Genomic DNA, 72089 nt, shown 5'->3' with positions numbered 1-72089 from the left:
AGCTAAAACATTCCAACCTTCCATCTATATTAGGTTCTTATGTCCCTCCATCTCCCATACCTTTCACTCCTAGCTTGTCATTTAATTTTCCCGTCATATTTGAAGATAAAAAAAGATGCATATCATTGACATATCCCCATCCACCCATCCATCCAAACCCACCATATCAACCTCATTCATCGACATATCCCAAGTCTTTAGGAAGAAAATTGGATGCACGACATAAAAGAAAGAAAGACAAGAATTCATTGAAAAATAAAAATCACTATGTCCTATCTAATTGACATGTGAATGCAAAGAAAGAAAAAATACTCAAAAGACTACAAATGTCGATTAACCAAAGAGAAAAAACAAAGAAAATATGGGTTCCTAAATCCATCATTGAAGAAATTCATCCTAAAGGAGCCCAAGGAAATGAAAATTCAAAATCTATATGGATTCCCAAGTCTATTTTGAAAGACTTGAATATTGAGAACAAATCAAAGTTGACATTCAAGCTTCCAAAGACTTCCACTCAATCTTCTTTTGAGCATCTTCCTCAAAAGCTTCTAAAGGCTTCCACTTCATCTTCTTCAAAAAGTCTCCTACCATCTCATATATCAAAATCTCAAGCCATTTCATCTATGATTCCTCCATTATTGCATCACCCTTCAAGGTGTGCCAATGTTGATCTTTCCCACTTTCTCAGCTACCCTTATACAATCTTTTGAATCCTACACTAACCTACTATTCATCTTCCTTCTATCCCTTCAAATCATAAAATCTTATCCTTCATATACCTTTTCTACCATCTCCCTTCCATCACCCTATCACAATCTTTGAGCATACCTTTATATGGTCTTGACTCATCATGACTTATCCTTCCAATAGGAGCACTTTCCAAATTGAAAAAGACTGTATTCTTTCTAAAAATCCAAATAGGGAAAAACAAATTGTGCCTTGGTGAAAATATGGTAAATAGACACCTTGGTAGAAAAAGTAAAGAATAATAAATTTGTCCTATGGTGAAAGCCACTTCTTATGGAACCTTGGATAAGTACCATGATGAAAATCTGGCAAACATACATCATGCATAATTCTTACATCATCCATCTATTCCCTCTTCTCTCTTTGATCTTGACAATATTGAGCTATCCTTGAGTATTGGCTATCTTATCGATCAACTTCCCTATCATGATCTTTCCCATTCACTCATAGCCTTCATATCTAGCTTCATTCTTATTGCTTTATCCTATCACTATCTTATCCAATTGACCTCTTGATCTTGATCACAATAAAGATAAAAATGGTTCTTAGAAGCCTCCTAACATGTCCACTCTTTTGGGTTGTACACTTTCATGACATCAGTTCATTATCTTATATGTTATCTATCTCATTAACTTCCATTTCTTATCCAAAATATGCTTTATATGGACATTTTAACCTTTTCCTATCTTGGGTACTCTTGAGGAGTCATTCCTTGTAGATCACTTTGACTTTCTTCATTCATACTTTCTTATCCATCTTATCTACCTAGCCAATCCATCATTTCCTACACCTTACTTGACACTAGGACAAAATGATGTGCTCTTTCTTGAGAGCTAAAAAATCATATCAAGTAGTGAAAACCTAGAAACAAGCACTGTTTGAGACCCTAATAGTTATGTCTATCAACATGTTGCTTTGCACTCTTAACTAATCTATCTCATATCTCTTTGCCTTGCCTAGTTTGGAATTGATTCTTGTCTCGTTCTAGTGGGAACATACTGAATAACTTACTAGGTCTCTTGGTTGCGCTGGTGTTTCTTTGTTAGCTCTCTAAATAATGCTTTTCAACACTTCCCATTGACATTGAGTGTTTTTCAACACTTACTATACACATTACCTTGATTTGATGCTTTTTCTTTGGTCTAGGATGTTGCAATATTTCTCACTTTTAGACATGAGTCATAGGATGATAGTAGCATGAAACTCACACAAACAATTAGAGTAAAATAGTTGAGACTTCCTCAACTTATTTCCTTTGTGTTTTGTCTATGTTGATTTCTTTGTTGAGTGTTCCCTTCTTAGTCTCTTGAGGATGTCATGAACTAGAGGACTGGTGGCATGGGGCATGTTTTCCTTTGATTTTGGTCTATGGGTGTACTTTGTGGATCTTAGGTATCTTGAGCATCTTGCTTGACCCACTTGACACTTAACATCTTCGAAGGTACATCCTTTTCTATTCATTGTGTTTGCTCCTGCAAGATTATACTTATGATCATCTTGACATTTTGTGTCTTGATGCAAGCATAATCTTGCTACACTAAACCTAGGGAATCTAATTTCATTATCATCTTGACCTTTATGTATTTGATGCATAGGTTGAGTTCCCATACTTCTATTCTATATAGATCATATTCACATCCTCATAGTCTATACTAGTGATGATTGTATGATCTTCTGATGTCCCTAATAAGGCTCGATGATAAAAATAAGGAACTTTCTAATTGACCCTTGCAATTGCACTTTGCATTTTCATATTTGTTTGCATCTTTAAGGTTTCATTTTAGTTTAGTTTGTATATGAGTTCAAAGAGAGTCTCCTTAACCTTTCATGGACATGTCACTCAACTGCCTTCATCCTCTTGGTTCTCCTCAATCACGTCTTCATCTTCTTTTGATCTATTTTTCCTTGTCATCACAAATGGTTAATCTTATCATCACATCTGTCTACCCCATTGGATCCTTTATATGGCCTTTTTGACCTAATTTTTCAAAGTCTCATATTTTTGCAAAAATTGCACCCTTACCTAATTTTTACATCTTGGATCCATTTTTGAGATCAAACAAAATCTGGGTTCATTTTGATGATCAAAATTGAATTTTAAAATTCTTTCTTCTCTTATGCAGTTGACTGACTCTCTGAGGCTTAATTATTTGAATCTTTCTAAGGCATTAATCATTCCTCCATTTCATCATCAGTTATACTCTCTTCATCTCTTCTCATTCATTCCACTTTATTTTATTTCACCTTTCTTCCTATTTTTACCCATTTCTTATGCTTTATCTTTCTAGCCAAATCTAGTCACATTGGAGCATATCTTCACACTTGGTGGTCAACTTTTGATCTTAATATCTTATCTATCATCTTGGACTTTATCTTATCTCTATTTGATCAAATCTATCTCATTCTACATATCCTCTATATGATTTTGATCGATCTTGAGTGGGCAAGAATACTCTAAATTATCTATGGACTTGTTAGTACTCATCTTAGGTTTTGATTTGTCTTAACTTGATGTGTCTACTTTATTTTTGACACTTATCTTTGACATATTAGTTCCCATATTAGTACTATGAGTGTTGATATTGTCTTATCTATTTTTTTCATAATGTCTAATTTCACTACTCACGATTGTGGATTCAAGATCATCTACCTCTTTGTGCTTCATTTGATCAGATTCACAATAAGATCTATCTATCATCTTGAAATCTTCATTATTTGACTTGATGTGTTCGTAGATCGATCATGCATTAGTCAAAGAGGAGAAAATTAAATCACCAAAAAATGGTCCTCTAGACTATGAGCCCCCTTTCTAGCAATTTTGCATGATTTATCTATCACTTGTCTTTGATCAAATTATCACTTCGCTATTTATTCAATTTAAACCTATGGATTGACCACCTTATTATGAGTCTTTTACTTAATTGAAAGAACTTGTCCCCTTTTAATCAAATAAAATCACCAAAGTCCCTTTATCCTAAGTGTGCACATGAATATACATTTTCTTATTTTGAAATAAAAGGAAAATACATTTTTGTCTACACTTAATGCACACTTTTATATGTAAGATTAATCTCTATTTTCAAGTTAACTTTAGTTCTCCTGCACACATATTTTGCCTCTTAATCATCATTGTTGATCTTGCTTAGTTGAGATCCTTGTGGACAAAGTCAACACGAGGCTCATTCTCCACCCTCAATTTTTCCTCTACCGTATATCTCTCTTTATAATGAGGCTCTCTCCTCACTCTCTCACATCTTATGCTTGCACTCTATTATTATGTTATCATTTTTCTTACTCACTCTTGAGAACATTTGTACTCACATTTGTTTTACTTGTATTCTAGCTTAGATTCTCTTTTATGCATAACTTAGCTTACATAGTTCAACTAGGGGTTTTGTAACTCTTTGTTAGCTTAGATCTTGCATCTCATTTAGTTTTTATCTTGCATTGCATTGCATACTTGATTCTTGGATATTGGCACTCTTGCCTCTACTCCTTTGGATCTTCCATTCTATGGTGCACCTTGCAAGGGTTACTTAACTAGGTTCATTTGAGAGCCACCACACTATTATTGCACTCTCACATGTCATAGATAGGGAGTTATAAGCCCCCTCTTGAGATTCTATTCATCATGGGTATTCTTGAGAATAATGGTCTATAGAAGTGTCCTTAGAATTTTAGTATACAAGAATTATGTATCTCTTCATGCTGCATGACGAATAATCGAGAGTATTAGTCTTCCAATGACTCCTAACAAAAAACCTAACATTGAATATTGAAAGTTCCATCCATAAAGAATACCTCAAATAAAGGAGCACCTTGCAAGGGTTACCTAACTAGGTTCATTTGAGAGCCACCACACTATTACTGCACTCTTGCATGTCATAGATAGGGAGCTATAGGCCCCCTCTTGAGATTCTCCTGATCATGGGTATTCTTGAGAATAATGGTCTATAGAAGTGTCCTCACATTTTTAGTATACAAGCATTATGTATCTCTTCATGTTGCATGACAAATAATCGAGAGTATTAGTCTTCCAATGACTCCTAACAACAAACTTGACATTGAATATCAAAAGTTCTATATGTAAAGAACACCTAAAATAAAGTAGCATAGACTAACCATTTGTATTATTTAATTAAATTATAAAACATAGACATCAAGCTCAAATCACAGACTACAATGATCACAAATTAACTAGATTGACAAGTACACATATTCGTTGATTACATAAAACATATAAATGTGTACTATGCATAATTAGTATTGTAATGTAGCCATACATAGCAATGCAAGTACAACTGATAACTATATATGCACAAGGCAAAGTTAAGTACAGTTCATTTGTAAATACATTACCAAACTAATTGTGCAGAATGTACAATTAGTTTTGTAATGTACTCATTGCCAACACGATACAAATGAACATGGAATTGCATGGTACTCCTTGGAACATTAGATAAGCAAGACAACATTGTGAAATCTAAGAGTAACTTATAAGAACACTAGTACATAGACAACATTGACAACATTACAGAATTAAGATAGCAATGTGAATTCTAGGTGTACAATGAATATAAATTAGCAGAATGATGACTACGTTTCATCGATGAATGCATCACATAACTAAAAGTGCATTATGCAGACTTTATTTAGTAATGTAGTCAGTGACAGATTATGGTAAAAAACAAAATGACAATGAAAGAAGAAAGACATATAGTTTTCAACATACAATAAAAGCATCACTATAAAGCATTCATTAAGCATAAATATTAAGTAGTCAAAGTGACAAAACTTGAAAATAATCATGCAATAGAAGCTACAAAAATGGAAAAACTACTTGCATTGAACTTTATGAAATCCTACATTATGCATACGATAACATGGAATAAGCAGGATAAAACAAAGATAAATAATGCATATACAAAATACGTTAGTAATGACCATGAAGCATTCACTTAGCAGTCAAAGTACAATAGAATTGGATAAAATATGAGATTTAGAAGCAATCAAATTGGGAAAAAAAAATGTAGAAAAAACACTAAAATCAAGAAGAAAAAAAAGTGTATTCGAACCACTAAAGTAGGAAATAAACATGTACTGAATAATATGTTACAAGCCTGAACAAACATAGAGAATTTGTAGACTACAGAGAATAACCCGACAACGTTCAGACAAGGAATTTTCAAAGATATTAACATGGCACTATATCATTCTTATAGGTATTTTGGCATAGAAGAAATGGTTTGTCGATTGGAGTTTTAGGTTGTGGTGGGAAGTGATTGGTCATTTCATACAATGAATTACAAATTTTTTTTTTTTTTTATGCAATGAATTCCTAAGTTCAAAATAATATAATTTGTTCTTTCTTTTTTATGCTTCCATATATTTAACCTAATTCAATTGTTGTGATTCCATGTGCTTAATTTAGTTTAATAGGTGAGCCTTACAACATTAGCTAAGTTCGTTTGTAAAAGAAGTTGGCTTTAATAAGTGAAACACACTAGTAAAAACAAATGATATTCAACTGAAATGATTATTGAACGACAAGAAAATGAAGTTTATCACTTAATTGTAGACAACAATGCTTGACATTGTACATAGATTGAGGGGCACATCAAGTCAATGTAAACTTGTTATGGAAAAAATGTTAGGTGAAGAATGGAAAGTAGAAGATTGAAAACTAAAGTAATGCATATAATGCATGCAATTTGAAGAATGGATACATTTTTATACATATGTATGCACATTGGCTTTCAACAAAAAAAAGCACACAGGTAATGGTACCACAAAGAATGCATATAGTCAATGCCAACTTGACAAATCATATAGTTAATGCCAACATTACAAGGCATATAGTCAATATCAACTTAAAAATTAAAATAGTTAATGTAAACTTAACAAAGCACACAATCAATGTCAACTGAACAATGCATAAATTGATGTCTGCCTAATAATGCATGTAGTTATTGAACAAGGCAATGCAATGAAATATATGTATGCAAATGAGTATATTCAAGGTGTCCAACAAATGAATGACAAATTAAGAAAGGTCATAGGTAAGGTAAGTATTGCAAAGGAGGGTGATGATAATCATGAGTGGGTGTTGAATATTTTTAGAATAATAGTATGCAGAAGACAATGATGAACATGTATAAATCCCCATAATTTAAATGAAGAGTGGAAGAAACTATGGACATACACAAATAGTACATCAACAAGCAATGATTAAATTGACAATGTAAACTATTTCTTTACCATTTCTTCTAATTATTTCTTTCTATCACATTATATGCAATGATTTGAAGGTGAAAATATTGAAACATAAGACTATGGAAAGATTTAATTAAAAAAGCACAACAAAGAACCGCTTTGTATTTTGGACATTGTAGAGAATTACGTGACCATTTCGCTAATTATTTGTTTCTATGGCTATATATTCAATGATTACAAACCCTTGAATCATCATAAACCCTTAATTGCAAGTAATTATCATTTAAAAGAATCCCTTTTAAATTTCATCTAATTTTTTCCTAAACCAATCGAGACCCCATTTAATCATTTCCCTTTTCTTGTAATGAATCCCTTTACTAGCATTATTACCTGCAACAGAACCTTAGAAAATGATTGAAACACACTAAAAGCAATGCTTTCAGTAAACATTTCGAAGACAATTATAAACATAGAGAAAACCCCATTATTTTGTCGAAACCTACAAGTTACTTCAAACATTTGAAAAGAACACAACATAAACCAATGATTATATCGACATTGTACACTAATTCTTTACCATTTTGACTATTTAATTGTTTCTTTCATTGTACATTACTTGATTTGAAACCCTTAAATAAAAATAATCCTTAACCTCAAAGATTAGAAACCCTAGAATCATCCCCAAACCCTCCAATGCACCTTCCATGAAACCAATGTTGAATATTCAACAATTAAAAATCCTTAAATCATTACAAACCCTTAACCACAAATCAATTCACATTTAAAAAAATCCCATTTCCATTTCATCTAGATTTTTCAAAACCATTTGAAACCCCAAATTTTCATTTTCCTAATCCTATAATGATTTCCTTCATTGCCATTACTAGCTGCAACAAAACTTTAAAAAATGATTGAAATAACTAAAAGAAATAATTTCGATAAATATGCCAAAGAAAACTATAAAAACATAGAAAATCCCATACTTGTGACAAAACCTGCAAGCTACTTCAAATATTCATAAAAAAGCACACCATAAATCAATGATTATATTGACATTCTACACTTTCTTTACCATTTTGACTAACTATTTATTTATATTGTTGTACATTAAGTGATTAAAAACCCTTGAATCATCCCAAAACTCTTAACCTCATCCCAAAACTCTCAAATGCTCCTTTTATGAAACAAAAAATCACATTCAATTATTTAAATCCCTTAAACCATTACAAACCCTTAACCCCATTTTTTCATTTTCCTTTTCCTATAATGCTTTCCTTCATTGACATTATTAGTTGTAACACAACCTTACAAAATGATTGAGACACACTAAAAGCAATGATTTCAATAAATATGTCGAAGCAAATCATAAACATAGACAAAACCCCATATTTTTGTCAAAAACTGCAAGATATTTAAAACATTCACAAAAGCTGCAACATAAAGCAATGATTATATTGACATTCTACACTAAATCTCTACCATTTTCTCAAATTATTACTTTCTTTCACATTACATGCAATCATTTCGCAGTGAAACTCAAAAACATACAACGAAAACTGCAGGAATATCATAGAAACACTAAGTGAATGATAAATAACAATGAGGTACTGATACTTTGTGATTTCTCACCTCAAATGCAAAAGAAGAACAAAGTTGAGCAAAATGGTAGAGGCAGAGACGCCGTGAAGTGTTGGTGGGAGCTCTACGAGTGACTTCTACATGATGAAAATGAACCGGTTTAGAGTACATTTGCCTTAGTAATTGGGTTAACCACGAGAGGTAATGTGGCATTCGGTGAATGTCTATATGTGTCACCATGCACGGGTTTAGGGTCGAATGTAGTTAAGTGGGGTACATTGAGGGGTGTAATAACATGGGGTTTTGATTACCGCTAAGGACAATGTGTTTTATAAAAATGTTCCCTTCACCACCCTTTCTACCTAGTGCACGTGTTCACATTATAAAGTGGACATTTACTGACACAAAAACAATTAGTAATTGGATATATTGTAAATGTTTTTTGGGTTAAAAGCTAACAATCATTGGGGGGTTTTTGTGGCAAGTTCTAGGCGAATATTTTAAAATGACACTTTTAGACCACCTTGCACTCTGTGGGTTCTACAGAGAGCTTCGTAAATGTGGGAAAGTTGAAAGGTTAGCTTTAAGCTTTTCAATCATCTACGTAGATTCATCGAAAAAATTGACAAATTTCGACATACCAATTAAGAACTAGATGTGCAAAGTTAACTTGAACAGCTATTAGATGATTTCCTCTATTCTATTATAATATAAGGAAAAGGTAATAGAAATACTTGTCCTAATGGTTGCCAAAAGTCAAACAAATTGTATCAGAAACATTGTATCGTATTGTATAAATACTCCAAGCTCTATGGACCGTTCTCCAAGCTGTGGGGATTGAATCTGCACTATTCATTTTGTGCAGCCTCTATAATCGTCATTTATGTAAGAAGACGAGAATATTTGAATAGCATGGGAACAGCACAAAGCACAAGAGACGTAAGTTGAAATTAATTTTGTTATCGAAACGCTCAAGAAGGAAAAAGAAAAGGCATGGGAAACAGCTTCTGATTGCGTGCAGCGTACATTTAGTTATCAATATCACGTGGGATTACTGTGTTCCTCAATCTACGTACGTCGAATCCAACCACAAGCTTTCATTTTAATGGGAATTTTCATCTCCTCTTAAGAAACTAATAGTTTTTGGTTCAACTGTCATGTCTACCTGCTCTCTTGAAAAGTTACACAAAGTCCAATCATTCATTTCAGTTGATTGGTAAACAATTATCATTAGTTAAACTTGTAGATTCAACAAGTGCGTAGGGATTAAATCTTAAATTAAATATATTATTACTTGTCTGGGAAAGAGGTGTAATTAAGAAATATAACTTTCATTGAAATTGCGATATTCTTATTATAATTTAATTATGTAGTTTTTGGGTCAAATTCACTAATCCATGTTTGCATGTTAGGTGGCCTTAAATATTTGAGAAAACTATATGATGAAGTGTGCTTGAGTTGGACTAGTGTTGAGATCGGTAATTGACTTAAACTTGGAGGAAACTCTATGCTTCAATGCACTTGAGTTGTAGTAGTATTAGGATGAGTGACTTTCTTAAGAGGCCCAATGCTTCGCTTCTATGATGTTGCCTAGATGCAATGAATGCTGAGTAGATCATTCATTCTTATAAGAAATGGGTTCGTGTGAACCACTACTCATAAAACATAGCTTAATCAATTAATTTGAAAACTACACAATATCATAATAAAGAGGTGCAATAGTTATGTCCATAAAAAATATAAACGACTATCACATTTAATATTATTTTATTGTTTCACTTATTTACCCTTAAAATTCATATAAATGACTATGTTTATAATTAATATAAATACTATATTTAACCATTTCATTTATTTATTTAATATTAAAAAAATAGTTAAATAACTATTTAATACCCTAGTGGTTGAAAACATGCAAATTCTGGCAGACTAGGTGTTGGACCTGATCAAGGCTACTTAGTTGGTTCTTTGTTGTCTCGTTTGCTTTCTTTTTGCTGTCTTTTTTAGCAGATCTCTTTATGACCTCTTTTTTGTTCTCCTTGGAGGTCTGTTTCGTGTTTACTCTTAACTGCTATATTGGTTTTTAGCTAGACTTTTTATATTTTGTATAAATGTTTCGGGTCCTTTAAAACCCACTTTTACTTAATCAAAACTATTTAATACCCTAGTTTTATATATTAAATATCTTTATCTAGAAGATAACTTAAACTTCATAATATAATGCAATTCACTTCTTATAAAAGAATTAAGTTCTTTTTAGTATGTGAAACACTTCAGTCTCAATGAAACTTGTAAGATTGAAACTTGAACATGATGAAGATGAATATTTGTATATTATTATTTATTTGATTATCTACATTCATTTTGTCAAATGTTATCGATAAATATTTTAATGGAGGTGCAGACTTATGAGGAGGAGGTTGCCTCTGAGCAATCTACTCCTAGTGAGGGTCACCATGGAGAGTTTTAGATAAAGTTTTTAAGAAGATTGAATCTTTCAATTATTACTTCTTTCTATAAATTTTGATTATTTATTTTTCGTATGAGTTTACTTAAATATTTTAATTAATATTTTGGATCACGTTTTATGATTTTGAAGAGTTATATTTGGACTAGATTATGTGATAGTTTTCTAATCAACTTGATAAAAAAGTGTGATAAAAAATGTTGGTTGAAAAAGTAGCACACAATTTAGTGATTCTAACTATGCAAAAACTATCATATAATATAATCCTTTAGAAGTGTGATTCAAAATTCTGATGCAAAGACTAATAGACAATCTAATCCACAAATATCTCTTCCAATTTTCATAGAATGTGGAAACTTGGTGCCTTTAATCCTATAATCTACCATCAAGATCACATAAGAAGAAAACATAACTGAATTGCAATGATGTTGCATTTAGTTTGTCATTTAAAACATTGATGGAAAAGTCATCACATTATCTAATCGAAAAGTAACTCTCCCAAGGACTGTGAGAATGTGATGTTCTTAATTCCATGATTTATCATTAAGATGAAATAAAAATAAAATATAACTCAACTAATATGATGATGGATTATGAAACATGATAAAAAATGTTCAATAATCCTCATGATAGATCACAAACAACGATGCAAAAGCTAGCATACAATCTAATCTACAAATAGCTCTTCCGAATTTCATGGATTGTAGAAATTTGATGTCATTAATTCCATGATCTAACTTCAAGATGAGATTACAAGAAAATAGAGTTAATCTAATATAATAATGAAGTATGAGATGTGATCCAAAATTGTTTAAATCATCCTCATGATAGATAACAAAATGTGATTCAAAATGTTAATGTAAAAACCAACACACAATCTTCCACATTTCATGAATTGTGAAATTTAATATTTTTGATTCTATGGTATATCATGAAGATTGGATAACAAGAAAATAATTTAATTAACTAATCTAAAGATGTGTCATAGAAAAGGATCCAAAATGTCTAATCATCTTCACAACGACTTACAAACATGACAAAAGACATATGATTATAGAATGTGATCGAAATGTTTAGCTATCCTCTTGATGGATAATGTAGTGTGATCTAAAACATTGATGTGAAAATAACACCCAATCTAATCCAAAACATCTCTCCAAAATTTTATGGATTTAGAAGCTCGATGTCTTTAATTCTACTTCAATTGCTTAGTACATTTGATTATCAATAATTATTACCAAAGCCAACACGAGCATTTTGAGAGATAGTGATTATACTTACATTCAATACAAACTTTGTATAGTTAAATTTTTTTAATAAAAAATGAGATTATGTAAATTTTTGAATTGGATTGTTCATTAGTTTTCATGTCAATATTCAAATCACAATCTATGATCCATCATCAGAATCTAATGGTGATGATGGGTCATAGAGTGTCAACTAAAACATTGATGTAAAAATTAAGTAATGTGATCCAAAATGTTCAATGAACTCCATCATGTATATGATCCAAAGTGTTGATGCAAAAACAAGCATTCAATCTAATCTAGACATATCTCATCCAAATTTCATGATTGTGGAAACTCAATGTTTTTAATTCCATGATCTATCCACGAGATGAGATAACAAAAGAAACAAAAACAAAAAAAGATGATATAATAAGAAAAAAGAGTTTAACTAATATGATGATGAATTATGGAATGTGATCCAAAGTGTCCAGTCACCCTTATGATAAATCATAGAAAATGATTGAATGAGTTGATTCAAAAGAAAGTGCATAATCTAATCCATTTATAGCTCTTCCAAAAACTATGGATCGTAACTCAACACGATCTATCATCACAACAAATTATCAAGAAATAATGAGTTATGAAATATGATTAAAAAAATGAAAAACTCTTTTACATGTCCCACTTTTAGAAGTATGTGCAAATTTAAAATTAGGACACATCTATTGCAAATAATCATATCTACAATAGATTTGACATGTATACATTAAAGTTTCATATTCACAATCAGGCTATTGGATCCATGAATATTGAAAAGGCTTACCCAAATCAATTCCCACATTGATTACATTTAGTCAATCTAATCTCTACATTTTCTATGAATTTTTTTTTACATCAATACATCTAAGTTTCATCTTTATAATCAATCCATCATGTTCATGAATTTTGAAAAAGCTCCATCCAAACAAATTTCCACATTGACTATATTTTGTGAATCTAATCCTTACATTTCCCAAACAAAAAAATTGACATGTATTATATTCATAATAAAGCTAATGGATGTATGAATTTTGAAAAGGCTCGCCCAAATCAATTTCCACATTGATTACATTTTGTCAATCTAATCCCTACATATTCTAAACAAAACAAGAGAGTCATAAACAAAGAATATTCTTCAAGCCTTTGACAATTGTTTGTCCTCCAATGAGAAATAAAATTCTTACAGTAGCTTGGCCCATAACATTGCACGTTGTGATAGAGAGGCGTAGCTAACTGTGCCATCTGACAGTCGTTTAGAGATGGTCAAAGGCTTTGGTGAAGTTTAGGTTAAGGTCATGTTAGGTAAAATATATATTCAGGTTTACTTTTTGGATTGGCATTTATTATAATGGCTGTTCCCTCCTTCCAACAAGCCGTCGTCCTACCTAACGGTAAGAGAAGGCCACGTGAGGGTGGTGAGAAGGAGCTGGCAGGTGAACCTGCCAGTCATATGAAACTTCCATTTCCCTCCACGTGTCTGCCACGCAAGCATTTTATAGTCCAATGACAATAACATTCCACTAACATCATCAGCCCTGCAAATTTTCCTCATTTGTTTCTCTACGATTGTGTTGGTCTAGATTTCCATTGGGTTTCTTCACCTGCTTCATATAGCTGTAATCATTTAATTTTGACTGCAAGGAGAAGAGAAGCTGGCTTCTCTTTTACTGTGGAATTAATTGGTTTGATGGGTTTTATCATAATTACTTTTTTGTACTGAGTAGCAGCATGTGCGAAGAATTCAATATGATATGCCTGCTGAGATTGAAGAGCTTTCATGGAGGCCATTCAAGGGATTTGGACGGGGAGGAAGATGAGGATAGTTTTGTCTAGGTATTGGAGTGCAATTCCATAGAAGGGTTTGGTCTGTAGGAGTTTGGATCCGAAGATAAATTGATCTTGTTGACTGTTTGATCTTGTGGACGTCATTAAAAATCTTTCATTTCCATTCTAAACGTCGTGGCTTGTTGAGGGTTTGTAGTATTTATGATACGACGGTCCGTTTGTATGGAGTTTTAGAGCCACAGATGAATTAGGCCATTCAAGGTGAGTTTCTTATGAGTTTTATGGCCTGTTTTGTTTGATACAATTTGTATACTGATTAGGGTATGGTATGGATCTCTTTCGTTTTGATACAAGATTGGATTTTTTGTTGTTGTTGTGATAATTGATGTTGTAGGGTATGGCTCCACCTGGAAAACAGAATGCCATGGCTGTTGGTGGAGTTGGTTCTACAGAAGCAGGATTAAGGGCGAGGTTGAGGCAGCAGATACAAGCTGCTGTGCAAAGCATTCAGTGGACATATTCTGTTTTCTGGCAATTCTCTTCCCAACCAGGGTAATACTACAAATGGGAGTTTTTCAAAGGATAAACTAGTCTAAAAGAGTAGTATATGTTTCTTTTCTTAGGATATTCTGAACCTTTTGGTTAACTGTTTTTGCTAAAGATTATTAGATAATTGTGCTTTGCATCTCTTCATGGTTGGCACTTTAGAGGAAATGTATTTCATTTGGGGTATCATAAGTTTTGTTAGGAAATTCTGAACCTTCCGGTTAACTATTTTTGCTAAAGATTATATCAGTTATACAGATAATTGTGCTTTGTATCTCTTCATGGTTGGCACTTTAGAGGAAACGTATTTCATTCGGGGTGTTATAAGTTTTGTTAGGACTGTAACTTTCGGTGGGTTTGTCTATTAGTTTTGATGTAGGGATTGTTTCTTAAAGATCATAGTGTCGGCAGGATATGTTCTGTTTGGAGTTCTTGTAAAGCTGTTATGATCTGAAACATAATCTACAATGTTAATGAAAAACAAGCAGCAACATAATAATGAACTGCAAGCTCACGCTATATGTCAGTAAAATGAGCTGTAGAAAATTGACAACTTTAAGATGTCTATGTTTACTGGTTGTTGGGAAAATAGATTTTTCAAAAGTACTATAAGCTGCAATCTTGTTTACGATCATGTTAACTTTTTTTCTTCACTGATTTTTACCACATTTTTAAAACCCACTTCAAATTAAACTATATGTAATTTTTGACATTCTTGCTTTCTTGATATCTTATTTTGAAAATAGATCATGTTCCGAAACATAATATACAATGTTAATGAACAATAAGCAGCTTGAAAAAGTTTAACAACAAACATAATGAACTGGGAAGCTCAAGCTATATGTCACTATGATGAGCTGTAGAAAATTGTCAACTTTAAGATGTTATGTTTACTGGTTGTTGGGAAAAGATAGATTTTTCCAAAGTAATATAATCTGTAATCTTGTTTGCAATCATGTTAACTAATTTTCTTCACTGATTTTTACTACATTTTTAGGACCCACTTCACATTATGTTTCAGCTGGCACTTTATGATCCATCAGATAATCAGAAAAAGAATTCACATTTAATGAACAAGACCCTAAAAATACTAAGAATTTTTAGACTTTTTTTCTTCACACACCATATAAACATGTTTCATGAATTCACTGCATCAAACCAGTATGTTCACAAGAAATCTGTTGTTTTTATGTTTTCTTAGATTGCTTGAATGGGCGGATGGGTTTTACAATGGAGCCATAAAGACAAGAAAAACAGTACAGCCCATGGAACTGAGCAATGAAGAACTGTGTGCTCAAAGGAGCTTACAGTTGAGAGAGCTCTTTGAATCTCTCTCTGCAGGAGAAAGCAATCCACCAGCTCGTAGACCATGTGCTGCATTATCTCCTGAAGATCTTACTGAGTCTGAATGGTTTTATTTGATGTGCATGTCTTTCACCTTTGCACCAGGAGTCGGGTACTATGCTCTATATCCTTATTATCCCCTTGTCCTTTCTTTAACATTTTACATTCTCTGCAAATTTTTTTTTTGTTGCATGAAATCATTTCTCTTTAAATGCTATGGTTGTGTAAACTATTCAACTACTCCACCCACAAATTGTTTTTCTCATTAAAGTCCATTAGCAGTTGAACGAAACCAATAAAATATTTAATCATCTGTTATAAACTTTAGTGGTTGAATTGCTAATTTTCACAGCATTGGGCAGTGCAATAGTAGTGATATATATATAGATTATATGGTTTTGTTGTTTTTGGATTTGATTGCGTAAACTATATTTATTTTTATGTATAGATTTTCACTATGATGAGAGTGTTAGAATTGATATAATCAACGTTGTGGATCGTATTCTATGATCTATTACCAGAATGAAAGTGATAGCAAAAACATCACATAGATCATTAGAAAGTTTGATGATAAAAATCTTATATTCATACTTTTGTATAAGATTGTATGTAAGTTCATTAACATCAACATTTCAAATACGCAATGATCCATCATCAGAATAAAAAAGCTAAGAATATAAAAAAAATGATAAAAATCTTAGAAATGAAGAAATTTACTATTATGAATTTTGACATGGCTTAAAATTAGAACAAACTTTAATGGGCGAGTTCCAAGCTTTCAGACAAATCAAAACAACAAGAATGACCCAAGACAATAGTATGAACTTTAGTGGGTGAATTGCTAGCTAGTTATATACAATATAGAATTCTGAGATGATGGGTATATACAATGTATATACGACAAGATGACCAAAACAAAAGTAGTTTTGTGAGTGGCCCGAGGTCTGTTTCCCCTTTTTACACTCTGTCAGAGTCCCAGTATTTTAAAAGTGCTTTAAATGTGTTGACAGGAGGGGTGGCTGAATGTATTCTTTTTATTCTGATCTGTACATTCCTTAATGTCAATCACAGATCTATTTGGGAGTAGTGTAAGGATAGATCGTTTTCGATGCTTTCAAATTATGCTCAATTGAAGAGTCTCATACGTACATTTGGTCTTTTAAAGCAAATTTCTATCAGACGTTATCAGAAAAATCTTGATGAGACGGATTCACACAGAGAGATTGAGACCACGTGATTCAAACCTCATGCAAAGTCAGTTTTAGTGTTCTTAAATTCAAATTCTAGTTTTATTGTCAAACAATTGATAGCAATTGTTATTTGATTTTTTATGTAACATTGAAAAATGATTATCAAGATACCTTGATTGTTGAATCTTTTAGTATTTAAAATTAAAAATAATTTCGTCATGTATTAGTTGACTGTTAATAAAAACAAAGGAAGAGAATTCAACAATCAGAAATGATCTCAGAAATCAGAATTGTGAAAAATCAAACTATTGCAGTCACTGATTATTAATCTCCTATCACAAATGATTATTAAACTGCTGAAAATAAATTCCCAGCTAATATTGAAAAATAACACAACTGCAACTTCACTTAAAATACGGAAAGAAATGCGCAACAGAATCAACACAATATTTTCGGACAACTTGTCCCTGGAAAAACCCCTAAGGGAAAACCAGTTCTACAGATGAGAAATTATATTAAACTTCAGCAAATCAAGAGATACAAAATTCCTTGCCTCACACTGGCAGAACTCCGACAACCTCCTAATTTCTCCTGCTGATATTTCTCACTGCTATCCCTGCGCTAACACTGCGCCCTTGCTAACACTGCAAGACTGTTTGCTAACATTGCAAACTCCTTCTCCAAAACGCTTCTTCTTGTGCCCTTGCTAACACTGCAAGACTGTTTGCTAACACTGCAAACTGCTTCACAAAAGCTTCTTCACATCCAAAGCTTCCTGCAAGACTGTTTGCTAGCACTGCAAACTGCTTCTCCAAAGCTTCCTTGCTAGCACTGCAAGACTGTTTGCTAACACTGCAAACTGCTTCTCCAAAAGCTTCCTTGCTAACCCTGCAAAGCTTCCTGCCTTATTCTCCAAATGCCCCCTAGACCCCTTTTTATACTACTCTCGTTGGTAAACCAACGACCGAGATTAAATCAAACCAACGGCTGAGATTAAGACAACTCAACAGCCAATAATAGAATTGGCTGCAAGGTGTCCAAAAGGGAATCTCTAAAATTAGTAAATAATAACCATTTACTAATTTTTGGCAAGTGGACAAACAGCTGTCCAAACCACCCATAAATACAACCGCTATTCATAGATAAGGACGAACAGCTGTCCAAGCTACCCATAAATAGTGCTGCTATTTCCGGGTCAGAAATAACAGCTGTCCAACTAACAATAATTAACAAGAATTCCATTCCCACTTGCTAACTTTTAAATCAGAAATCATCTCTTTATAAGATAAAGAAATCCGAATTAAGTTCTTGAATCTAAGGAATTACAATTTTATTTGCAGCTTAGCTTTATAAAGAGAAGCATATCATGGCTAATTCAAAGGAGAGTGTTCCATTATTTTTTCAAAATTAGAAAATAATATGCTATCAAACATTTCAAAAGATTTAATGTTTGAGGCCATGATGTAGAGCATCCCAGAGGTTGAGTAATCCTACGTTGCCTTAAAAGAGTTTTATTTCATTTTAGTGTGTTTAATTAGTTCATATAATAGATCAGTTACTATATTTTGGTTTGATGCGTTGCCAATTTTTGATTGTTTGTATTTGGAAGCTTGAGTAGAATAAGGGAACATGGATTGAAGTAGGTTAGATTGCATTTGTAAAAACTCATGAGATTAAATCTAGAGCAACGTATACTATCAATCTATGTGATGAACATATAAGAGACTATATATGTTTATGAGTCATTGTTTGTTCACAAGTGAGAATTATATGCAACCTTTTATTAGTTATGTCAAATTTGAGCACTGTAGTATGTTCTAGCAAGAGAGAGAGTTCGCTGTCCAACAAAATTTTGTTAGTTGTGGTAAACTTTTATAATAGAGATTCAATTTACCGTATATAAAGATAGAAATATTGATAATTTTTTTCTCATAACTTTGTTGATACTCATTTCTTTACTTTCATCAAATATTTAGTGATACCAAATGTATTCGTCAATGCTTAGATGTACACCAATAAGATGGCTTTTAGAGGTGGCTCACATCAAGACTACTTGATCACTTGGGTAATACCTTAGTTTTCTTAGGTCCCTTTGTATTTGCCACCTTGCACTAGGTCTCCTTGTTAAGGTCAAAAATATTATTGTTAGAATGCCTATTAATGTTATTCTCACGGCTAATGTCAATGATCCTCTCATCTATTGAGAAGGCATCACATCAAGGTTGACCTTTGTCATAAGTCCTAGCCAATACCTTTCTGTTACATCTTCTTAGCGTCTTAGATGGGCATTTGCTAGTGAAAATAATAAGTTTCCTTGTTGGTCTCTTATAAGTTAGCATTTACAAGATGTTCTTGATACCTAACCTTTAACCAAGAGGATTAGTGTGGTTTTTTTTCAAGAGATTTTGAATGATGACGATAAATGCTTGTTGGGAAACCTTAATGTTTATGACCCTCCCCTTGACATCATATTTGCATGCATTTATTTACTTTTTTTTTTGTGTGTTTGTAAGGTGTCTTGATTGATTCCTTCATTTTGGGGTCAGATGATATGATAAAAAAGATTTCCTTTTTGGGATTATTTGTTGATTCAACACTTTGACTCTTAGGTACTTCTTATTTGCATGACATTGTGATGTGACTCTATTATATCCACCTAAAATAATATAATTTTGTTAGATCAAAACCATGGTTAGAATTATTCAATAGATATTTTAACATGTACATGAATACTAGGGATTTGTGAAACTACAAGGTGGAACATAAAGAATCAAGTTTCTTGGATCCTCAAGTATAGACTCGAGTACTATGGAAGATCAACTATCATTGTGTGCTAGTATAAAAATGGAAAATCCTTTTTACAAAGGTCACTAAAATTGCATTTCAATGTTATAGATGCGAGACTTGAAGCTAAGGGTGACAAAAAAGAGGTTCTTAGGCATAGATAAACATGTATAAAAAGGATCATATCACATATATATGCTCACTTTGAACCATTGGAGTAATATTGTTGCATACTCCCATATGCTTGATGCTGACTAATTAGGTTACATGGTAAAGTGAAGAAATTTGTCCTTATTGGACCTATAATGTTAAGGAGTAATGAACTCTATTTGGAGTTAGATCCCTCTATCTGAGAAAATATAAGAGATTTATTGTTTCCTATGCATGTAAGGAGGAGTATCTTCCTTCTAGATACTTAGTCAAAAGTTTAAATGACAATTACCCAAACACACAATAGATCTTACATAAATGATCCAATTCCATATAAAATAACTTAGAATAAACTTTTAGAACATTTAGAGTGACTACTTTAAGAAATCGAAGAATTAACCATTTAATTTGTTAAAAAATCTCAATTTATAGGTCATGAAGATTATTAAGACTCTTAATGATAACATATGCCATATATTATGTGTAATTTTCTCAAAGTGAGTATAAAATCCCCTATAGAAAGTTCATAACCAATCCAATGGCTTAAGTTTAAAAAAATAATAAAAGAGGGAGTGAATGCATGTTAAATATTTCAGCTCTAGTGCAAAATCATAAAGTATTCTTAGAATAAACGTACAATTATTTTAATGTAATATTTTGTCAAGAGGTACCTTATCATGCAATAGAAGATTTTTAATGTCCACAAGATCAAAATGGTCTATATGATAAATACCTTTTAATTTTGGTATTTTGAGTTCATTTTGATATGAATTTAAGACCTAGTACAAATAGAATTAAAACAATCATCCTTTTTATTGTTAAAAAAATCATTATCAGAAACTTCAAAAGTTAAACAAATCGATAATATCTAATAGATAAGGTTTATACCAATGAAGAATATATTAACATTTCTTACTAAGTAAGATTATGGGATATAAGGGGACACCAATGCATCATGGAATTTGAGGATCTTGATCCTTTAGGTGAGTTTCTAGTTCTAGATAAAGATAAAAGATTTGAACTATTCAAATAGTTGTGAAATAAGATTTTTGCCCATTTGCTTTCATGTTCTTCACACGTTCCCCAAACTAGCTTTGCTCCTAAAGCTTCATTTTGCCAACTCCTATTTTTTAAATGCTTGACCTACATATTCTTTAGGTCTACATATTCGATCCCATTTGATCAATGCTTCTTTCTTCTTTTCTTTTGTTCCTTGTTAGAAGAACTTCCTTAACTTTCTATCTAGGTTTCTTTTAATTCCTTTTGGGAGTGAAAGATATGACATTTGGTATGCAGGAATAGTAGATAAAACCACTTTAATATTGATTTGTTTTTGGATTTGATTGTGTAAAGATTTTTGCCATCAACATTTCGAATCACACTACGTGATCCATCATCAGGATGAAAGAGAGCAAGAGATGCAAAACAATAATAATGAAATATTGTTTTGCATCTCTTGCGTTCTTTCATCTTGATGATGGATCACGTAGTATGATTCAAAATGTTGATGGTAAAAATCTTTACACAGTCGAATCCAGAAACAAATCAATATTATGCAATGGATTTTGAAAATTTGATCTCTTTAAAACCACTTTAATCATGGTTGTTCTAGTGCCTTTTACCAGTAGAATACCAATATATTTTGACGCAAGATAGTTAGGGAAAAGGAACCAATTCCAGTCTCCTAACACCTCACCAAGGGTACACATGGAAGCAAACACATATTCAACAACAAAGAACCAACTTTATGCATGAACAAATGCGGAGGCTCAAATTGGTTCTTTGAACCCTGCCTAGCTTGTGTCATAATTACAAGGGAAGGTTCATTTTCTATATCCCATTATATAGCTAGTATTTCTTTCTATTTCGGGGGGAGTATTGAGAAATAAATCTCTGATTTATCCACATTTTCTTTTTGACCTTTTTTATTATTTGTTTAAAGTTTTGAGCCTCTTCCATTGTACTTTCTCCTAGAAGGATGATGTCATCTACAAATTGTTGATAAGTTATTTTATGGATTTTCTCTATTATTGTGACTCCCTTGATTTTTCCATCTAATTGGGCCTTTTTAATGTCTCTACCAAATGATTTGGCCATAATAATAAAGAGGAAAGGTGAAATTGGGTCCCCTTGCCTAATTCCTCTTGATATGCTAAAAAAACCTTCAGGCATGCCATCAATAAGAAAGGAGATTTTGGGTGTTGCATTTATATTTTAAGTTGAGCCACTGGCGTGGAAAACCAAAGACTTCCATATTTTTACATAAAAATCTCCAATCTACTTTATCGTAAGCCTTATGAATTTCTAACTTCATTACCATGCACGATTCCTTGTTAATTTGAGCCGAATGTAGTTCTTGGATAATAATTATACCATCAAAGATTGACTTACTTAGAATGAAACCAATTTGTTCTTCTAAAATCAATTTAGGTAGAACTTTTTTCATCCTATTTGCTAAAGCTTTAGAGAGAATTTTACAAATGGTGTTACATAAAGCTATGGGCCTAAATTCTCCTGGTTGCTTGTGTTCTAAATTTTTGGGGGGTTAGAGCTAGATAATCTCAAATAAAAGAGATCCTGACTTGCTTGTTGCCTCACTAGACTCCCAAATATGGTGTCCCTACATTTTTGAAAGAAAAAGGCTTGAAAGCCATCCATACCCAAACATTTGTCTGGGTTGAGGTTAAAAAGAGCTTCTTTAATTTATTCTAAGGTGAATTTCTTATTTAGATATTTATTATCTTTTTCTATTAATAATTTGGGAATTGTGTTTTTCATCTTGTTCTGAGCTGTTAGATTAGAAGAGCCAAAACTATTCAAGATATCTGTTTAATAATTAGCGAAGACTTTTGTTATTTCATTTGGGTTTTCTATTACATTTCCAACATTGTCCTCGATTTTCATAATTCTATTAATGTTCCTTATGTTAAGAGTGTTGTTTTGATTTTTTTTTTTGTGTTTTTGTCCCCTTCTATTAACCATGTTTCATGTGATTTCTATTTCCAATATATTTCTTCTTTAGCTAATTTTTTTTTTCTTGCTTTGCAAGAAGTTCTTTTTCTCTTAAATATTTATCATTATCCATTCCATTCTTTATAACTTCATTAATTTTTTTTAGCTCCTCTTCATTATCTGGTCTATCTTTAAATATTTTGTTAAATGCTCTTTATTTCATTCTTTTTTCTTATCAATTTTAATTTCACTACAAAAAAAAAATTTTACCCTTCAAACTAGCCCTCTGACAACCATTGTTTTATATTTAAAAAAATTTATCATCTAATAATCACATTTCCTCACATTTGAAATGATTCCTCATTGGTTTGTGTTGTTCTCCTATTTCTAACCTAACAGGAAAGTGGTCAGAACTTGCATTTGGAAGAATGATAGTATTAAAAGAGTAATTGAATGTATTGGAATCACCTTTGAATAAACAAACCTGCCTAGTCTTTTTGCTATGTGGTAAAACCTTATTCTTCTGTTTTTCCATGTGAATAACCAATTATTATTAGGAATATCTATTAGATTGTTTTTTGAAAACCATTCTCTAAGATTTGTCATCACCTACATAATTACTTGAGAGACTTCACATTTTTCTTCTAAGTTTATGAGAGCATTGAAATCTCCTCCTAAAAATAAGTTCTCTATTGGGTTTGCCTCCATGAAATCATTGATTTCATTCCACATTGCTTTCTTTTCTATTGTTGGTATTGGTCTATAAACATTTATAAGTGTGAACTGCGCTTCACTTTTAAAACTTCTAATTCCTTCCCCCACATCCAACTACTCTTAGTTACATGTGGTATAAAATCAATCTTCCTTGGATCCCATATAATTTTGATTCCTCCATAAGCCCCTATTGATTCAACTATTTTTGATTTCCAATTCCCAATTTCCTACTTAGTTTCTTTCCATACTCATAATTTAGTTTGGTTTCTTGTATTAGAGTTACATCAGATTCAAATAAGGATAGATTGCATTTGAGAAAGTGCTTTAAATTGTTAGGGGCATTTAGACCCCTAACATTCCATGTTGTGAGTTTCATGGCTCCATGGGAAGGAACTTCCCCTTCCTTACATGAATTAAGTCATTTATCTTCTTTTGATTGCTAACCAAGCCTAAAGCTATTCTTTGCTTGACCAATGATTTCCTTCCACATTTTTTTTACTTTTTTTGCCACATTTTGGATGATCAATGTCTTCCATAGTAACTGTGATTCCTAACTTGTCTAGGTTACTAATGACATTTTGTACACTATTTGCTATTGATTCATCATCTCTTTTCTCCTTATCTTCTCTTAATTCTTGTATAATTCTTTCACTTATTCCAGAATTTGTATAATTTATGTCAGTTTTATCTTTGACTATGGGTTCTAAATAGTCAAACTAGTTCCCAAATCCTTTGCAATTATTATAATCCTTGATTCTTTCTAGAGTTACCTAGATTCTAAAGTCCTCCCAACATTGGATTGTTTCTACCAAATTCTTCTCCACTCTGTCTATATCCAAGATATTAGGTGCTTCCACCTTACTATATGTTCCACAATTCCTTATTAAAGTCTCTAATTCTATTGGAATCTGATTCAAATTATGCTCCTTTATCCCTTCTATCTCTTGGTGTTCTTTTATATTGTTATCTTCGTCAAATGGTCTTCTTCCTCCTATTGGAACCTGCTAGAACTTGTATTTTTTTTACTTTTACTCTTTTTCTTTTCTCATTTATTAATATAATGTCTATCTACATTCCTATTGTTGTATGAGGGCTACTTGTATTCTCTTTTCTATTTATAATTACTTTGTTATAACTTCTTTTTTTATTTTAACATTGTACTTGCAAATAGTTGTTTTACGTTTTCCTTGTATCGTTGTATCTTGTATCATATGCTCCACCTAGTTACCATTTTGTTTTGAGTCTAAAATATTGATATGAGGTCCTTTGTTGTCATTAAGTTTGATACCTGATCACATTTATATTGCTATATGACCACAACTTCTATTCCTATGTCATTTTCAGTAGAATGATTGGCTTGAGTTTTAGATGCGCTTAACTTTCTTCCTTCCTTATTTTGTCCAAGATCAAAGTTTGATGTTTGGAGAATATTGTTAACATGTTTATTCATGTTCTCATGTCCTTTTTGATATCTATTGGGGGAAGTTGAGTATTTATTTGATGATGTCCTTTGTGCTCTTCTTCCCATAAGATTAATTGATCACTTATGTCATTTTGAATTAAAATAATATCTTGAATCAATTGCCTGTATATGCTCATGTTTTCTTTAGTGTCTTCGATATACACACTTTGATGCCTACAATGGTCACGTTGTTGTATAATCTATTGAGGTTTTCCTCAAAATTGTTATTCTCGATGGTGGTATTGCCCTCACCATTTGAAACATTTTCCATATAATCTCTACTTATTGATTGCTCTTGAATTGAATCCTTGTTATTACTGACCTATTGGTATTGATTCACATCCTCCTCCACTATTTCTCCTTCCTCAATATCTCCTTATGGGAAACAAATTTTGGTAGCTAGCCTAGATTTAGTTATGCTAATGTTATTCTAATATGATCTAGTAAAGTACAAGATTAAAATATGCAATAGATAAACTAGATTCAAAATTTTATTTTTATAAACTAATGTAGAGTAAGGAATTTTCATATTTTTAAATTTTTTATTAATTAATTAATTTTAAATTATTTTTATGGGCTCAAAATGATGCTACATATGGTTTTAGGGAACACATTTTTATTTGAAAATGCATCTTAAATAGTTGGTCAACTATTTTTTAAGAGTAATTATTTAAATATTGATCACCTTATCAAACCCATTTTTATACTAAAAAATTAAATGTTCATTTTTAACTCTTAAAATTATTCATCATATACATTTCATAAAAATAAAAAACAAAATTTCAAATTACATTTTTTTATTTTATGTTTATTCATAATTTTAAATTATATTTATCTATTCTTAAAATTATGAACATAATATACATTTCTTAAAATATGTAATTTTAATTAGAACTTTAAATGCAAGAGAAATATTTTCGTTGCAAAAATAAAATGTATGATTATTTGTAATTTTAATTAAAAAAATTAATTAATTAATAATTGATATTTAATTACAATTGTTTTTTAAATTTTTAAAACAATTAGATAATTTTTAAAATTAAAGATTAATTCCTAATAATAAATACATATAAATAATCAACTTTAAATAAGTATTATTTAGTATTTAATATTTAAAATTAAAAGCAATTTATAATTTTAAAATTTAGGCAAGAGCCTACAACACAATGGTAAATTGTGAACCTCTTAATTGGGAGGTCTTGGGTTCAAATCTATTAGAAATTAATTAATAATTGGAATAATTAATCACAACAAATAATAATTAACCTTGGCTTCGGCCTCTTATCCATCAATTTTTTATTTATTTATAATTTTAAGATCTTAAAATTAGCAATATAATTTTATGATTTTATTAAAAATTTGATTATTTTAAATTGGACAAGATTGATTTTGTGTTAAATCTTGAGATAAGTGAAATTTAATAGTGACCTCCTCTAGGTGGTTGATTCTTTTCCAAGTAGTCCTCCTCTACTAGTTATTCTATTTAATGCAACATTCTATGTGTTCTTACTCGGTGGTTGTCATTTTAGAAGGTATGAAAAAAACTCAAATCTTCACTTTAAGCTAACAACTTTTCATATCATAGACCCAGTTCACAAACTATGGATGAACTCAATATTAAGACCATAGTGATCTTTATTTATAGGTAATCTATTTGTGGCTCAATGCTGATGTTAAATACAAGACCCAAAAAATTACCTGTCACTTTAATCCCCAACTTGAGTGAAGAACATTGAATTGCAAAGATAGTTGAAAATTGGGCAAGTGCATTCACAACTGTTAACATGGCTAAATTAGATGTTGAATGGGGGTTGTGCCAAGGTCACATTAACAATAAATATTAAGTTTTATCACATAACATAAAGTAAATGCCAAAGCAATATCTTTATACCAAAAAGGAAATATCTTGGTGTTTCTCAATATCAAAAATATACTTTGTGGAATATATTTTGTGCTTTCTAACCTTGCTTTCATATTTTTTTCCTAGGCTAGAGAGAAATTCAAAGGAATGGATACACATAACCTCCATCTTAAATTCTATGATAAAACCAAATTAAGGAAAAATTTAACAAGAATCACAACTTATTTGTTTAGCATTACTCCAACTCTATAGAGCTCTTGCTCCCCTATTGTAATCTTTAAAAAGTATCATTCATACATATATAAGATTTGTTTTTACATAAATTCTAATATGATAAAAATAACAATACTTTATCACTTTAATTATCTAATATTAATTAATATAAAATAAAATTAAGAAAATAGATATCTTATAAACTTATCCATTTTGACTAACTTAGTTTTGGTTAGTATTTTAGATTTAGAAAGATCTTTATAATTTTTTATTAACAAATCTATTTTTATTATTTTTCATTATGTTTTAGAAGCATGTACTTAGTATAATTGTTAATTAGACTTTTATTTAAATTATAGGTGTTTAACATGGCTTTAGACTCTCCTCTCAAGTACAACCTTTTGGATATAAAATTTATGGCACGAATCATTACATTTATCCATCTTAAAATATTTTAAAGAGTTTAAGTTTAAATTTAGAGAATCATAAAAAATAAAAAAATATTTTTATATTTATCGAGATCATTTAAATAAAAAAATATTTAATTATATTTTTGAATATTTAATTAAGATATAATTAAATTTATTTTATTGTTTACTTTATTTTTAAAATAAATGAAAAATATTAAAATATTTGAACTCATGTAGGGTGCTTAAATTAATCTTAATAATAGATCAAGAGTGCCATTTGTGATAATTCAAAATTTGACCAATCTAATTTAAAAATTTGTACAACTACAATCTATAAATTGTGAAAATATGATATTATTATTTTTAAAATACATAATCTTATCATAAAATTCTAAACTTATATATAAAATATTTTAAATAAGATACTTTTAAATGTTATATTGATATAAAATTAGGGTGCATAATTTAATCTTAATAATAGATCAAGATTGCCATTTATGATACCTCAAAATTTGACCAATCTAATTTAAACATTTGTACAACTACAATCTATAAATTGTGAAAATATGATAATATTATCTTGAAAATACATAATCTTATTATAAAATTCTAAACCTATATACTTAAAAATTACACAACACTATCATAAAATTCTACAAGTATATTTAAGTTCAACTAGTAGAAATTTTAAGCTTAGAAATTGATGTTTAATCATCTTTTATAAGAACTCTGTAGTTTCTAGTCTATAGTATTAAGTTCAATTATGTGTTTTTCATCTAGACTTTTTGAAATCACACTATATTATTATTGTAGTACTATTGTATTAAGTTTTTCTATTAGTTTCCACCAATTGCAATTAATTATTTTTGTATAATTAAAATATTTTTAAAGTTTTGTTTCTTATTTATAAACTTTATATGTTATACGAATTATATCATTGGTTGAATATGTTTTGTGTTATAGGAGCCTTTTGTGGGAGGTTCTCCATTGCTATTCGACTAAATTCATGGTAGTTAGTTATAATTATAATTCAACCGATATATCAATTTTTAATTTTTTTTCTTATAAAGTTATAATTATATTAGGAAAAGAATTGCAACCTTGGATCCATACTATTTCATTCCTTTTAGATTTAATAAATGACTAACACAAAAATATTTGTTTGAAAAATAGTAAAATAATTTAGTATTTTTTTCAAAATTAACTTTATTTTATATTCTTCATTTCTTGATTGAATAGTGTTTTTTTAATCATTATTATTTTGATTGTATTAGTACTTCTATTTTGTTGTTAATGCTTTTACATCATATTCTAAATATTTATTATAAAAAAAAGCATATAAATTTTCATTTTCTGTCAACCATGATTATATTTATAAGTTTTGATTCAAACTATTTGAAAAATAATTTAAAAGTCTCAATGTTTATATAAGAATTGAAGGAAAAATATATTATAAAAAATATTTATAATTTTATAGATAAATTTGTTAATTGTTTGTAATATTATTGAACTTTCTAATTATAAAATCTTAAATATATTAATTGAACTTTATACTACTATTTTGTACCTCAGATTACCTGGGCGAGCACTTGCTAAACGTCATCACGTCTGGCTCTGCGAAGCTCACGAAGCAGACAGCAAATATTTTTCCCGCGCCATTCTGGCCAAGGTATATACATATAATTCCATGCATCTATATATACGCTCCAGAAAAAAATATAAAGGCATGATCTTGCTGATAAATACTTGATAGGTCATATTTATATCTTCAATTCAAAGACTAATCTTTAAAATGCATGTCTGTGAAAATTTTGGCTGTGGATCTTCTCATTTCAAAATGGGTCATTTCAGAGTGCTCGAATTCAGGTAATTGCTGATTAAATTCCAAGAAAACCCAACATAATTTTGCATTATATGTTTTCAACAAATCGAACTTACGTCTAGAAATTGTTTTTCATGGCTTCCCAGAGTGTTGTATGCATTCCTCTTATGGATGGGGTCCTCGAGATCGGTTCAACAGATCTGGTAATTAAACGACTTCTGTTAGTTATTATTTCTGTTATTATGTGTTGATTAGAATCGAAACCAAGACCTTCTACATGAAAGGCTTTCAAATGTTGATGTAAAACATACAATTCAATTTAAAACTGTAATGCATTTATAAATTGCAGAAGATCAATACATTTGAGTAAAAGAGATTTTTTTGTAAATCTATATTTTTGGATTGGATTGTGTATGTTTTTTATCATCAATGTTACCAATCAGTTTTGGTGAGATCTGATGAACCACAGAGAGTGGTCCAAAACATTGATACTGAAAAAACATATGCAATTGAATCTAAAAGCATAGCTTTACATTTCAAATGGATTGTAAAAATCTGATAAGATTTTTTTTTAATAAAAACTATAATTTTATCCAGATTACAGAAGATTTAGGGCTGGTACAGCATGTAAAAAGCCTATTTGTAGATCACTCAAAACCAGTGTGTTCTGAGCAATCCACATCGAATCCCCAAACATCAGGAAACCCAACTCGAATAAACTCTGATGATCAGCTGAGTGTTCAGCCTCCTGCAGGAATAGTGTTTGAAGATCAGAATGCCAGAGCCAAGGAGTTCCCAGAGAGTTCATATGAAAATCCTCATATTTCTATGCAGGTCTCTGGAATACAGAGTGATAAAACAGGGACAGAATTAGGGCAACACGGGGGTGAAATAATGGAGTTGGATATGTCACCAGAGGATTGTTCAAATGATAATGATATTGGCTCTGAAGCTCAACTTCTTTGTGGAAATGAGTCCTTGCACCCCAAGGCTTCAGCTCAGGCTTGGTCAGAGCTCTGCCATGGCCTCCAGTCACCAGGTAAACTGTGAACATTTTATCGTGTTTATGTAAAACAAATTGAATCATATATATGTTAGCATCTTAGTCTTTATGTATCAAATTGTAATAACGAGTGTAAACATGCATCTAAATCAGATTAATGTGATAAGTAGGATGAGTGACTTTTTGGGAAGTTCCGGTACTTAACATCTACGAGCATCACATAGATGCAATGAGTGTCAAGTGTTTGATTTATTCTCATGAGAGACGTTCTTGTAAACCACTTACTCATGAAACACGGATCAATGAATTTGACTCAAAAACTACATAGTTGAATCTTGCTGGGAATATCAAAGTGAAAATCAATGTTTTTTGTCAACGGGTCCTTGATTACTAGTGGAGTCAAAATGTTCTTAATGAGACTACTTGATTTCAAGTTTTGCTGAGTGTAAGGTTCTGATACCATAAAGAGATGAGGTAGGACCGTATCTAGGAAAAATTGATGGAATTGATACCTTGCACTCCATAGCTCTTAGTGAAAGACATTCACTTTAAAACTCGTGCTCCCATATCAAATAACAATAGCAGTTGCATGCTTTTGTGTGGTGATGGAATCAATACCTTGCAGTCCGTAGCTCTTAGTGAAGGACATTCAGCCTAAAACTCGTGCCTCTCATATCAAATAACACTAGCAGTTGCATCCATTTGTGTGGTGATGAAATCGATACCCTGCAATATGTAGCTCTTAGTGAAAAACATTCAGCCTAAAACTCGTGCTCTCATATCAAAGAAAACTAGCAGTTACACGCTTTTGGGCAGTGATGAAATCAATACCTTGCAGTCTGTAGCTCTTAGTGAAAGACATTCAGCTTAAAACTCGTGCTCCCATATCAAATAACACTCCAGTTGTACGCTTTTGTGCGGTGATGAAATCAATACCTTGCAGTCCATAGCTCTTAGTGAAAGACACCTAAAACTTGTGTTCCCATATCCAATAACACTACTTGCATGCTTTTGTGCATGCAACAACGATGGAATCCATACCTTGCAGGCTGTAGCTCTTAGTAAAAGACATTCAGCCTAAAACTCGTACTTTCATATCAAATAACAAAATATGACATAAAAAACCTTCTATCATTTAAAAAAAAAAAGTGAAATGGCATGATTATGAGGGTGCTGGCCATTTGATTCAGTTGTCTCAATCACTCGATTTTGTTATTAATGTTTTCATCACTAGTGTCTCCCTGAAATCTATACAAATTCCTTGGAACTTACACCAGAGTTTTATTATCTATTCAATTCTATTGAAATTTGTACCTAGTTTTCAAATTTTGTTGCACAGATTTACATGTAGGTTTAGGCTCTTAGCTTTTTTTAATCATTAAATGAGTTTTTGCCATTAATGTATTTCTCAGATTTATCGAAGTCCATCCAACTTGATCGAACTTGCAGCTGATTTTCTTCAAGGTTGTCGCACAGACTTACATGTTGACTTAGTTTCCTAGCTTATTTAATTGATCAAAGTTTGTGGGCCAATCCCAATTCAACCAGCACTTTTAGAATTTATCTTAAAATATTCCTGTTAAATTTTTTATGGGTTGATCAGGAGTTGAATATAATGGATCCTTTTAATTGTTTTTAGGATGCACTGTCATTAAATTATTGGCTCTCTTGATAATGCTTATTTTTGGTTGAAGTATGGTTTAGTGTGTTGCATCAGATTATTGATTGTCTTGGTCATAGGTCTATTTTTGGTTCAAATGTAGCTCATTTTCTAATATCTTCTTTTTGGTTCATAATGTACTATCTCTAAACTATCATCTTTTTTGATAACTGGTCTATCTATGATCTAAGTGGCTCTATTTTCATCAACTCTCTATTGATTCATTGTCTCCTATCACTAAACTATTGGTACTCATTCATTTTTGGTCAAAATGTGGCTCAGTTTCTAGTACATCCCCATGGTTCATGATGTCCTATCACTAAACTATTGAGCTCTCTTGGTGACTGGTCTATCTTTGATCTAAGTGCAGCTCAATTCCCAATACCTTCCCCTTGATTCATTGTCTCCTATTACTAAACTGTTGGCTCTCACCCATCTTCGGTCCACCATTGTTCCAAGTGTGGCTTATTTTCTAATACCTCCTGATTCACGATATCCTATCATTAGACTATCAACTCTCTTGGTGATCGGTTTATCTTTGGTCCAAGTGTGGCTCAATTTCAAATATCTCCTCCTTGATTAACTATGTCCTATCACAATACTATCAGTTCTCACCCATCTATGGTCCAAGTGTGGCTCATTTTCTAATAACTCCCCCTTGGTTCACAATGTCCTATTAGTCAGCTATTTTCATTTTTGGTCCAAGTGTGGCTATTTTCCAATAGTTCTCACCCATCTATGGTCCAAGTGGGACTCATTTTCTAATACCTCTCCTTAGGTTCACGATATCCTATCACTAAATTATTGATTCTTGAGAATGGTCTATCTTTGTCTCTCTTGGTGACTAGTCCATTTTTGGTCCTAAGTGTGGCTATTTTCCAATAACTATCACCTATCTATGGTCCACAAATGGCTCACTTTCTAATACCTTTCCCTTGGTTCATGATGCCCTATCACTAAACTATTGACTGTCTTTGGGACTGGTCTATCTTTGACTCTCTTGGTGACCAGTCCATTTTTGGTCCAAGTGTGACCATTTTCTAGTACCTTCCCTTGACTCATTGGGTCTCTTGGTGAGCAGTGTGTGACCAGTCAATTTTTGATCCAAATATAGTCATTTTCTAATATCTCCCCTTGACTCATAGGCTCACCTGATGAACAGTCCATTTAAAAAAAAACTCATGGACCTATTAGGAGTTGAATTTAAGATCTTCCATTCCATGCTAGGGTAATACTTATTCTATTAACATTTTATATATAGAAGAGAAGAATATTGTAAAGGGACCTATTTCCATTCAAACATACATTTGAATCTTACCAACCGGAATAAAAACATTGTAACTTAGCCATCATAACATACTAATACCCTTTAATCTGTTGAATATTTTTCTCATTGAAATTTTCCGAGACCTTTATATTGATTGTGTTCGTATGCAGGGCTTCAGCAAGAGGAAGCAAATGAAGAAGACAGCACCCATTATTCAAGAACAGTTTCAATTATACTCCAACAGAAGGAGCAGCCACAGAGCCAATGGGCAGAGCCATCAACATTGCACAATAATTATAATTATAATCCCGACCAAAGTGCGTTCTCCATGTGGACACCCAATGCTGGGTTTGTGCAGCAAAAACCCAATCCAAATCCACAGTGGATGCTCAAATACGTTTTGTTCACAGTGAGTAGCTTACATAACAAAGACAAGGACAATGAAGGAATCAGAGAAGGAGATAATAGTGGCAGCAGGCTTCGCAAAAATGGCCAGGATGAGCTCACTGTAAATCATGTACTTGCAGAGCGTAGAAGAAGGGAAAAACTTAATGAAAAGTTCATTATTCTTAGAACTCTGGTGCCATTTGTCACTAAGGTATGGCTAGAAAACACAATAACCTACTTGTTCTGCATCTTCAAGATGACTTTTAATGTTTTTTTTTTGGATTGAATTGGTCTGTGCAATATATCCTAGTGTTTAGACAGTATTAGTTTTATGAGTTGCTCAAAACAGATTTGTAAAAATCCTACCTTATCATGCTTTATCCAACTTCTTGAGATCTTCACTAGTGTAATGTTAATCTTAAAAATCAAAGGGTTTGTCGGTTTGGTTGAAGTAGTTTCTTATCAAACCACTTGAAAAGTATGTCTTGGATCTCCACTGGTGGAAAGCTCTAGTGAAAGACATTTCTAAATTCTAAGCCCTAGGCCCGGTTGTCTGCTGGAATTGAACAGGAATTGGTAGGAACAAATTCTAAATTTTTTTAATCTTCAGTTTGGATGCATCAATCTAGAATTGGAATATGAGTTTAGATTCTCATTTTGTTTTGAAATGAAGATTTATTAATTCCACTTCAAGAAGTAGAACTGGAATTACCAATTAGAATTGCGATTGGAATTAAATCAAATTTTCATTTTCATTTTTCCAGCTCAATAAAATTCAATTTTAAATTAAAAAATCTAGCATCTGACAAATTTCAGATATAAGACAAGTGTAACATTTGCTAATACCAGCAACCGAATGAATGCTATTTAATTCTTTAGATTCTCTAATCTACAGTTCTTTAGAGAGGGCTATTGATTGTTAGGAAAGGAATTGGAAAGCTTTTCCTTAATGAACATATAATCAATTTAGAGGGTCTGCGAAGTGGAAGTTTTTCCTCAAATCTTCATGAACGAACAGTCAATCAGAGTATTTGCAAGGTTACTATAGAAGATTAAAGTGATCCGAGCTCCAAATCTTCAGTTTCCGTTGTCAATGACTGACTGACTCATCTGAATATACCCCATTGAATGCTTTTGACTGATAATTTTTTGTTTGGACAAGTGACAGAACACAATTCATTAACTGGTTCTAAGTTTTTAAATAAATTTTGTTATAAAAAATATTTCGAAGTCTATAATTATAGATCAATGATTTTAAATCTAAAACTCTAGGATCAAATCTTAATAGCAATATGATAATTTTAATGTTCTATTGATAGATAATGGGCTAAAATTTAGATATTTATTGAAATCAATTATTATTATGTATTAAATTTGAATAAACTTGAACTTGAGACTTCTCAAATGACCAAACTTATAAATTACTATTGTACTATTTGCCTTGCATCTTTATTAATGATAGAGAGACTGATTACAGGAACATTTCTTTACTCCAATGCCATTTTCAAAAGTTCTAATTTTCTGTATGCAGATGGACAAGGCCTCAATTTTGGGGGACGCCATAGAATACGTAAAGCAGTTGAAAAGGAGGATACAAGAGCTAGAAACTCGTTCAAAACAGATGGATGCTGAGCTCAAAGGAAAAAACGCCATTCCTGCTCCAGATTTGGCTCGTAAGCAATTAAACAACAAATCACAAGAAAAACTAACAAGACAAAACAGCAGTGTGGGCAATCATAATCAGGTTACAGATCCAGAAGTAGTCAGCAGCTGTAGAAATTTCAGTGACACCGATAGATCGAAAGCATCCAGATTTGAAAAGAGAAAAATAAGAGTTCTTGAAGGATCAGAACCTCTAAAGATTGTTGAAGGGTGTGGAACTGATGTACAAGTTTCTATAATTGAGAGAGAAGCCTTGGTTGAGTTACAGTGCCCTTGGAGGGACAGTTTATTGCTTGATTTATTGCAAACACTCAGTTCTCTCTATTTGGAGGCATACTCTGTACAGTCATCTATGGTGGATGGAATATTTGTAGCTAAAGTTAGAGCTAAGGTATTGGTCTCAAACCCTCTATGATCTTTAAAAATGGATGGTCTTTTTTATTACGAGTTTTAAATTAAAATTTTTTTTTTGGTAATTTTTTATTTCAATTGAAGAGATGTTGAACATAAAGTGAATGTTGTTTTTGGATTCAATTAGGTTATGAACGTATTGTATGAATATTTTCGATCACACTTCGTGATCCATTATAATCAAGATGAAGAGAACAAAAGGAATTATAAAAGGTGTGAAGATGCCCTGGAGCTTCACATCTTTTATGATTCTTTTGGCTCCCTTCATCCTGTTTATGGATCATGGAATGTGACCCTAAATGTTGATACAGAAATTATGAATACAATAGAATCTGGAAACAACAATTTCACGTCAATTCGTTGAATCACACTCTGTGATCTGTCGTCTAGATGAAGAGAGTCAAAGGAATCATTAAAGACAGTAAAGTTGCAGACCCTCTTCATGTTTTAAAAGAAATTTTTGGTTCCCTTTATCATGATGATGGATTATGGAGTGTGATACAAAATGTTAATGTGAAAATCATGAACAAGTTTGAATCCAGATATCTTTTTTAATCAGTGTGTCGAATCACACTCCATGATCCATCATCTAGATGAAGAGAGTCAAAGGAATCATTAAAGACATGAAGTTGCAGGCCCTCTTCATGTTTCTTATATTTCTTTTGGTTTTCTTCATCTTGATGATGGATTATGGGGTGTGATCCGAAATGTTGATGCAAAAATCATGAGCACAATTGAATCCAGAAAATTCTTTTTGCATCAATATTTTGGATCACACTTTGTGATCCCTCATCCAGATGAAAAGAGTGAAAGGAATCATAATGGATGTGAAGTAGCAGACCTTCACACTTTATGATTCCTTTGGCTTTCTACAGCTTGATGATTGATCATAGAAGGTGATTTGGCGCGTTGATGCAAAAGTTGAGAATTCTTCATATTTTTTATAATTCTTTTGGTTCTCTTCATTTTGATGATGGATTATGGGATGTGATCCAAAATGTTGATGCAAAAATCACAAACACAATTGAATCCAGAAACATCTTCTTTGCCTCAATATTTGGATCATGCTATGTGATCCTTCATCCAGATAAAAAGAGCGAAAGGAATCATAAGAGATGTGAAGTAACAGACCACCACACTTTATGATTCTTTTAGCTTTCTTCATTCTGATAATAGATTATTAAAGTGATCTCTTTTTCTCAATATCACAAATTGTAAACATCTCCTATCACAAATGCTGTTGCAGGTTAAAGAAGTAGCCATTGGAGCCCGGCCCACAATTATTGAAGTTAAGACTGCCATTCAGTCATGCATTCCAATTCCAAGTTGAAGCTTCTTTGTAACATATCCAGGTCCTGTGTTATAGTAAACCACAGAATGTATTGTTAAGAATCATGGTGTTAGGAGGAGATATAAATTATCCTGTCAGAGGTGGTTGTAAGGATCATGAAGTTGTATATCATGCAGGTTTCTTAATTTCACTTTATTTTTTCTTCATTTTGTAATTTGGAAAGCTATCATGAATAAAAAATGATCTTAAAATAACTTTGTATAGTTAATAAGAGCAAATTCGACTAGAAGTGCAGAAAGAGATGTTGTAAGCTTGGTATAGTCAATTTGTGAAGTTCACTACATTAATCACACTGAATTATCAATTTCTGAACTTCTGAATAACAAACGTAAACGACACTAAGGATGGAAACATCAGAGAGAAAAATGTATTTCATCTCAAGAAAGTTATTAAATTTTCCTTTGGTCGATGTTGGTTTTAAAGTATAAGACTAGTGTAATAAATAGTTAAGAAGAGCTCGAATCTTTTTTAAAAGATTTTTAAAATGGAATATTAAGTTTAACTGGACAATCTTATTGAAGCATATTTGAATTACAGTAGTTAGAGATGAATATTTTTTTTGAAATGTAATAATTCTTATATAATTTTATCTATTGTTAGAACATTATTCAATAAAAAAACAAATGAGTTTGAGAGTTTTGTAATAGATAATTATAAAGTATAACATTTGTTGAAGGGTATTTGAATTAGAGTATTATAAGATGGATAATCTTTTTGTTTTAACACTAATGATAATTGAAAAAAATAACATCATAAGTTATATATACATTCTAACAATCAGTTCAAACACAAGATTCATTATCAACCACCCATATTATGAGTAGTACATCATATCTAATTGCATAACTGAGAGGGAGAATCCTTCAACACTTGTCCTAACCTCTCTTGGGACATCACAAGGCTCTCTTCTAGGCCTTCCTAGAGTTCAGTCGAAGACCCCACACTAGGAAAATTCTTTGCTTCAATCCTCCTTCCTCTCCAAGGATCTCTCTACCAACTTACCACTTCAAACTACCCCTTCACTATGATGCAAAGGCTCAAAACATCAAGACCTCATTCCACTCACCAATGACTTTACCAATGGTATAATAGGATGGAGGGCTTCACAAGTCCATTTGACTAAGTTTCAAGTCTTCTTGCTCACAAAAACCCATAGTTCTTTACCGATCTCTTCAAACCCTTGTTTTAGGGCTAGTAGCCATTTGCCCCAGTTAGGCCTCCAACTTGAGCTTTCTGCACATAACACAAAAAATTCCTTAACAAGGCCCCAAACAAACTAGGGTTCTTGATACCCTTTTGGGAAAACTAGAAGAATTTAAAGGTTTTAGCTGCTCGATCTATCCGTACACCTTGTTCCTACTAATAAGCCTATTTTCAAGAATTTCAACCTTATACTTGTTTTTAGGCATTGTCCTTCATGCTTAGATGCTTGATTGGCACAAACCAATCAATCTACTCCTCCATCCAAGCTTTGTAACAATCGAGACACCTAATCAGGTATGTGTGTACTAGGCTAGGGCTTGACACCGAAAATAACAAACCACTTCATATGGGCCCCAAAATGCATATTCACAAAGTATTTATAGTGCTCTATTTGATTCCAAAAGGCTGTGGTGGTTCAACCAGTAGAAATAAAATGAGAGCCATAATTAACCTACCTACTACAGGAAAGTGAACTCATCACTGAGAAAATATTTTCTTTCCACCTATCAAAACTAAAGAACACTTAAAACCAAAATGTGCTCAAAGTTAGTGCTTGAAATGCTCCATCCAAATGTATATTCAATTCGCTTAAGTCAATCTATTATACTGTAGATGACTAAGTTGCAAGATTATTGTGACAAGAGAATTCAATGTAACAATTTGTTCTCACAACCAAATTCCGTACAATACTAACTCCAACCCTTCAATATGGTTTGAAATGAGCTTATATAGCTGAGGTGCTCATGGTCCAACTTTCTGCATGAAGCAGGAAGCTTCCCTTAATATCATAAATTCATAACATAAACATAGAAACAACAGAAATTGCGAGAAAATATGGACTTCTTATTTGCACTGCAAATGCCGAATTACAAAATTCATAAGTATAATATGCTAACCCATATGGGTGCCTTCAGTACAATACTTTGCTTGACAAGCTACGAACCATCACCCAGAGCTGTCCTAGACAATATTCGAGCCTTTCTTAAATAGGCAGTTTTATGCTGCATGAGAAGGTTCTAGATGCTCAAACTTAATACTTAGGGTTGACAGACCCTAACAATACACATAGAGTTGGCCAAATACATCTTTGACAAATTATTTTAGCAATTTTGGTAGCCCAACTTCCAAAGGCCATAACTCACGTACTATTGCTCTAATTGACTATTATAGCCACTTTTCAAAAACACCAAATCTTGATTTACAAGCTTGGAACAATGCTAGCACTCTTCCATTGGGTTTTTGAACCTCATCCAGGCACTCTAAGGCCTCCAATGACGAGCTTGAAGATTTTTCTACAAAAGTTTCCACCAAAAATCCACATTTTGGACAAGGCCTCAATTTTGGGGGACGCCATAGAATACGCAAAGCAGTTGAAAAGGAGGATACAAGAGCTAGAAACTCGTTCAAAACAGATGGATGCTGAGCTCAAAGGAAAAAACGCCATTTCTGCTCCAGATTTGGCTCGTAAGCAATTAAACAACAAATCACAAGAAAAACTAACAAGACAAAACAGCAGTGTGGGCAATCATAATCAGGTTACAGATCCAGAAGTAGTTAGCAGCTGTAGAAATTTCAGTGACACCGATAGATCCAAAGCATCCAGATTTGAAAAGAGAAAAATAAGAGTTCTTGAAGGATCTGAGCCTCTAAAGATTGTTGAAGGGTGTGGAACTGATGTACAAGTTTCTATAATTGAGAGAGAAGCCTTGGTTGAGTTACAGTGCCCTTGGAGGGACAGTTTATTGCTTGATTTATTGCAAACACTCAGTTCTCTCTATTTGGAGACATACTCTGTACAGTCATCTATGTTGGATGGAATATTTGTAGCTAAAGTTAGAGCTAAGGTATTGGTCTCAAACCCTCTATGATCTTTAAAAATGGATGGTCTTTTTTATTACGAGTTTTAAATTTTAAATTTTTTTTTTATTTCAATTGAAGAGATGTTGAACATAAAGTGAATGTTGTTTTTGGATTCAATTGAGTTATGAACGTATTGTATCAATATTTTCGATCACACTTCATGATTCATTATAATTAAGATGAAGAGAACAAAAGGAATCATAAAAAATGTGAAGATGTCCTAAAGCTTCACATCTTTTATGATTCTTTTGGCTCCCTTCATCCTGTTTATGGATCATGGAATGTGACCCTAAACGTTGATACAGAAATCATGAATACAATAGAATCTGGAAACAACCATTTCACGTCAATGCGTTGAGTCACACTCTGTGATCTGTCATCCAGATGAAGAGAGTCAAAGGAATCATTAAGGACAGTAAAGTTGCAGACCCTCTTCATGTTTTAAAAGATTTTTTTGGTTCCCTTTGTCATGATGATGGATTATGGAGTGTGATACGAAACGTTAATGTGAAAATCATGAACAAGTTTGAATCCAGAAATATCTTTTTTCATCAGTGTGTTGAATCACACTAAATGATCCATCATCTAGATGAAGAGAGTCAAAGGAATCATTAAAGACATGAAGTTGCAGGCCCTCTTCATGTTTCTTATATTTCTTTTGGTTTTCTTCATCTTGATGATGGATTATGGGGTGTTACCCAAAATGTTGATGCAAAAATCATGAGCACAATTGAATCCAGAAAATTCTTTTTGCATCAATATTTCGGATCACACTCTGTGGTCCCTCCTCTGGATGAAAAGAGTGAAAGGAATCATAATGGATGTGAAGCAGCAGACCTTCACACTTCATGATTCCTTTGGCTTTCTACATCTTGATGATCGATCATAGAAGGTGATTCGACACGTTGATGCAAAAGTTGAGAACTCTTCATATTTTTTATAATTCTTTTGGTTCTCTTCATTTTCATGATGGATTATAGGATGTGATCCAAAATGTTGATACAAAAATCATGAACACAATTGAATCCAGAAACATCTTCTTTGCCTCAATATTTCTGATCATGCTATGTGATTCTTCATCCAGATAAAAAGAGTGAAAGGAATTATAAGAGATGTGAAGTAACAGACCACCACACTTTATGATTCTTTTAGCTTTCTTCATTCTGATAATAGATTATTGAAGTGATCTGTTTTTCTCCATATCACAAATTGTAAACATCTCCTATCACAAATGTTGTTGCAGGTTAAAGAAGTAGCCATTGGAGCCCGGCCCACAATTATTGAAGTTAAGACTGCCATTCAGTCATGCAATCCAATTCCAAGTTGAAGCTTCTTTGTAACATATCCAGGTCCTGTGTTATAGTAAACCACAGAATGTATGTTAAGAATCATGGTGTTAGGAGGAGATATAAATTATCCTGGCAGAGGTGGCTGTAAGGATCATGAAGTTGTATATCATGCAGGTTTCTTAATTTCACTTTTTGTTTTTTTTCATTTTGTAATTTGGAAAGCTATCATGAATAAAAATGATCTTAAAATAACTATGTATAGTTAATAAGAGCAAATTCGACTAGAAGTACAGAGAGAGATGTTGTAAGCTTGTTATAGTCAATTTGTGAAGTTCACTACATTAATCACACTGAATTATCAATTTCTGAAGTTCTGAACAACAAACACAAACGAGACTAAGGATGGAAACGTTACAGAGAAAAATGTATTTCATCTCAAGAAAGTTAATAAATTTTCCTTTGGTTGATGTTGGTTTTAAAATATAAGACTAGTGTAATAAATACTTAAGAAGAGAGAACATTGTTTAAAAGATTTTTTAAATGGAATATTAAGTTTAATGGACAATCTTAATGAGGGACATTTGAATTGAACATCTTTTATGAAATGTAATAATTCTTATATAATTTTATCTATTGTTAGAACATTATTCAAAAACAAATGAGTTTGAGAGTTTTGTAATAGATAATTATAAAGTATAACATTTGTTGAAGGGTATTTGAGTTTAGAGTATTATAAGATGGATAATTTTTTTTTTAACACTAATCATACTTAAAAAATGATAACATCATAAATTATATATGCATTCTAACAATCAGTTCAAACATAAGATTCATTATCAACCACACATACTATGAGTAGTACATCATATCTGATTACATAATTGATAGGGAAAATCCAACAACACTTGTCCTAACCTCTCTTAGGACATCACAAGGCTCTCTTCTAGGCCTCCCCAAATTTCACTCCAAGACGCCACACTAGGAAAATTCTTTGCTTCAATCCTCCTTCCTCTCCAAGGATCTCTCTACCAACTTACCACTTCAAACAACCCCTTCACTATGATGCAAAGGCTCAAAACATCAAGACCTCATTCCACTCACCAAGGACTTTACCAATGGTAGGATAGGATGGAGGGCTTCACAAGTCCATTTGACTAAGTTTAAAGTCTTTTTGCTCACAAAAACCCATAGTTCTTTACCGATCTCTTCAAACCCTTGTTTTAGGGCTAGTAGCCTTTTGCCCCAATTAGGCCTCCAACTTGAGTTTTCTGCACATAACACAAAAAATTCCTTAACAAGGCTCCAAACAAACTAGGGTTCCTGATACCCTTTTGGGAAAACCAAAAGATTTTAAAGGTTTTAGGTGCTCATCTATCCGTACACCTTGTTCCTACTAATAAGCCTATTTTTAAGGGTTTGAATTGTTAATGTTTTAGCATCAGTAGAAGTAATTAATGTTCATCTGATATACTAATATGTGTTTATGTTTAACAGATAAGTTGTTACTGCTCATTATATATATATATATATATATATATATATATATATATATATACATATACATACATATATATATACATACACACACACATATACATATACATATATGCATACATACATAGATATATAGATATAGATACATCTATCTAGATACATACATCTATAGTCACACACACACACACACACACATGTACATATATGTAGATATATATGTATGTATCTAGATAGATGTATATATATACACACACACACACACATATATATATACATACATATATATCTAGATAGATGTATATATATATATACACATATATATGTATACACGTATGTATGTATGTATATATATGACTATATATGTATGTATCTAGATAGATGTATCGATATGTGTGTGTGTGTGTGTGTGTACACATATATGTATATATATGCGTGTGTGTGTGTGTGTGTGTGTGTGTGTGTGTTTGGATAATATGCATTTGCAAGATAATCATTGGTAGATAACAATATACATATCGGTAGTCACATTATTAATATGTGATCGGGCTCCTTGTTGTATTATATATAGGTGCACTTCTTGTGTTTCAGTTGCCTTAACTAAACATGATATTAGTCATGCCACCAAAGAGGCATGACTCTACATGGCCAAAGGTCACGTAGAGCCATGACTCTTTCAGGGTCATGACTCTCCACTTTATATATAAGAAAGTGCAGATTGCCTAGTAACAACATCAATTCATGACATCTTGTCTCAACGGTCTGCATCCAATTTATTATAAACACTTCTCCATCATATCTAATTTGCAGGGATATCAAGTAGTCATCTCAAGTCATCAACAATAGAAGATAAGGAAGTCACAGTCCCATAGATCATCAATATTCAAAGAACAAGGCTACTCAACAAGTAATACAAGTAAGAGTTATATTATTCTTGTAGTAATCATTTTATCTATCAGAGATCCAATAAAACTAGCATGGTATTAGAGCCATTCTGATAAGAAAGACCATTACACAATAAATATCTAAAATCTTAGTTTTTTTAGAAGAAAAAGCGGCTAAAACTCTAAATCATTAAAATGGTGAATCATGTGAGACTCGAAGATAGACTTGAGGGTGCATCTAATTTCTCTTCATGGAAAATTAGAGTAATGATAATATTAAGGGAAAAGGAATTAGAAGAATTTATTGAATCAAACATGTCTATGACTGAAAATGGACTAGAGAAAGTAACATGGAAAAGACATAATAACAAAGCCATGAAGATCATTATAGATTCCGTAAAAGATCATATCCTACCATCCATATCTAGTCTCACAACTACATTTGACATGTTCTCCACAATTTGAGATACATTTGAAATCAATAATAGTAGTAGATTATTAACTTTAAAACAAGATCTACTATACATAAAGATGAAAAATGGAGAATCAATCACTTCATATTTTTTAAAGAATTTCTGAACTAAAAGATCAATTTGCAACAATGGATAGTCGAGTTGATGACAAAGAACTCAACATGATAGCACTGAGAGATGTTCCACTATCATGGGAAACATTTATTCAAGGATTAAGCTCTCGACTCGAACTTCCAAAGTTTGATATATTAAAAAATGAATGCACTCAAGAAGAATCTAGACTAGTCTCAAGAGGACTAAGTACAAATCAAGAGGGAGAAATCTAAGCACTTCATGTAAAATCAAATAAGAAGAGAAAATTCAAATACAAAAAAAAGGAGTCTAACAAATCTTACAAGCAACTAGATTGGTCAAAAGTTAGATGTTTTAAATGTGACAAAATTGGTCACCCCCACAAATTCTATCTTGAAAAGAAAAGAATTCAAGCAGCCTTAGTAGAAATCAAAGAAGAGGGTGAAGAGAAAGAAGGAAGAGAAAACTATGCCTTTTACTTAGCCCTTTCAAGTGAATTAAATTCTAATAACAACACTTGAATCATCAATAGTGGAGCATCTCGACACATCACCGATTTTAAAGAAAAATTTGAACCTTTTCTAAACAAGCCTCAGAAGAAGTTACCATTGGAGATAACTCTACTCATCCTATTAAAGGAATTGGTTCCTGTTGAATTCAAATAAATTCAGGAATCACACTACAACTCAAGAATGTTTTATATGTACTAGGAATAAAAAGAAACCTAATCTCTATTTCTAGTCTTGCTGATCAAGGTTTCAGAATCACATTTCTAGAGGGCAAAGTTCTAGCTTGGCCCGAGAATTCTAAAATTAAGAAAGCCATTTCTATTGGATTTAGAGATGGAAGTCTTTATAAACTTTGTAATAGTCAAAATACAAAATTAGCTTTGAGTCATGAAACTTCAAATTCCACTAAAATTTGGCATAGGAGGCTAGGTCACCTTCACTGCCGAGCATTATCATCCTTGGGAATAAATTGTAAAAGGTCTTCCTAGCCTAAAAATTGATCACTCAAATATTTGCAAAGGATGCGCCTTAGGAAAAAAACACTAAACAATCATTTCCTAAAAGTGATCACAAATCTAAATGCTTCCTTGAACTGATCCACACTGATCTTTGCGGTCCTATGTCGATACCTTCTCTTAATGGATGCTTCTTCTATATAATTTTTATTGGTGATTACTCTAGAAGAACCTGAATCTATTTCTTGAAACAAAAGGAATCAACTGAAGTCTTAGCAAAATTCAAAGAATTCAAAGCCTTAGTTGACAATCAGTTAGGACATAAAATAAAAATCCTTAGATCAGAAAATGGAGGTGAATATATCTCTGATATTTTAAAAAATTTCTACATTATTGTTGGGATTAAGGAGTTTTCTATACCTTATAATTCTCAACAGAATGGAATTGTAGAACGTAAAAATAGATCAACTGTTAAATCAGCCAGAGTAATGATGCATGATCAAAACCTTCATACTTCCTTCTAGGCCAAAGCATCTAATGCTGCAGTCTAAATACAAAACAGATGCCCACACTCAATTTTAGAAAACACCACTCCAAAAGAAGTATTCACTGGAATTAAACCTAACCTAAGTCATTTAAGAATTTTTGGATGTCCAATTTATATTCACATACCTAAAGAGAAAAGAACAAAACTAGAACCTTCTGGGAAAAAGGGAATATTTATTGGATATAATGAAACAACTAAAGGATACAAAATCTTCATTCCAGGACAAAGAACAATTAAGATTAGCAGAGATGTAAAATTTGAACAAGATACTGCCTTTAAAATTTCTAGAAACAATGATGAATCTATTACTGAGTCTATTCCTGAAGAAGATCAACAAATAGAAGTTGAGAGGGAGAATGATTCTGAACCTTCCTCTTCCACTATGCCTATTCATGAAGAATTTTAAAATACCACTAATAAAAAGAGGCCACTTTGGGCTAGGAAAATGATAGAAGAAAATCATGTTGGACCTAATGAAGTAATGCGAGAGAAAAAGAACAAGAAATCAATCATTTTATGTTGCATTGTTAACTGAACTTATAAAAACATAACCTTCTAATGTTAAAAAAGCACTTTCAAATCAGTCTTGGAAAGAAGTAATGATTGAAGAATATAACTCTATATTAAAAAATGATGTATGAGATGTTGTACCAAGACCTAAGAACAAATTAGTTGTTTCTTCCAAATGGTTGTTCAAAATTAAACATGCATCTGATGGTAGCATTGAAAAATACAAAGTCAAGTTTGTATCACGAGGTTTTTCACAGAAAGAAGGCATCAATTATGAAGAAACTTTTGCTCCAATTGCTAGATATACTTCAATTAGAACCATTTTGGCTATTGCAGCATCCAAGGGATGGATGGTACATCAGATGGATGTCAAAACAACATTCCTTAATGACAAGATTCAAGAAGAAGTCTATATCAAACAATCAAAAGGGTTCAATACTCATGACAACAAAACTCACATCTGTAAGTTAAAGAAAGCACTTTATGGTCTCAAATAGGCTCCCAAAGCTTGGTATGAAAGAATAGACGACTACCTACTGAAGTTAGGATATTCCAAAAATGAAGCCGATCCCAACTTATATTTCAAAATAGATGGTGATGATATGATTATCCTTGTGTTATATGTTGATGATTTTTTGATAACAAGTGAGGAATATCTCATAGAGAAATACAAACAAGAGTTCACATCAGAGTTTGAAATGAAAGACTTAGGTCTACTTCACTACTTTCTTGGATTAGAAGTCTAGCAACAGGATAATTGCATTATTCTGAATTAGGAAAAATATACATTAGATATCTTAACTAAATTTGGGATGATGGAATGTAAACCTACAACTACTCCTATGGAAGTAAATCTACATAAGTTGGAAGATGATGTGATCAAATTAGAGCCTACAGATTCTACTTACTATAGGTAGATTATTGGATCCTTAATGTATTTGGTTAATACTCATCCTGATATATGCTATGCTACTCACACCTTGAGTCAGTTTATGTGTGCACCAAAGAAGATACATCTACATGCAGCTAAATACATTTTGAGATACTTGAGAGGTACTATTGGAATGAGAATCAAATATGATAAATTCAACATCGAACTTCATGGATATTCATATTCTGATTGGGTAGGAAATCCTATTGAATGTAAAAGTACTTTTGGATATTGCTTCAATCTAAGATCTGGCATGATTTCTTGGTCCAACAGAAAATAGACTTCAGTTGCATTAAGTTCCACCAAAGTAGAATACATAACATCTTCTTTAGGTGCTAGAGAAGTAGTATGGTTATAGAAGTTGTTGGCAGATTTGTTTAAAAGACCTTTGAAGTCCACTGTGATTCATTGTAATAGCCAAAGTTGCATCAAGCTTTCAATCAATCCGATATTCTACAATCGCTCCAAACATATTGAAATTCCTTTTCATTACATTTGAGATATGGTGAATCAAGGAATCATTCGATTAGAGTATATTTGTACTAATGAGAAAACATTTGATATCTTTACCAAGCCTCTTGCTAAAGTGAAGTTGAAATACTTCAGAGAAAAAATTGGTATGATTAATTTGTAATATTGAATATTATATCAAATTTAAATTCATGTGTGTTTATGCTTCTATTGTTTGTTAGTAGCATCATATCTAATGAAAAGTGATGATCTTTCATGAACATATTTATTTAGAATGTAATTATTTACAAGGTGATGATCTTGTAAATAATAGGCCTATTATCATGGACATCTCTAGACATTGCTTCAAGCAATTAGAGATCATAGATAACAAACTCATGTTATTATCATGGACATCTCTAGACATTGCCTTGAGCAATTAGAGATCATGAGTAACAAATTTTCATGGACATCTCTAGACAATGCCTTGAGCAATTAGAGATCATGAGTAACAAATTTTCATGGACATCTCTAGACATTGCTTCGAGCAATTATAGATATGAAATCTTATGTTATTACTATGGACATCTCTAGACATTGACTTGAGCAATTAGAGATCATAGGTAACATTCTCATTGTGGTTACTCTAGATATTGTTTCAGATAATTAGAGATTTTAATATGCATTATGATAAGTGTTCATAATTTTGTGATCTGACTTATAACTATTTTTTTGTGTGAAGATCAGATGAAGTGATCAGATTTTCTATGCTGGAATTCAAATGGTATTTTACTTCTCCCTTTCTAAAGAGGGAGTGTTAATGTTTTAGCATCAGTAGAAGTAATTGATGTTCATCTGATATACTAATATGTGTTTATGTTTAATAGATAAGTTGTTATTGCTGATTATTATATATATATATAGACGTACACACACATATGTACATGTGTTTGGGTAATATACATTTGCAAGATAATTATCGACAGATAAAAATATACATATTGACAGTCACATTTATATTGTCACATTATTAATATGTGATCAGGATCCTTGTTGTATTATATACGAGCACACTTCTTGTGTTTTAGTTGCCTTAACAGATAAGTTGTTACTGCTGATTATTAAATCTATATGCGCGCGTGCACACACACACACACACACACACTTTTATATATATATATATATATATATATATATATATATATATATATACATACATACATATATATGTATATATGTATGTATGTATATGTATATGTGTTTGGATAATATACATGTGCAAGATAATCATCGACAGATAACAATATACATATCAACAGTCACATTTATATTGTCACATTATTAATATGTGATCGCGCTCCTTGTTGTATTATATATAGGCGCACTTCTTGTGTTTCAGTTGCCTTAACTAAACATGATATTAGTCATGCCACTGAAGAGGCATGACTCTATGTGACCAAACGCTACATAGAGCCATGACTCTTCGAGGGTCATGACTCTCTACCTTATATATAAGAAACTATAGATCTTCGAGTAACAACATCAATTCACATCATCTTGTCTCAATGGTCTGCATCCAATTTATTATAAACACTTCTCTATCATATTTAATTTGCAGGGATATTAAGTAGTCATCTCAAGTCATCAGCAATAGAAGATAAGGAAGTTGATTCTACACTCACAATCCCATAGATCATCAATATTCAAAGAACAAGGCTACTCAACAAGTAATACAAGTAAGAGTTATATTATTCTTGTAGCAATCATTTTATCTATCAGAGATCCAATAAAACTAACATGAACCTTATACTTGTTGTCTGATCTTTTAGGGATTTAAAAGATCAACAAATGTTTTCACTCTCTAGCCAAATATTGCTAAAAGGATCTTTAGGCATTTTCCTTCATGCTTAGGTGCTTGATTGGCACAAACCAATAAATCCACTCCTCTATCGAAGCTCTGTAACAATCAAGACACCTAATGGATATGCCTATACTAACCTAGGGCTTGACACCAAAAATAGAAAACCACTTCATATGTGCCCCAAAATGCATATTCAAAAATTATTTATAGTTCTTTATTTGATTCGAAAAGGCCGTGGTGGTTAAATTAGTAGAAATAAAATGAGAGCCATAATTAACCTACCTACTTTGTACAAGAAAGTGAACTCATCACTGAGAAAATATTTTCTTTACACCTATCAGAACTAAAGAACAAGAAACTAGAATGTGCTCAAAGTTAGTGCTTGAAATTCTCTATCTAAACATGTATTCAATTCACTCAAGTCAATCCATTATACTATAGATGATTGAGTTGCAAGATAATTGTGATAGGAGAATTCAATGTAACAATTTGATCTCACAACCAAATTCCATACAATACTAACTCCAACCCTTCAATATGGTTTGAAATGAGCTTATATAGCTCTTGTGCTCATGGTCCAAGTGTCTGCATCGACCCCCAACCATTTCTTGGTGAGTTGCACAAGTTGTCAATGTTGTCATGACAACTTTTGCAATTTTTTCCTTTTCATGATTTTGAAACTCATGACCACTTCCAATGGGCCAAGTTTGGTCCCAATAACACATTTAACTATTTTGAGAACCTCCCTACCTATTTTGGAGTCCAATTCAACATTTGACCCACTTTGACTAAACTAAGAAACTAGTACAATGTCATGCCAACCTTGACAACTTTTAGGTAAACTTGTGCCTATGTCTAGTTTGATCACCTAATAACCTAAACACATAGTTGGGGCTATCTTTTAGCCTTTATTCATTTGTGGCTTGGCCAAGACCACTACAAGCCAAAAATTGTAATAGGGTTAAACCAAGACCCTAGGTGCTCCTGCACCATTCTCCTCCTACAACAAAGAAGTTAAGTCACTCTTGGAGTTAGGAGTTCCATGCTTATTCCTAGTTTCTTGAAGTCGCCTTCTACTACCCAAGTAGCCTCTAATTCAGGTTGGTACCTCAATTTGATTAAGTGTTCCATGTAGATACTATGTCTAGTCTTCTTTTTAACTCTTGAATCTAAGATCCTTTCAGCTTGAGGTTTGACTTGGTAAGTACCTTGAGCTTCTTCACATCATCTTTTATCTTTGTACTATGTTTTTCTTCTTGCACCTTAGGACCTTTATATTGGATGAGGTCTTGTACATTGAAAATAGGGGAGATTGATACTTCTTTTGGAAGGTCTACCTTATAGGCATTCTACCCATATTTTGTTGGGACCTTACATGGTCCCACTCTTCTCATCTGCAATTCACTTGGAAAGCCTTTTTGGAGCTTGACTTTGTTGAAATGCACCATCTCCCAATCACCTACCTCAAACTTTTAGTTCTTTCCTCCTCTCATCTAGCTTGGACTTAAGATTTTGGTTAGCTTCCATTAGTGTCTTCTTTACTTGTTTACCTACCTCTTTCATAGAATGTACAAAGTCATCTACATTCACACTGATTCCTTCTTAGTTCTTCATTTATTTAAGCCCACAAACCCCTCTAGGATGGATGCCATATACCACTTCAAAAGGAATTTTTCCAATGGTCTTGTTCACACTATCAGTATAAGAAATTTTTTCTTGAGGGATTACTTGGTCCCACATCTGACCATATTCCTTAGTCAAACACCTAAGAAAGTTTCCAAGCACCCTGTTTATTACCTCAGTTAGATCATCAGTTTGTGGGTGGTAGGCCAAACCAAAAGCCAAGTTTGTCCCTAACCTTTTCCATAGGGCCTTCTAGAAATGACCCATGAATTTGCCATCTTTGTCTGAGACTATGTTCATTGGCAAGCCATGAATTTTGACTATTTCCTTGAAGAAGAGGTGGGCGATGTAGCTAGCATTGTGTGTTATTTCGTAGGGTATGAAGTAACTCATCTTGCTAAATCTGTCTACTAGTACAAACACACCATCAAAACTAGTGATTTTCCTTGGTAAATCCACTATAAAATCCATACTTAAGCACTCCCATGATCTACTAGGAATTGGAAAAAATTGGTACAATCCAACATTTGAGGATGTTCCTTTGGCTTTTTGGCAAACTACACACTGTTAGACATACCTCCTGATGTCTTTTGCATCTTGGGCTAGTAGTAGAACCTTTGAAAAAGATCTAATAATTTTCTCAAACCAAAATGTCCATTGAGAATTCCATTATGCTTCTCTTGAATGAGGTTTCCCCTCATGGATCCCTTGGGCACACACAACTGATATCCCTAAACAACAAATGATTATGCAAAGTATAATTAGAAAAATCACTAGGAAAATGATTCTAGAATTCAAGGTGTTAGTGCTCAAAAGTACATCTCCATTTGCAGCGTCCAGGAAGGAGAGTTTGATGTTGAAGAAGGCTATAGGACCAGCATGAAAAGAGAGAACCCCATGCAATGAAGAAATGCCCAAATAGCAGCCCATGTTTGAAGGAAAAATTGAGCATCTACACCAAGGAAGGATCTGACGTGTGGAGGAGTGTAGGACTATGTATTAAAGAAAACACGCATGCAAAAGCTAGGAAAGAAACCCACAGTCAAAGGTGGAGTGGACTCTACGCTCAAGGCAACATATGTTAGAGGCCTATCAAAGTTGTTTTACCCCACATTGGGGATGTGGCAAATCAAAACAATATTCAAATAACCCAAGACACAAAGGCTAAGTGTCTTTAAGACACAATGTTTTCTTAGGGACGTGGAGGGGCTCATGTGTGTAGCCAGTTGGCATAGAAGTCAACATATTTTGAAAGAGGACGTAGGTCGAAGTATGCCACGTGGCATTTTTGGAAGCCCCGTCATGAGGTCGTAAATCCAAATGAGGAGGATCTATGATCTTACGATCAATTGTAGGATTGCCAAGAAATTTTTTGAAGGGCTCCAATGTTAAGATATGTCATGAGATCAAGGGGTGATTTCCAAGAGGCTACAATGATATGATGGGCCCCTCTTTGCTGTGAGATCATAAAGTAAAATTTGGGGGTGTGCAATGTTACGATTATGGAGTTGGTGTATGATCGGGAGAAGATAAATAAAGACTCATAATGCTATGAGGTCTGCAATCTCATGATGCTGGCGTAGGATCAAAATAGGCAGGATCAAAGAGCTCTGATAATACAATGGTTTCATAAGATCGCACAATGATTTTCAAGGACTTACGATGTTACAAAAATGGAGGAAATGGACTCTTTGTCGAGTGATCGAGGAAGTCAAAATTGTGATGTTACATGCTACAATGGCTCCTTGTCGTATGGTCAGGAAATGGAGTTATAAGGGATATGATATTATGAAATTTTCATAATATCATGGAGTTCATTTCAAATGTTGACAATGCTCTAAAATTTGAGCTTGTCGTATGGTCGGGGACGTTAAATGCATTAGCTACGATATTACGATTTCATCATGTAATATCGTATATTTAAAATTTCATATATTTCAAATGCATGGTGAATATGGGGCCCATTGGGTAATATGACCAATAAGGGATTGCCACTTGGAAATGGAAAATTGGAGAGAGATTAAAATGAATATAAAAAATCAAAATTCAAATATTTTCAATGCTCAGAGTTTCAAATGGTTTAAAAGATTTAAATGATTTAATGGTTTTATATAGTTTTACTATATAAGATCATTTAAATTTTTATTTTAGCTCTATTCATGAATTAGGAGCCAAAATTTCAAATTAGCCTCTGGGGGACAATTTTTGTCCAAAATATGCATTGTAATATACCAATGGAACTAGCAAAAGACGAACTATCCATTTTTGCAGTCAGATTCTGTGCAGGTGTTAACTAGAAGCGGCTACATGAGGTTTTAAAATTTTGGGGGCTTCTTAGTGAAAAGTGTAGAATTATGTTTTTAGATGAAATTAAGATCATATATAGCCATAATTTTATCAAATTTGACTTCATCAAAAACTTTAAGGGAGATTTGATGGTTTTAAAGGTAGTTGGAAGTAATCAAGTGTTTTTGGCAACAACACAAGTTGAACTTCACAGAAAAAGTAGATATGACCATCTAAATCAAATTTTGAGCCTCCAATTTAAATCTAATTTGTACCTGATATGTTCTCCATGAGATATTTTGTTAATTGTTGTAATGAGATATATCATATATTTTGCTACATCATTTATGGTTTTTGGTTGCAGGCAGATGAAGGAAGTTGAGTTTTAGCAACTTCAAATTGAAGACATTTTCAGGGGGACACATGTCAAATTTAGCTTCCAGACCTAGAAATATCTTCTCTTCTATATATCTTCCTTTTTCGCTCTTTGTAGGGGTTCCAATTCTTTGGAGATTTTCTGAGAATTGTGAGACCAGTCAGGTTCCAATTTTTTGAGATTTTTCTCATAGTTGTGATACCATTTTTCTTAGTGTTCTTCTATTATGAAAAACATTAGTGTAGTTTTATTTTGAAGCATTTTTATATTACACAATCATTCTTTGTATATTTTCTGAATTTTGGCATACAGATGATGTATTGGTTTCAAGGAAATTAATGCAAGAGCTTCATTTCTTTTAGTTTCATTCTGATTCTCATCTCCTTCCTTTGTTATTTGCAATCTTTTGTGTTTAAGAATGAAGAGCTTGAACTCAATTGCAATCCCTTAAGGTTGCATGTCAGAATAAACTTGCCGTTGGAACAAAGAAGCCAAGTAAATTCTTGTTTACATTGATAGGATTGTGTGTTACACCAGGAGGATACTACAATAAGTATGAGAATTTTTTTATGAAGATTGATGTTTGTTTGCAAGTCAAATAGATAGATCAGATGTCTAAATATATGAGTATACTCCAGGTATCCATCTATATGTGAAATTTTAGTTGATGCCCAATGGATAAGAGACTGGTTAGCTTGGAGGTTACATGCTCTCTATTGTTGCATACTCAGGTTATGCTGAGATCCAAACTTTAATTAAATATCATTTTCCCTATTTAAGAATTGAAGAGATAAAAGTGCTGGTCATTGCTTATTTTCTGTTACTTTCTGGTTGTAATTAGCTACTATAATTAGGAAGTTCGTTAGCAAATTATAGTATAATATTGACCATTTCTGCTATAGGGGATGGTCTTGCAGAGAAAAGTATCAAGTTAATAAGATAAATCCCTTAAGTTTTCCTACCTTGGCTTAGTAGAACCTAAAGTGAAGCGAGTCTTGATGACTCTGTTAATGTTGGCCCAAAACTAAGATTTAGCCTTGTTGAATATAGGATTTAGCTCATCCTTAGGCTTGTCCCTATCTTTGTTTCCTAGTATCTGGTTTAAATCCATCGGATATGTTCTTTACAAGAAAGAACTCCAATAAAATGGCAAATTTTCTAGGGAGAGACACAATGAAATCATTACAATAGTAAGAAATTGTAAGTTGTTTTTTATCTCCCTACTGGATTTGCATCTCTCAGTTGTGCCTTATTTTTGACAGCAGTAACTTTGAAGATTAGAGATTAGTAATAGATAAGTGAATACAAAGTACTATTGTGGATTTAAGGGTCAAGAATAAGTTTTCTTTCACTTTGTTAAGGGTGTGAAATTCCAAGGTTGTGTGTGAGTTTTCAAGTACCTATTATTAATTCTAGACTAGCTTTTTATTTTCTACAAGTTGGAAAATCTTTTCCCACTTAGTGAGTGGTGACTCAAAGTTATATCTCTGCACCTGTGCAATTGTGAAGTTGAGGGTATTGTGAAGGTTGCAATAGTTGGAATGCAAATTTGAAGAAGTCATCTCAAGCCCTTGGCAATAGTTGTAAAGAAAATGGATGATGTTATGCAAGAATTACTAAATCAAGACAAGATTTGAATTTTCTATTGTTCACAGTATTGAAGAGATTTGCAAGCATCACATTTAAGATATTTTTCACTTTCTTGAGTTTTCTTTTCAGGTAAGTATGTTATACAAAAGGTTTCTCCATTAAGTGATTTTCTTAGCACTAAGTAGGAGAAGTGTTTAATGCACCTCAACATATTTTATTAAATATTTTTTTCAAAAAATGTATTTACATCTTGGAATATGTTAGAGATTTAAGTTGGTAGATGAATTTCAGATCTACTACAAGCTATAAATTCTGAAATTTATTTTGGTGAGTTGTAAGTTTGCAAGAGATGGCAGATTTCTTTTCACCTAGTATGCAGTCCATTGACCAAAATCATAGATCTTTTTCTACCAAGAGGTATATGCCATTATATTTTGATGGAATTAATGGTTTTCCAAACACCATGCCATATGATATTAGAAAACATTTGTCTAAATTTAGTTGGAACCATACTGTTTGAGCTAGTTAGCATGTTCAAGTTTTCAGTGACTTGATGGATGACTATGAGATTGCTCATGAGGATGTCCACATGAAATTATTTGTTCAAAATTTAGAAGGTGATGCTAGAGACTAGTTTTCATTTTTACCAGCGTGTTCTATTTCATCTTGGAGTGAGTTGCATTCAGCCTTCATGGAGCAATTCGAAGAAAGGGTAAGCATATTTGATTCATATGGTAAATTTTTAAGGATTCATATTGAGGGTGGTGAACTTGTTCCTCAATTTAATATCAGATTTGCAAGAACCTTAAATGAGATCCCTAAGAAATGTAGACCAGAGGATCAAGTAAGTCTAATAGTTTATCTTGGTGCATTTTACAAGAAAATGAGTTATCGGTTAAGGGATAAAGAACCTCAGGCTTTATTTCAGGCTTTTATGACTGCTATGGATATTAAGAATAATTTGAAGTATGAACTTACTAGGAGTCATTTCTCTAAGGCTAGTTGCTTGCATAATGAAGTAAAAAATAAAGAGCAGTGTCATGTTGAGTATTCAAATACAAATCAATGTATACATTCCCCTTCTGTTGTAGATAATCTTATTGAAAATTTAGAACCAAAAACATGTGAAGTTGAAGTTGAAATCTCTTTGTTTCAAAGCAATGATGATCTTGTTCTTTCCAAACAAAGTGCATATGTTTGTAGTACTTCAATAGTAGATGTTAAGGTTGATTCACTTAATAAGTTATATGTAGAAGATTTAATTTTAGTTGTTTCTTCTCCAATCGATGATTTGGTTTGTGTTGGGAATGTAAGTAATCATGAAGTTGCAAGGCATTTATCTCAGTTTTATGTGGACGAAGAAGTTGAAAGTTGTGTTTCAAGTGATGTGAACAATGTTGTTGATCTGGTATATAATCAAGGGGTGTCATATGAAGTAGATGATGAGAGTAATTACTCGAATCGAAGTGAGGAAAATGATACTACATATTCTTCTTCATACGAGTCTGATGCTGATTGGGAAGAAGAGAGAAATGAGGAAAGTAAGTGTCCTTATCCAAGTGAAAGTGTAATTTCTTTTTCTAGATTTGAAAATGAAAGTGAAATTCCATCTTTGAATTGTATAAACTAGCATGTAGTTGAAAGTTTTGAAGAGGAATTATTTACATAATCTGAGGACAAAGAGATTATTTACAAAGATCAATTACCTAGTTGTGTAGATGAATACCATGGGGTTGTGTGTAACTATAATCATCAGTATATAAGTAATTCTACAGTTACTGCAACAACACCTAGTGGTAAAATAAGATATGATTGGTGGGTAAGTCATTTGAATCATCTTGTTGAAGACGATGTGAGTAGTATTGATTTATATTCCTTTTGCTTAGTTGATGAAGAGGATGTTATGTCTTTGAGTAATGATGATGATGATTCTAATTTTTCCTCTTCACATTCTAAAAGTTCTCATGAAAATGATGTTAGAAATGGTTTCAAGGTTTATACTAATGCTTTATATGATGATCAACTCATATTTTGTGAGAATTTTCAAAGAGGATCCTTGCATGGAGTTATCAATCCATTGCTTGAAGAAGACATGGAGGTTTTAGATTTAGTAGAGGATGAGTTTAATGGTGACACACTGTCATATTGTTGTAACAAATCAGATTTTTATTCTTCCATATGTGATAGTGAATATACTAATTAGCATGTCAATGGTGATGAGGGTGAGGTGTTAGATGAAACGGTTATTGAAAATCTTCTTGCACCTTGCAAAGAATTTTATAATGAATGCTCTAATGTGACTGATCCATTTTCTAATTGTGAAGAATCAATGGAGATCCCTGGATTGGTTTCAGTCATTAATAAGGATAATATGGGTGACTACAAATATGAATACTCATTTGAATGTCAATTGGCTAGACATGGAGATTCATGTTTTCAAGACGTGTCTAGTCTTTTTCCCAAATTTGATAGCATGCATAATTCATCTATTGAAGACAGTTATCAGTTTGATCTTGGTATATTTGAGCATGGTGACCCCTATTTTCACAGTGAACATTATGTTAAAGAAGTCCCTAGTATGCACTATGAAAGTTAGGAAGGTTATTTTGTTTACTAGTTGAGCTAATTGAGAATTTTTGTGTGTTTGGTGAAACTAATGGAAAAGTTTTTCTAGCTTACCTCAAGGAGACATAAGTGAGAATCAAGTGTTTGATAGAGGTAAGAAGTTTGGAGGAGTTTTGGTGGCCCGGGGTCATCATCTTGTACAGTTAGAATAGCTTTCCTTGTTTTCAGTAAGTTGTTCAAGAAAATTTTGAGTGGTCTACTTCCTCCAGAGATCTGAATTCTTATCATGTCCCCCAGAGAAATCCTATGTTAGTGCTCAAAAGTGCATCTCCATTTGTAGCATCCAGGAAGGAGAGTTTGACATTGAAGAAGGCTATAGGATCAGCATGAAAAGAGAGAACCCCATGCAATGAAGAAATGCCCAAATAGCAGCCCACGTTTGAAGGCAAAACTAAGCATTTACACCAAGGAAGGATTTGATATATGGAGGAGTGTAGGACTATGTTAGAGGCATGTCAAAGTTTTTTAATCCCACATTGGGGATGTGGTGAAATAAAACAATATTCAAATAACCCAAGACACAAAGGCTAAGTGTCTTTAAGACACAATGTTTTATCAGGAATTTGGAGGGGCTCGTGTATGTGGCCAACTGGCATAGAAGTCAACATATTTTGAAAGAGGATGTAGGTTGAAGTATGTTACGTGGCATTTCTAGAAGCCCATTATGAGGTCGTAAAACAAAATGAGGAGGATCTACGATCTTACAAGCAATCATAGGATTGCCAAGCAAAATTTGGAAGGGCTCTGATGTTATGATATGTCGTGAGATCGAGGGGCAGTTTCTAAGAGGCTGTGATGATACGATGGGCCCCTCTTTGCCATGAGATTGTAAAGAAAAATCTAGGGGTGTGCAATGTTACAATAATGGAGTTGGCATATGATCGGAGAAGATAAATAAAGACTCACAATGCTATGAGATTTGCAATCTCACGATGTTGGCGTATGATCGAAAGAGGCAGGATCAAAGAGCTCCAATAATATAATGGTTTTGTAAGATCGCACAATGATTTTCAAGGGCTTACGATGTTACAAAAATGGAGGAAATGGACTCTTTATCGAGTGATCAAGGAAGTCAAAATTGTGATGTTAGATGCTACGATGGCCCCTTGTCGTATGGTTGGGAAATGGAGTTATAAGCTATATGATATTTTGAAAATTTCATAATATTGTGGAGTTCATTTCAAATGTTGACAATGCTCTAAAATTTGAGCTTGTTGTATGGTCGGGGATGTTAAATGCATTAGCTACGATATATATTCAAACTTTCATATATTTCAAATGCATGGTGAATATGGGGCCTGCTGGGTAATATGACCAATAAGGGATTGACACTTGGAAATGGAAAATTGGAGAGGGATTAAAATGAATATAAAAAATCAAATTTCAAATAATTTCAACACTCAGAGTTTCAAATGGTTTAAAATATTTGAATGAATTAATGGTTTTATATAGTTTTACTATATAGGTCATTTAAATTTTTATTTTAGCTCTGTTCATGAATTGGGAGCCATAATTTCAAATTAGCCTATGGGGGACAATTTTTGTCCAAAATATGCAGTGTAATATATTGATGGAACCAACAAAAGACAAACTATCCATTTTTGTAGTTAGATTCTGTGCAGGTGTTAACCAGAAGTGGCTACATGAGGTTTTGTAATTTTGGGGGCTTCTGACTGAAAAGTGTAGAATTATGTTTATAGATGAAATTAAGATCATATAGCCGTAATTTAATCAAATTTGACTTCATTAGAAACTTTAAGGGAGATTTGATGGTTTTAAAGGTAGTTGGAAGTAATCTAGTGTTTTTGGCAACAACACAAGTTGAACTTCATGACAAAAGCAGATGTGACCAGCTAAATCAAATTTTGAGCCTCCAACTTAGATCTGATTTGTACCTAATATGTTCTCCGTGAGATATTTTGTTAATTGTTTTAATGAGATATATTAGATATTTTACTGCATCATTTATGGTTTTTGGTTGTAGGCAGACGAAGAAAGTTAAGTTTTAGCAACTTCAAATTGAAGATATTTTCAGGGGGACACATGTCAAATTCAGCTTCCAAACCTAGAAATATCTTCTCTTCTACATATCTTCCTTTTCTACTCTTTTTAGGGGTTCCAATTCTTTGGAGATTTTCTGAGAATTGTGAGACTAGTCAGGTTTCAACTATTTGAGATTTTTCTCATAGTTGTGATACCATTTTTCTCAGCGTTCTTCTGTTATGAACAACATTACTGTATTTTTATTTTGAAGCATTGTTATATTACACAATCATTCTTTGTATATTTTTTGAATTTTGGCATACAGATGATGTATTGGTTTCAAGGAAATTAATGGAAGAGCTTCATTTCTTTTAGTTTCATTCTGATTCTCGTCTCCTTCCTCTTTTATTTGTAATCTTTTCTGTTTAAGAATGAAGAGCTTGAACTCAATTGCAATCCCTTAAGGTTGTATGTCAAAATAAACTTGCTATTGGAACAAAGAAGCCAAGTAAATGCTTGTTTACATTGACAGGATTGTGGGTTACACCAGGAGGATATTACGATAAGTATGAGAGTTTTTAATGAAGATTGATGTCTATTTTCAAGTCAAATAGATAGATCAGATGTCTAAATATATGAGTATACTTTAGGGATCCATTTATATGTGAAGGTTTAATTGATGCCCAATGGATAAGGGACTAGTCAGCTTGGAGGTTACATGTTCTCTGTTGTTGCATACCTAGGTTATGCTGAGATCCAAATTTTAATTGAATATCAATTTCCCTTTTTAAAGTATTAAAGAGATAAAAGTGCTGGTCATTACTTATTTGCTGTTACTTTTTGGTTGTAATTAGCTACTGTAATCAAGATGTTTGTCAGCAAATTATAGAAGAATATTGACCATTTCTGCTATAGGGGATGGTCTTGCAGAGAAAAGTATCAAGTTAATAAGATAAATCCCTAAGGTTTGCCCACCTTGGCTTAGTAGAGCCTAAAGTGAAGTGAGTCCTAATGACTCATTTAATGTTGGCCCAGAACTAAGATTTAGCCTTGCTAAATATAGGATTTAGCTCATCCTTAGGTTTGTCCCTGTCTTTGTTTCCTGGTATCTAGTTTAAATCCACCGGATATGTTCTTTGCAAGAAAGAACTCCAACACAAGGCATACCTTATAGGCCTCCATAAAGTCTTCATCTCCTTCATATAGGTCTTTAAATCCTTCAATCCTTATACTTTGAAATTGGATCTCTTGGACAGTGAGTAGTCTTCCACTAAGTGCATCTACCACTTTTTTACTCTACTCTTTTTTCTTGGAGAAACTCCATCCATTTTATGTGTCTAAGACTCCACTTTTCCTATGTATTGATGAAGCTTAGGTCTTGATTGTCTATATAGAAAACAAACTCTTTGGACAAGAGATAATGACTCCACTTTCTAAGGGCTTGGACCAATGCATAGAATTCTAAGTCATAGGAGGGTGAACCCACAATAGTGGGTTATACTTTTTTGGAGGAAGAAATTCCTTCAAAAAAGTGCAAGACAAATTTTTGGTCTCAAAACTTTCGACAAAAAGCACTCATGTAGTTTCGATCAAAACTACTTTTGAAGGTAGTTTTGATCAAAACTAAACATAGCCGAAATAGTTTCTATCAAAACCAAAGATGAATTTTTGGCCTGAATATTTTCTATCAAAACTAATTAAAATAGTTTCTATCAAAAATAATTAAAATAGTTTGTATTGAAACTATATTAAAACTTTTGATAGAAAGTTAGTTTCTTCCAAAACTAGCAATGTAGATGTCTCCTACAAAGATTATAAGATTTTTAGTCATTTTCATGACTTCCAGGCCCAATTGCTATGTTTAGATGGAGAGTTGAAGACATTTCATTTTGCATGACACAAGTACTTCAAATGAGGCTTCTAATGACTATGGATTTGATATATTTTGAATATTTTAGGTATATATTTTTTGACATGAATTGAATAGAGGTTCATTATAAAAAATAAATCTCTATATTGGACAATCATGGAAAAATTGTAACTAAGAGAATATTTTTTTTGAAAAATAATTACACTTTTTGTATTTGAGTTCTCTTTCAATCAAAAAAAGAAAATTTGAAATCGGTTAAATATATAATAAGTTACATTAGTCAAAAGACATGTATGTCCAAATTAGAGTTAGGTCAGTTTTATACATCGATAAAATATGAAATAATAAGGATAAAGACACAAAATCACCTCCACGGTTTTGGTATGGATGTTTCAAAACCAAATTCAAAGTAATCACATTGATATCTATTGTAGAAACAAAGTTATGAGTGTCAAAAACAGTGTCACTCTTTAAAAATCAAGTTTTGATAACATAACAATTTTTACGAGAGAAAAAATTATTCAATCAAATCAATTCAAATAAATAAATAAATAAAAATTTAGAATCTAAAATGAAAATCATAAAAGACACTAATTTACTTCATCTTCAAATTCCTAAGCTTCAAACAACAATTTGCATCCAAAACTGAATTTTTCTATTGAAAATTCATAGTTTAGTGTTAGTTTAGGCAAGAAGTACAATCCATTTTTATGGTTCCACCCAGGAGGAGTACCTTGACTTGTCCTCATTCAACCTTTCACTATAAAATGCTACTGATCATCCTTCCCAACTTAGGACTGCCTCCATGACTATGTTACTTGTATCACATTCTAAAATAAATAGTTTATCAAAACTAGGCAACACTAGGATAGGCTATGTAGCCACTTCTTGTTACAACTTCTCAAAACATTCATTAGCCTCCTTGGTCCACTTGAATTTAGTTTTATGACCACCTTTAATAGTGTCCAAGATGGGTGCACATATCTCACTGAATCTCTTGATGAATTATCTACAAAATTGAGCCAATCCATGGAAACTCCTTACCTCACTTCCTATTTTAGGAGTGGGCCAGTTGATGATAGCTTCCACCTTGCTTGGGTCCATCTTGAAATCATCTTGTGATACAAAAAACCTTGATATACTAGCTATTTCTTCAAGAATTCACTTTTCTCTAAATTAATAGCTAACTTTTCCTCCTACAACTTCCTTAACACTCTCTTTAGGTGTTTCATATGTTCTTTCTTTGCTTTGCTAAAAATGAGGATATTATCAAGGTAGACTACTACAAACCTACCTATGCAATCTTTAACACTCCATTCTTTAACCTCATAAATGTAATAGGTTCATTTTTAAGGCCAACAACCATAACTAGGCACTCATAAAGACCCTTTTTAGTTTTGAATGCTGTGATCCATTCATCCCCCTCTTTCATCCTAATTTGGTGATATCCACTTTTAATGTCAATTTTAGAAAAGCATTTAGCACCCCCAAGACAATCTATTAAATCCTCTATCCTAGGAATATGAAACCTATATCTAATTGTTATCCTATTTATTGCCCTAGAATAAGTACACATTCTCCACTTACCTCAATTCTTTGGTGCCAACATAACTTGGACTTCACTATTAGGTTGTCATTGCACCAAAAGATTGACCTGTTAATGCCTGATATAACTAATAGTCTAATAGAACCACATGAGGTAGTTAAATTATGTCACAAACCCTACACAGGACACCGACCCACTGCTAACAACCCCCTCCTAGTGTCACTCACTGTGGCCTATGGGATTCAAATCTATGACCAAGCTCTGATACGAATTGTTAGAAAGTGCAGGGTTATTGTTGCACCTAAAGATCAACATGTTAATGCCCAATACAACCAATAGTCTTCTAGAACCACAAGAGGTAGTTAATCCATGTTGTGAACCCTACGAGGGACACTGGCCCATTGCCAACATGCACATGGGCTAATTCTCTTCCTAATTAGACCTTGATCCAATAGTTCTTGGACTTACCTTGCTATCTCCTTGTTTCGATCTGGTGTCATTTTTTTATGCAACTTTTTTAGGCAATGATGACCTTGGTATGAAGTCTATCTAATGGGTAATGATCCTCTAAGGTGGAAATGTGGTTGGTGTTCAATCATAGATGATGTCTTTGAACTTATCTAATAGTTGTTTCACCTTTGCAAGTACAGGTGCTTGTTTTGGAGTACCTTCATCTTTGGGTTTCACTACAACAAAAAACCCTACAACTTTATCATGTTTGATGTCATGTATGTACTCTTTCCCACTCACTAACAATACATTTGGCTCCACTAATTTAATAGATCCTCCTTCAACTATGGATTGGATCTTATAGGTGGTCCCATTCTTCTTGCCATGGTGGACTTCATCTCTTTCAAATTTACACGGTCTACCTAGAAACAAATGGAAATCATCCATGGGCACCACATCACATAGTATTTTGTCTTGATATTCACCTATATCAAACTCTACCCACACTTGTTCATTCACAAGAACATTATGCCCTTCATTCAACCAAGTGACTTTGTAAGGATGTGTAAGGGGTATTTTGGTGAGTTTCAACTTTTGTATTGCTTCCTTTGCGATTATATTATCTTTTGACACTATGCCAATGATGACTTTACATACTTTGCCAAGAATTTTGCATTTGATCTTGAACAATGCCCTTCTCTTTTTGGGATCCTCCATATGAGGTTCCTTGATTAGCACTGCCCTAAACATAAGGTTCTCTCCACTCTCTGAATCAAGATTCACTTGAGGGGACTTACGGTAGACACCTAAAATTGATTACATCACTAGGAAATCATATTTAGTCATCTCCTAGGACATTATTAATTAAGTATTTACTAATTAATTAATTAATTGTCATCCCCTAGCTAATTAATTAATTTAATTATCTATAGTCCAAGGGATAAAATCAAATGATCAACCAAAATCAATTTATCAATTAAATCCCTATTCTTCTATTAAATTGAATAAATCCTGAAATCTATTCAATTTAATTCCATACTCCCATTTTATTAAATAAATCATTTAATAAAATATCTAAACCACTAAAACATCCCTAAACCCAACCTTTACCCCTAATCCAACCCATTCATCCATACTAACCTCACTTACCTCCTAACCCCCCTTCTAAGCTAATCCTAATCCCCCTTCTAAACATGTGCACAACTTTAAGCAAGGGTTAAGACTTGCTAACCCAAGCCAAAGTCAACAAACTCAACCACACCTCTCACATCCTCAAAATATCTCTCATCCTCAAAATATCTCTTCCACCTCCCTTGATGACTCTTACATCCCTCTTACAAGTGTCACCTCCCTTTTGATGCTAAACAAGCACAATCCATGTGCTTTCTTTTAAGTGCATCTTGACCCTCCCTCACCATCTTATCATCCTTGCATCTTTACCATCCATCTCTCTACCCCTTGGCCTATAAATGGAACCCTCTCCCTTCACAAATATAATCCACTATTCATGTAATGTTATAATGCTATTTTGAGAGCTTGAAGACTACCAAAATACCATCATAATGCTGAAGTCCCTCCATACCTCCATTGTTTGAAACCCTCATCCATACACACATTTGGTGAAACCCCCCATCCTTTGGAAGCTTGAGCACAATGTGAGCATACATCCCCTCTTATCAGGGACAAATCCACTTCATCAAGGGTTATGCCATGAGGAGCCTACCATTCTTGGTTTTCTTTGTTTCTTGGTGATAACCTTCATCCTATCACAAGTGTTGGCTTGTTTAGTATTGTTAATGCTTTCATTTAATAGTTAGTATTCATGTTGCACTACTAAATTAGGTGATACATTTATCACTGCTAGTTTCTTCCTATGCATAAGAAAGCTTATTGTCACCTTGTGAAGATGATGCTTTTTTAGGACACCTATAGGCAAGATGGCCTAATTGACTACAATTGTAGCATTTCATGTTTGCAAAATGTGAACCTATTCCAAAACCCCCAAATCTACCTCTTCCACCATAGTTGGAGCCTCTACCTTTTCCATAGTTGCCTCTTCCACTTGATTCACTACTATGTTCAGTTAGTTTGGAGTCTCCTTGGTTCTTATTTTAATTACCTCTACCACCATATCTTCCCCTATTACCTCCTCTTGAATCTCTTCCTCTGCCTTTGCCTCTTGATCTTGCATTTTGATTCTTTTTTCTCTTCTTATCCACCTTAAAGGCAAAACAAAAACATTTATGGATAGTAGCAGGGGTCCATAAACTAATCTCTTCTTGGATGCTCCATCTCAAACTACCCAAGTATCTTGCCACCTTAATATTCTCCTCTTCTTGAACTTTGGATCTCAAGAATGATTTTTGAAACCCTTTTATATAGTAGGAAACATCCATGTCTTGCTATCACATAATTTGTCCCTTCTTGTGCAATTACATCTCATAATCCTCTAGCAAGTAGTTCTCCTTGATCGTGGACACCATAGCCTTCCAGTTAGCTATTGACCTCTTTCCTTTCCTTTCCCTTTCTTCTTGTCAAAATTTTCATTAAGTAAGGGGTAATCCCCTTAATTTGGCTTTGAAAACCTTGACCTTCTGAGCTTTAGTAACTCCTTCACACTCAAAATGGTTCTCTATTTCCTCTATCCATTCCATCAATAACCTTGAATCCATCTTTCCATTAAACAAGAGTATCCCCTCAAGATCTTTTCCTCCCAATGCCTTGATGGACTTAAGAAATGGTTCTTCTTGAAGATGAGGGTCAGGTTTAGGGATTACATCCTCTTCATCCTCTACCTTACCCTTGTCTTCACCATCTTCCAATTTCTCTTTCACTTTGTCAGTTGTCTCTGCAACCTCATCTAGTCTATTCCTCATAGCCTTTAGGGCTTCCTCTAAGAGTCAAATTCTCTCCTTTTTCTTTGTCACTTCCTTGTCTAGTTCCACATTTTTCACCATGGTGATTTCTCCCAATCATTCTGACATATACAATGTCCTGACCCAAATCTTTCAATGACTTTGATACCAATTTGATAGGGAGAATCCTTCAACACTTTTCCTAACCTCTCTTGGGACCTCACAAGGATTTCTTCTAGGCTTTCCTAGGGTTCACTCCAAGACCTCACACTAGGATAATTCTTTGCTTCAATTCTCCTTCCTCTCTAAGGATCTCTCTACCTACTTACCACTTTAAACTACCCTTTCATTATGATGCAAAGGCTCAAAACATCAAGACCTCATTCCACTCACCAAGAACTTTACCAAATTTATAATAGGACGGAGGGATTTTTCACAAGTCCATTTAACTATGTGTTGAGTTGTCATTTTGCACGATGCTGAATGACATGAATCCTTTCAAATTCCTCTCTTGAAAATTTGATCAAGGACTAACTCCAAGATTTTGGGTGGGTTTTAGAACCCTACTGATTTCTGGTAATTGAAGATAAATGTGTATGATCACGAGGAGGCCTTTTTTGGTTCGAATCAATATTGGACAATCTATTGCTATTTGAAATGTAACCACAAAAGAATTCTTTTTTTTGTATTTTCTATTTTATGATGAATGCAACTATATGAATTCCTATTTTAAACAAATGTTAGAAAAAAAATACAAAGATAGGGTAATGAGAGATTTAAAGTAAATAGCTTGAAAGGGACATAAACTAAGGTAGCAACATGTTTATGAATTAAATTATCTAAATGATCATGTAGGAAACCAATGAAATTAGGAGAAATGCTTACTCAACTCTAGTGATTCAATTGTTGATGGGAACTTAATATAGATCAAAAAATGTTTCACATTTCATCAAATCGCAAGGCTACAGAAAGTGCGCTAATGCGAGACAAGACACTATATAAAAACAAAGATGATTCTTTCTCCAATTTATTACATCAACAAAATTCATTAACATGAGGAAAACACAAGGACTAAAAGGTCACACAATCATAACAACAAAATAAAACCATTGGCTCCATTATTATTCATGAACATGCATTCAAAAAAATAACCCACTCCAAAAAAAATAACTACATTCAGAATGAGAGCACCAATAGCATATATTATTGCATCAAAATAATGGCCTAGAGTACATATTACATCCATGTATTTAAAAGAAATCCCCTCTTCCCTTTGTGTTAGGAGTGGGAGCTCTTCTAAATCAAACTCATGCTAGAAACTAATAAAATAAAGCTATTTGCATACAAACTGACTCTCTAAATGGTGCTAAGTAGGTCTCCACCCTTGTTTTTATAAATTAATGGATGCATGAGCCTTTACATGACTTAAAAGAATAAGAGAATGAGAAGATAAGAAGATAGAAGCCATGAGATGATCTAGGAGTCTCTGGGAGCTCTAAAAATAGAATCTTCACCTTCTCTAGGTGTTTATGGGAGTTGAATTACCATCAAAATACATTTTTGATGCATGAAATGCTCTAAAATAGAAATTGGTAGCTAACTACCAGTGTACTACTTCTTCAAAACTATTAGTGCACCTCTGAGAAAAGTACATGTGCACACATGTGCACTTGCGTACATTGGTGACAAGACCCAAAATTCCAAAAATTCTTCTAAACACCTAATTTCCAACATTTGGGTTTTCTTCCCCTTCATACCAAAATGATGTCTAGATGTTTCCCTTTGAACTTTGGATGATAGAGGTGATTTTTTGAGGAGTTAGCAAGTCTAAAGCTTCATACTTTTCCCTCAATTCTATGTGGAAATCATGTAGCGTGACTTCTTGGGCATTCTCTAGAACTTGAAAGTCATGGGTTTGAGTGATCTTAGTTGCTACAAAAGATAAGGAAGTCGTGGTAATGTTCAGGACCTTGGGGCATCTCTAGATGTTTTAGATATGTGCACTTATACACCTCTAGAGATAATTCATTCACCAAATATTTAAATTGTGCACTAGTGCACCGACACACCTTTAGGAAAGAGTGCAAGGTGCTCAATTCACCAAAAAATCAAAGTTCTCAATTTTGAAAGTGGTTTCTAGGTTTTGTTAAAATAGGGTTTTAGATCACTCTTGTATACTTATTTTGATCTCTTTGATGATTTAGACCCATTTTCACACCTTTGCACTTTGCCTCTCAAAACTTTGTAAAATTGCGCACTTGTACAACTTAGCATCTTTAGGACTTTGGGCATCTTCAAGACTTTAGAATTGTACACTTTCATACCTTTGCACATGCACACCTTCTAAAGTCCTTCAACTTATACATATCTCAAAATTAGAATGTGCACCTGTGCACCTGCACACCTTGTGCACTTGCACATCTTCACACTTTTGCACCTTTTGGAGACAATTCATTCACCAAATCTTCAAATTGTGCACTTGCGCACCTTCAATGAATTGTGCAAGGTGCTCAATTAACCAACAAAATCAAATTTCTTAGTTTTGAAAATGGTTTCTGGGTTTTTCTTAGACGAGGTTTGGTAGCACTCTAGTGTACTTATTTTGCCCTTTTTGATGATTTATACCCTCTTGATAGCCCAACATTGTCATAGACTTGAGCTCCTTTTGCTTCTTCTATTTGAAATCCTAAGGCACCTTTTTTGAAAATGCACATGCAATACCATGGTAATTTTTTATTTGCTATGGATGATGAGGATGCGATGATGATCTACACAAAAGATAAACATCAATATACTAGTGTTAGGGGTTAAAAAATGATGCTAGCTACTAGACTCCTAAATCCAAACTACAAAAATTCCACTCCTTGTGGCACCTTGGAAGATACCCTATTTTGACAAATGAACTTCTGTGAGCCAGAAAAGGGGCTCATCATTTCCAAAGTTGAAAATGAGGTATGTTTTGTGGAACGACATCAATAAGTTTAAAGTCTTCTTGCTCACAAAAACCCATAGTTCCTTACCGATCTCTTCAAACCCTTGCTTTAGGGCTAGTAGCCTTTTTCCCCAATTAGGCCTCCAACTTGACTTTTCTATACATAACATGAAAAATTCATTAAAAGAGCCCTAAACAAACTAGGGTTCCTAATACCCTTTGGGAAAACTAGAATATTTCAAAGTTTTTAGGTGTTCAATCTTGTTGGTGTAAATAAGTATTTACTTATTACACTTTACTTAAGTTTACTTAGGTTAATGCATTATTTTATTTTATTACATTATTTTATTATTTATTTAGGTGAGAAACACAGGAGTTTGCGTACTCTTATGAGTTGTTATGTTGACAACATTAGAGTAAGCAACTCTAATTAAGGACATGGTGTCTACAACACTAGAGTTTGCATAATTATCTGAGTATGGTCATTTAATTTGATCTGTGCATTGTATTTTCAGATCTGAATTAATTTATTCTCTGCATTTTCAAATTTGTGGGTATTTAAAGAATTTTTTTTGCCCAATTAGGCTAGCAGAGAATTTTTTTTGCAGAATCGGGTAGTGACACCCTGGGCCTACAGAGAATATTCCTTTTGTTTAGGCAGACACATTTCATTTTTTGGTGACCACTGAATACCTAAATTTGGCAGACAGAGCAAATTTCGGTCGAATTCAAATCTGATAGAGTTCCCTCCATTTTCCAATGGCCGCACAACCCTTCACCTCAGCAAGCATCCATTTATGGCACTTGCAGTTTAAGTCTCCAACATGGAATGAAGAATTTTGGTGATGAAAAACCTACTTTGGCCCCTATGAAAACTTGCTGACGGTGTCCAAATTTTGGCAGCCAAAAATAAACTTAGCCACTGCTACACATTCGTCGACGAAGTCTTCACATTTCTAGCACCCATTCCCATCGTGCCACGTGACGCTTCGTCAAAAAAATTGACCTTATATAGCTATCATGCCACATCCACATACAATCAATAGTCCATACTATGACATGTTAGCTAGACACATCGAATCTTTCGTACAGTCTGCACAATTTTGTACAAGCTAACATCATGCTGACATCACACTACTGTCATCATAGGGCTAAAGTATGCTGATGTCATCAAGTTCATGAGACTAAATTTGATGACTGTTTGACTATCATTTAGGGACAAAATAGAATTGCTATCATGACCATATGACTATCAAATTTAACCCCATCTTTTGCTGATTCAATCCCTCTTTAGGTTGATTTTTGATTTTGCAGTCCGACTTTGGGAGGCCATATCTCAGTCATCCAGATTCCAAATCAGGTGCAATATTTTTTGATTTTGGGTAGAATTTCCTTAAATTTTCAGTAGTGTAGTTCTTTTCTAGTTTTGGTGCATGAATTTGTTAGAAATTGCATTTTTTGGTAATTGTACCTATCTAATCCTACATTTTGCAACTTCAAATGCTTTGTACAGACTCATCTGGACATGAAAATAGGTTCCATATTTTTTGAAAGTGTGTTATTTTTTGTCTAATTTCTAGATCTACAATTATATTATAGGTTTGTGTGGAAAAAAGTGTCACTTTTAGAATTAGGTCCTTTTCTGCATTGTAATGCTTTGATATATCTTCAAAATTGTTGTATATCTAAGATACATTTTAATGTTTCAATTTTGAACTCCATAAGGAGGTTGTAAAAGGAAAAATCAAAAGTCCACTAAGGCCAAAATTGGAAAGTGGCCATTGTAATTGCACTATATATACAATGCCAAAAGCATCTTTTTCGGGGGGGTTTCTTGATTGAGTGAAAAGTGGGGGGGGGTGTTCTTAGTGTTGTGTTCCTTTTTTTTTTTGTAGTTTTCTTTCATTTTCTACATAATGGGAAATTTTAAGTTTCCAAAATTAACTCCACATAGCTATGCTATATGGTCCATTAAAATGTGGTGTCATTTAATGCATAAAGGAGTTTCTCAATATGTAGATGGTACCCTTCCTAAACCAACAGGTGATCAAGTATTTGCTAGTGAAATCACTGATTGGCAAACAATGGATAGGAAAACCCTAGGTGATATTTGTTTGGGGGTAGAAGGCAAGATCATATTTCAGATTTAGAAGTCTCATACATCCAAAGAA

General features: G+C 32.9%; 2 protein-coding genes across 3 annotated transcripts; both read left to right on the top strand.

Moving 5' to 3' along the window:
* Positions 1-13800: 13800 nt before the first annotated feature.
* Positions 13801-37441, top strand: LOC149542078 (basic helix-loop-helix protein A-like). Of its 2 annotated transcripts, none has more exons than XM_089797122.1 (10): positions 13801-14319; positions 14453-14610; positions 15806-16060; positions 29257-29353; positions 29536-29550; positions 29653-29709; positions 30104-30545; positions 33607-34034; positions 35355-35876; positions 37143-37441. In XM_089797122.1, exons 2-10 carry the CDS (start codon positions 14456-14458, stop codon positions 37224-37226), a joined length of 2055 nt encoding a protein of 684 aa, XP_089653248.1. In that variant the 5' UTR covers positions 13801-14319; positions 14453-14455; the 3' UTR covers positions 37227-37441. The 2 variants fall into 2 exon arrangements, with proteins under 2 accessions (XP_089653248.1, XP_089653249.1); XM_089797123.1 differs by having other exon boundaries at positions 13809-14319; positions 14477-14610.
* A 2265-nt stretch (positions 37442-39706) lies between these two features.
* LOC149542077 (basic helix-loop-helix protein A-like) lies at positions 39707-41787 on the top strand. Its single transcript, XM_089797125.1, has 2 exons — positions 39707-40294; positions 41554-41787. The coding sequence occupies exons 1-2, from the start codon at positions 39722-39724 to the stop codon at positions 41635-41637; spliced, it is 657 nt and encodes a 218-aa protein (XP_089653251.1). The 5' UTR covers positions 39707-39721; the 3' UTR covers positions 41638-41787.
* The last annotated feature ends 30302 nt before the right edge of the window (positions 41788-72089 follow it).

The sequence above is a fragment of the Cupressus sempervirens genome, chromosome 8 (assembly GCF_028749045.1).
Source record: "Cupressus sempervirens isolate cs-2001-9-10 chromosome 8, ASM2874904v1, whole genome shotgun sequence".
Taxonomy (NCBI): Eukaryota; Viridiplantae; Streptophyta; class Pinopsida; order Cupressales; family Cupressaceae; genus Cupressus; species Cupressus sempervirens.
Note: the sequence above shows the minus strand (reverse complement) of the source record. Positions and strands in the feature narration are given on the sequence as shown.

Bases quoted from the DNA above. Each gene is read 5' to 3' on its own strand.
- LOC149542077 (XM_089797125.1), top strand. From the start codon at position 39,722: ATGACGAGCTTGAAGATTTTTCTACAAAAGTTTCCACCAAAAATCCAC. The intron at 40,295-41,553 runs GTATTGGTCTCA...ATGTTGTTGCAG, and splicing joins TAGCTAAAGTTAGAGCTAAG to GTTAAAGAAGTAGCCATTGG.
- LOC149542078 (XM_089797122.1), top strand. From the start codon at position 14,456: ATGGCTCCACCTGGAAAACAGAATGCCATGGCTGTTGGTGGAGTTGGT. The intron at 14,611-15,805 runs GTAATACTACAA...ATGTTTTCTTAG, and splicing joins CAATTCTCTTCCCAACCAGG to ATTGCTTGAATGGGCGGATG. The intron at 34,035-35,354 runs GTATGGCTAGAA...TTCTGTATGCAG, and splicing joins TGGTGCCATTTGTCACTAAG to ATGGACAAGGCCTCAATTTT.